The sequence below is a fragment of the Bos mutus genome, chromosome 15 (genome assembly GCF_027580195.1).
Source record: "Bos mutus isolate GX-2022 chromosome 15, NWIPB_WYAK_1.1, whole genome shotgun sequence".
Taxonomy (NCBI): Eukaryota; Metazoa; Chordata; class Mammalia; order Artiodactyla; family Bovidae; genus Bos; species Bos mutus.
The window spans coordinates 44,606,031-44,678,119 of NC_091631.1; the positions used below are offsets into that span (position 1 = coordinate 44,606,031).

Here is a 72,089-nt window from a genome sequence, read left to right on the forward strand (position 1 = left end):
TCCCCATAGACCCCACTACCCCATCTCCCTGACTCCCCCTGCCCACTTCTCTCCCCTTCTCCCCACATAGTCACGTACCCAACACATGTTTCCCCTGAGAGAGGTGGCAGGATCAGAGGGCCCCACCCAAGTCCATGTGCCATTTTCTTTTTTTTTTTTTCAATTTCCAATTTTTAAAAATTTTATTTAATTGGAGGCTAAGTACTTGACAATATTGTAGTGGTTTTTGCCATACATTGACATAAATTAGCCATGGGTGTACATGTGTTCCCCATCCTGAACCCCCCTCCCACTTTCCTCTGCATTCCATCCCTCTGGGTCATTCCATTGCACCAATCCTGAGCACCCTTTCTCATACATCGAACCTGGACTGGTGATCTGTTTCACATATAATATACATGTATCAATGCTATTTTCTCAAATCATCCCACCCTTGCCTTCTCCAAGAGTCCAAAAGACTGTTCTATACATCTGTGTCTCTTTTGCTGTCTTGCATATAGGGTTATCGTTACCATCTTTCTATATTCCTTATATATGAGTTATTATACTGTATTGATGTTTTTCTTTCTGACTTACTTCACTCTGTATAATAGGCTCCAGTTTCATCCCCCTCATTAGAACTGATTCAAATGTATTCTTTTTAATGGCTGAGTAATATTCCACAGCTTTCTTATCCATTCGTCTGCTGATGGACATCTAGGTTGCTTCCATGTCCTGGCTATTATAAACGGTGCTGTGATGAATATTGGGGTACATGTGTCTCTTTCAGTTCTAGTTTCCTAGGTGTGTATATCCAGCAGTGGGATTGCTGGGTCATATGGCAGTTCTATTTCCAGTTTTTTAAGGAATCTCCACACTGTTCTCTTTAGTGGCTCTACAAGTTTGCATTGCCACCAACAGTGTAAGAAGGTTCCCTTTTCTCCACACCCTCTCCAGCATTTATTGTTTGTAGATTTTTGGATAGCAGCCATTCTCACTGGCATGAGATGGTACCTCATTGTGGTTTTGATTTGCATTTCTCTGATAATTGATGTTGAACATCTTTCATGTGTTTGTTAGCCATCTGTATGTCTTCTTGGGAGAAATGTCTGTTTAGTTCTTTGGCTCATTTTTGATTGGGTCGCTTATTTTTCTAGAACTGAGCTGCAGGAGTTGCTTGTATATTTTTGAGATTAATTCTTGGTCAGTTGCTTCATTTGCTATTCTGAAGCCCATTCTGAAGGCTGCCTTTTCACCTTGCTTATAGTTTCATTCATTGTGCAAAAGCTTTTAATTTTAATTAGATCCCATTTGTTTATTTTTGTTTTTATTTCCATTACTCTGGGAGGTGGGTCATAGAGGATCCTGCTATGATTTAAGCCAGAGAGTGTTTTGCCTATGTTTTCCTCTGGGAGTTTTATAGTTTCTGGTCTTACATTTAGATCTTTAATCCATTTTGGGTTTATTTTTGTGTATGGTGTTAGAAAGTGTTTCATTCTTTTACAAGTGGTTCTAGTTTCATTCTTTTACAAGTGGTTGACCAGTTTTCCCAGCACCACTTTTTAAGAGATTGTCTTTTCTCCAGTGTATATTCTTGCCTCCTTTGTCAAAGATAAAGTGACCATAGGTGTATGGATTTATCTCTGGGCTTTCTATTTTGTTCCACTGATCTATATTCCTGTCTTTGTGCCAGTACCATACTGTCTTGATGACAGTTGCTTTGTAGTAGAGCCTGAAGTCAGACAGGTTGATTCCTCCAGTTCCATTCTTCTTTCTCAAGATTGCCATGGCTATTTGAGTTTTTTTGTATTTCCATACAAATTGTGAAATTATTTGTTCTAGTTCTGTGAAAAATACCATTGGTACCTTGATAGGGATTGCATTGAATCTATAGATTGCTTTGGGTAGTATACTCATTTTCACGATATTGATTCTTCCGATTCATGAACACAGTATATTTCTCCATCTATTGTGTCCTGTTTGACTTATTTCATCAGTGTTTTATAGTGTTCTATATATGTCTTTTGTTTCGTTAGGTAGATTTATTCCTAAGTATTTTATTCTTTTCACTGCAGTGGTGAATGGAATTTTCCCCTTAATTTCTCTTTCTGTTTTCTCATTGTTGGTGTATAGGTGTGTTTCATTGTTAATTTTCTGTTTAGTTGATCTATCCAAAGGTGTGAGTAGGGTATTAAGTCTCCCACTATTATTGTGTTATTGTTAATTTCCCCTTTCATACTTGTTCAGTTCAGTTCAGTTTAGCCGCTCAGTCGTGTCTGACTCTTTGCGACCCCATGAATTAAAGCACACCAGGCCTCCCTGTCCATCACCAACTCCAGGAGTTCACTCAGACTCATGTCCATAGAGTTGGTGATGCCATCCAGCCATCTCATCCTCTGTCATCCCCTTCTTCTCCTGTCCCCAATCCCTTCCAGCACCAGAGTCTTCTCCAATGAGTCAACTCTTCACATGAGGTGGCCAAAGTACTGGAGTTTCAGCTTTAACATCAGTCTTCCAATGAACACCCAGGACTGATCTTCTTTAGAATGGACTGGTTGGATCTTCTTGCAGTCCAGGGAACTCTCAAGAGTCTTCTCCAGCACCACAGTTCAAAAGCATCAATTCTTCAGCGCTCAGCTTTCTTCACAGTCCAACTCTCATATCCATACATGACTACTGGAAAAACCATAGCCTTGACTAGACGGACCTTTGTTGACAAAGTAATGTCTCTGCTTTTCAATATGCTATCTAGGTTGGTCATAACTTCCCTTCCAAGGAGTAAGCGTCCTTTAATTTCATGGCTGCAATCACCATCTGCTGTGACTTTGGAGCCCCCAAAAATAAAGTCTGACACTGTTTCCACTGTTTCCCCATCTATTTGCCATGAAGTGATGGGACCAGATGCCATGATCTTCATTTTCTCTTTTTTTTTTTTTTTTTTTTTTTTTTTTTCCGCCCTCCCCCCTCCCCATACCATCCCCCTGGGCCTTCCCAGCACACCAGCCCCAAGCATCCAGCATTGTGCACTGAACCTGGACTGGCATCTCGTTTCATACATGACATTTCACATGTTTCAATGCCATTCTCCCAAATCTTCCCACCCTCTCCCACAGAGTCCATAAGACTGTTCTATACATCAGTGTCTCTTTTGCTGTCTCGTATACAGGGTTATTGTTACCATCTTTCTAAATTCCATATATATGCGTTAGTATACTGTATTTATGTTTTTCCTTCTGGCTTACTTCACTCTGTATAATAGGCTCCAGTTTCATCCACCTCATTAGAACTGATTCAAATGTATTCTTTTTAATGGCTGAGTAATACTCCATTGTGTATATGTACCACAGCTTTCTCATCCATTCATCTGCTGATGGACATCTAGGTTGCTTCCATGTCCTGGCTATTATAAACAGTGCTGCGATGAACATTGGGGTACACGTGTCTCTTTCCCTTCTGGTTTCCTCAGTGTGTATGCCCAGCAGTGGGATTGCTGGATCATAAGGCAGTTCTATTTCCAGTTTTTTAAGGAATCTCCACACTGTTCTCCATAGTGGCTGTACTAGTTTGCATTCCCACCAACAGTGTAAGAGGGTTCCCTTTTCTCCACACCCTCTCCAGCATTTATTATTTGTAGACTTTTGGATCGCAGCCATTCTGACTGGTGTGAAATGGTACCTCATAGTGGTTTTGATTTGCATTTCTCTGATAAACAGTGATGTTGAGCATCTTTTCAAGTGTTTGTTAGCCATCTGTATGTCTTCTTTGGAGAAATGTCTATTTAGATCTTTGGCCCATTTTTTGATTGGGTCGTTTATTTTTCTGGAGTTGAGCTGTAGGAGTTGCTTATATATTTTTGAGATTAGTTGTTTGTCGGTTGCTTCATTTGCTATTATTTTCTCCCATTCTGAAGGCTGTCTTTTCACCTTGCTAATAGTTTCCTTTGATGTGCAGAAGCTTTTAAGTTTAATTAGGTCCCATTTGTTTATTTTTGCTTTTATTTCCAATATTCTGGGAGGTGGGTCATAGAGGATCCTGCTGTGATGTATGTCGGAGAGTGTTTTGCCTATGTTCTCCTCTAGGAGTTTTATAGTTTCTGGTCTTATGTTGAGATCTTTAATCCATTTTGAGTTTATTTTTGTATATGGTGTTAGAAAGTGTTCTAGTTTCATTCTTTTACAAGTGGTTGACCAGATTTCCCAGCACCACTTGTTAAAGAGATTGTCTTTAATCCACTGTATATTCTGATCTTCATTTTCTGAATGTTGAGCCTTAAGCCAACTTTTTCACTCTCCTCTTTCACTTTCATCAAGAGGCATTTGTGTTCCTCTTCACTTTCTGCCATAAGGGTGGTGTCAGCTGCATACTTGTTAGCATTTGCCTTACATATTGTGGTGTTCCTTTGTTGAGTGCATATATATTTATAAATTGTTATATCTTTTTCTTGGATAGATCCTTTGATCATTATGTAGTGTCCTTCTTTGTCCCTTTTCACAGCCTTTATTTTAAAGTATATTTTATCTGATATGAGTATTGCTACTCCTCCTTTCTTTTGGTCTTCATTTGTGTGGAATATCTTTTTCCAGCCCTTCAATTTCAGTCTGAATGTGTCCCTTGTTTTGAGGTGGGTCTCTTGTATACAACATATATAGGGGTCTTGTTTTTGTATCCATTCAGCCAGTCTTTGTCTTTTGGTTGGGGCATTCAACCCATTTACATTTAAGGTAATTATTGATAAGTATGATCCTGTTGCCATTTACTTCGTTGTTTTGGGTTCAAGTTTATAAACCTTTTCTGTGTTTCCTGTCTAGAGAAGATCCTTTAGCATTTGTTGAAGAGCTGGTTTGGTGGTGCTAAATTCTCTGAACTTTTGCTTGTCTGTAAAGCTTTTGATTTCTCCTTCATATTTGAATGAGATCCTTGCTGGGTACAGTAATCTGGGTTGTAGGTTTTTCTCTTTCATCACTTTAAGTATGTCCTGCCATTCCCTTCTGGCCTGAACAGTTTCTATTGAAAGATCAGCTGTTATCCTTATGGAAATTCACTTGTGTGTTATTTGTTGTTTTTCTCTTGCTGCTTTTAATATTTGTTCTTTGTGTTTGATCTTTGTTAATTTGATTAATATGTGTCTTGTGGTGTTTCACCTTGGCTTTATCCTGTTTGGGACTCTCTGGATTTCTTGGACTTGGGTGGCTATTTCCTTCCCCATTTTAGGGAAGTTTTCAACTATTATCTCCTCAAGTATTTTCTCATGGCCTTTCTTTTTGTCTTCTTCTGAGACTCCTATGATTTGAATGTTGGGGCATTTAACATTGTCCCAGAGGTCTCTCAGGTTGTCCTCATTTCTTTTAATTCTTTATTCTTTTTTCCTCTCTGCTTCATTTATTTCTACCATTCTATCTTCTACCTCACTTATCCTATCTTCTGCCTCAGTTATTCTACTGTTGGTTCCCTCCAGAGTGATTTTGATCTCATTTATTGCATTATTCATTATTGATTGACTCTTTTCTATTTCTTCTAGGTCCTTGTTAAACATTTATTGCATCTTCTTAATCCTTGTCTCCAGGCTATTTATCCATAACTCCATTTTGTTTTCAATTTTTGGGATCATTTTTACTATCATTATTCTAAATTCTTTTCAGGTAGACTCCTCGTTTGCTTGGTTTGGTGGGCATTTATGATGTTTCTTTACCTGCTGAGTATTTCTCTGCCTTTTCATCTTGTTTAGATTGCTGTGTTTGGGGTGGCCTTTCTGTACTCTGGCAGTTTGTGATTCCTCTTTATTGTGGAGATTCCTCACTGTGGGTGGGGTTGGATGAGTGGCTCGTCAAGGTTTCCTGGTTAGGGAAGCTTGTGTCAGTGTTCTGGTGGGTGGAGTTGGATCTCTTCTTTCTGGAGTGCAATGACATGTCCAGTAGTGAGTTTTGAGGTGTCTATGGGTTTGGTGTGAGTTTGGGCAGCCTGTATATTGAAGCTCAGGGTATGTTTCTGCATTGCTGGAGAATTTGCATGGTATGTCTTGCTCCGGAACTTGTTGGCCCTTGGGTGGTGCTTGGTTTCAGTGTGGTTATGGAGGCTTTTGGATGAGCTCTTATTGATTAATGTTCCCTGGGGTCAGGAGTTCTTTGGTGTTCTCAGGTTTTGGACTTAAGCCTCCTGCCTCTGTTTTTCAGTCTTATTCTTACAGTAGCCTCAAGACTTCTCCACCCATACGGCACCAATGATAAAACATCTAGGTTAATGATGAAAAGATTCTCCACAGTTAGGGAACCCAGAAAGGTTTACAGAGTTACATGGAGAAGAGAAGAGGGAGGAGGGAGATAGAGGTGACCAGGAGGAGAAAAGGAGGAATCAAAAGGAGAGAGACAGATCTAGCCAGTAAGCAGTTCCCTAAGTGTTCTCCACAGCCTGGAACACACAAAGAAATTTATAGAGTTGGGTAGAGAAGAAAAGGGGGAGGGAGCATAGAGGTGACTTAGGGGAGAAAAAGGAGAATGAAAAGGGAAGAGAGCAATCAAGTTAGTAATCACACCTCTTAGTAAAAACAGGTACTAAAGATTAGATTCTTAAAGGTACAAAATTGATAACAAATACCAAAAAGCAAAAATTAAAAATCTAGAGTAGAGGTTAGACTCTCGAAAATACAATCTTAAAAAAACCAAACAAAGTTACAAAAATTATAAAATAGATATATGAAGTTTGCTTTTAAAATAGGGTCTTTTTTTTTTTTTTTGCAAGGTAATAATAGGTTATGAAAATGAAAATTAAAGGAGTAATAGAGAACTTAAAAATAAAAAAACTAAAAAAAAATTTTTTTAAATGATAATAGTAAAAATATATCTAGGAATTTCTCTGGAGCTGTTGTGGGCAGTGTGGTCAGTTCAGTTTCAGATAGTTCCTTGATCTGTCTTATACTTCTCAAGATCTATAGGCCCCTTCCAATGTAGTCGGTGCTAACTTCAGGGTTTTAACCTGTTGCACCTGTCACTTCCAAAGTGGTTCTCTCTGTTTATTTTAGCTTCCTCTGTTTGCCAGTCTCTTCAGTGTCTAATTTCTGCCCTGACACAAGGCGGCAAAGGTGGTCACTTATTTAGGCTCACTTGTTCAGTCGTGCTGTGGGGAGGGAGGAATACTGCAAACAAATATCACTGGCATGTGTGGGGAGTGCTTGCAGTGTCTCGGCCTCACTGGGCTTGCACCCCAGTCTACACTTCTCAGGCTCTAGGTTGCTCTGCCGGAGAACTGTCTGAGGCGGGCCCTGGCTTGCGTGCACTTCCCAGGTCTAAGCCGCTTAGGTTCAGGTTCTTGGGTACTCCACAAAGGCACACACTCGTGTGCCCTTCCCAGGTTCGAGCAGCTCAGGCGACCAGGTGCTTGCCAAGCGCACTCTCCCCAGGTGCAGTGCGTCTTATCACCTCCCTGGTCCCAGCCGCTTCATCTCCTGGGTGGCAGCGGGCGTGCTGTGTGTCTCCTCTGGAGAGCTGATCTCTGGCTGTGACCCTCCTGGTGGGTGTCAACCGTCCAGAACCCCAAGAAGTCTTGGTTAACAACTGGGAGCCTACTTTCAGTTTGGTAGAGGATGCCTTCCCTGGGGCCGAGATTGCCCCTTTCTGGCTCTGGCTGCACACCCCCGGCCCCCTGCCTCCCTGCCTCCGGCTGGGGATGGGCTGATCCGCCGGGGATGGGCTGATCCGCAGCGACTAGCTCTCCTCTGGTATTTGCTCAGTCCTTTGTTCTGTGAATTCTGTGAACCCGGCAGTGACTTAGGTTAGGGCTTTTTGCGGGATAGTTCTCTCTCTCTTTTTTCTCTCTCTCTGGCTATCCCACAGTTTGGGTTGTTATCTCCAGTTAGTTCCCGTAGATTGCCCTCAGGGCATTCAGGCCCGGTTACCCTAAGCAGTGCAGCTCGCACCTCCCTGTTCAGCCTCTGCTTGCTGGTGGCGGATGCCAGAGTCGGGGCTACTTCTCTGCTGGGAGTTGCCATTAGGCACGTATTCTGTGGGTTTTATTTATTTATTTATTTCTCCTCCTGGTTATGTTGCCCTCTGGGATTCCAAAACTCCCCACAGACCCGCCAATGAGAGGGTCTCCTGGTGTTTGGAAACTTCTCTTTTAGGACTCCCTTTCCAGGACTGTTCTCCATCCCTAACTCTTTTGTCTCTGTTTTTATCTTTTAAAATATAAAAGACAAAATATATACTACCTCCTTTCAAAGACAATGGGCTGCCTTTCTGGGTGCCTGATGTCCGCTGCCAGCATTCAGAAGTTGTTTTGTGGAATTTGCTCAGCGTTCAAATGTTCTTTCAATGAATTTGTGGGGGGAAAAGTGGTCTCCCCGTCCTATTCCTCCGCCATCTTAGGACCCCCCACTCCCAACCATGTGCCATTTTTCATTGTTAGACATGAGTCAGACAGAAGAAAAGTTAGGATCATTTTCCAAAAATCCTACCAGATATAGAAAAAAATTCTTGAGACTCTCCCAGGCCTATAACCTCACATGGAGTGATGTATATTATATTCTAAATGCCACTCTCACCCCAGATGAGAAAGACCGTATCTGGCAAGCAGCGAAAGCCCATGCTGATCACTTACATAACTAAGACCAGGATAGCCCAGTTGCTGATGAGGCGGTGCCTCAGTTAGATCCCCATTGGACCTACCAGCCCGGTGACCCAGGTTTCAGGAGACTCAATCATATGATTACCTGCTTTCTAAAAGGAATGCAGAAAAATACTCATATCCATGTCAATTATGATAAAGTCAGGGAAATCACCCAAGGGGCAGATGAAAATCCAGCTTTATTCTTGGCATGCCTCACAGAGGCAGTCCAGAAGTATACCAACCTAGATATTACCACCCCTGCTGGGTTCCTCTACCTTCGTGTTCAATTCATCAGTCAGTTAGCCCCTGACATTAGACGCAAGCTTCAACAACTAGAGAAGGGCCCTGAGACCCCCCAAAGAGGCCTTCTAGAAGTAGCCTTCAAGGTGTTCAATAATAGAGAGGAGGAGGCTAAGAGAGAAAAGGACCGTGAGAGAAAAGCTAAATATGCCTTTTTGGCGGCAGCAATTAAGGGAAGAGATCAGCCTGGCCCAAGTCTCCCAGAATGGGGGTTAAGACGCCTCCCGGGACCCTGCTTTTGATGCAACCAGTTGGGACACTGGTCGAAGGCATGCCCAAACCCACGGCCCCCCAACAAAAGCATGCCCAACCTGTAGTCAGTTGGGGACACTGGAACATGGACTGTCCCCAGGAACGCCTTGACACTGGTGGGGAGGTCCCCACCTCCCAGATCTGGAGAGTGGAATGTCCACAGGGTCACCCTGGCACTCCTGGGGATATCCCCACTTCTCCCTAAAACCCTAGCCCAGCCCTATGAGAGTTGTTCCAATGACAGGGTCTGGGTTCCAGTCCCCCAGCCTGTGTCCCAGACACGAGCTCGGGACTTAGGGTAGACAGGGTAGTGGCGGGAAAAAAGACCTTGTTTATACTAGACACTGGAGCTGCTTTCTCTCTCTTAACTTCCTATTCTGGCCCAACTCAAGGCTCAGAACTCACAATCAAGAGGGTCTCTGGAGTTCCCTTAAGGCCAAAAATCAGCCCTCCATTACTCTGTCAATTTGGAAAATCGACCCTCATACACTCATTCCTCATAATGCCTCAGTGCCTGATGGCACTCCTAGGGAGAGATTTGTTATCCACAATGGCGGTCTTTATTACCATACCCCACTTTGATACAGGCTCTATATTCTGCATGCAGATGGCACCTGGACCATCCCTATCCCTCATCCCTGACCTTCCCTTGGATCTACCCGCCTTAGACCTCCAAATCTGGGACACTGATCACCAATCTATAGCCAAACATCATCCCCCAGTCCACATTACCCTAAAGGACACCTTGACTATAATCACCCAACAATAGTACTCTCTAAACCTGGAGGTCCACAAGGGACTTAAGCCTATCATAGACTGTCCTCTTCAAGCCTGTACCTTAACTCCTACCCATTCACCACACAACACCCTTATTTTGGGAGTAAGGAAGGGACCAAACTCTTGGAGTCTGGTCCAGGATCTGTGAAAAATCAATGAGGCCATCACACGAACATTCCCAGTAGTCCCTAACCCTTACACCCTTCTGTCTGCCATACCTCTGACTGCAACCCACTTCACAGTATTAGATCTCAAAGACACCTTTTTCACCATCTCCCTCCATGCCCTCTCCCAACCCCTTTTCACCTTCACCTGGCAAGACCCCGAGACTCATGTTTCCCAACAACTAACATGGACAGTTCTCTCCGAGAGGTTCAGAGACAGCCCCCACTTTTTTGGACAGGCTTTACAAAAGGACCTACAGACACTCGACCCAGCCCCAAGTCATCTCCTCCAATACGTAGATGACCTCCTCCTTTAGAGCCCAACCCGAAAACTCTGCCTCCAACATACTGCCAAATTCCTCGGGGCCCTGGGATCCTGGGGTTATCGGGTGTCCCGATCCAGGGCCCAAATAACCCAGACAGAAGTCACCTACCTGGGGCTCTCCATATCCCACCTACAAAGAACTATTCACCCATATAGAATCCAGGCCTTAATTAACTGTCCACTTCCAAAAACAAAAAGGGAACTCCTGTCTATCCTTGGCCTCCTAAACTTTTTCCGTATCTGGATCCCTAACTTCTCCCTCATTACAAAGCCACTTTGTGAAGCAACTAAAGGATATCTGGATAAGCCCCTCTTTAAGCCCTCCTTGCTGGCCAATCCTATTCACCAGCTCACCTAGAGCCTCCTCCGAGTACCAACTCTCTACCTGCAGGATCACACCAGACCATTCTTTCTCTTTGCCCATTCCAACCAAGAACAGGCCCTGGGACTTCTATGTCAGCAGGCTGGAGACACCTCGGCTCCCATAGCCTATCTATCAAAACAGCTGGACATTGTGACCAAGGGGTGGCCTCCCTGTATACAGGCCATGGCTGCTATCGCAGCCCTTATACCAGCAGCAAATAAACTCTCTAGGCATGCCCCTTTAACAGTTTGTTCTCCACACACCTTCCGAGACTTACTATCACATCCGTCTTTCCTCTCCCTTCCCCCTTCCAGGGTACAGGTCCTACATGCCTTTTCTCCTTGACCCTCAGCTCTCATTCTCCCCGTGCTTTCCCGTTAACCCCGCCAGCTTGTTACCCACATCTTCTACAACAGACCTCCTTCTACATAGCTGCAGCCTAACAGTAGATCTTACCCAAAATCCCTTCCAACAATTTAACAGATCAGCCCATCCTAGACCCAGACACCTCACACTGGTTCGTTGATGGCAGCTCTCAAAAATCCCCACCCTTCGTGGCACTATATGCCATCATCTGGGAGACCTTTGTCATAATCATGGGACCCAGACAATTGAAGCTTCACCTCTGCCACCTCACACCACCTCCCAACAGGCAGAACCGATAGCTCTCACCAGAGCTTTGACTCTGGCTAAAAATCGAAGGGTTAACATCCACACAGACTCCAAATATGCCTATAACATACTTCACTCAAACATCCTAATATGGAAAGAGGTTTCCTAACCCCAAAGGGATCCCCCATTATTAATTCAGACCTGATCCACAAACTTCCAGAGGCAGCACTCTTACCAAACAAAGCCACCATCCTCCACTGTAGGGGATATCAAAAAGGAAGTCTCATATCAGCCTACAATAATGCTGCAGACCAGAAGGCAAAGGAGATAGCCCTGTCCCATCCTTCCCTCCAGTCCCCTGTATTCTTAGCCCTGACTCCATCCGACCCTCCCACCACCAGAGAAATCCTCTCTTATCTATACTCACTCTTTCATTCCTCATCCAAGACACTCCAACAGTTCCTCCATAACCACTTCCCCATATCCACTGCTGACCAACAATATTTAGATAACCTTACCCGCTCCTGTCAAACATGTCAACGTACTAATCCCAATTCCAACCTTAAATCAACATCCTTTCCAACCCATCAAATGCGAGGCAGCCTCCCAGCATAGGAATGGCAGATAGACTTTACTCATATGCCCCCGGTTTGGAGAGTCAGATACCTCCTGGTCCTTGTGGACACCTTTTCAGGATGGGTAGAAGCATTTCCCACTACACACAAAAGAGCCCACAACGTGGCCCAAATCCTCCTCACAGAAATTATCCCCAGGTTTGGCCTGCCTTCATCCCTACAGTCTGATAATGGCCCGGAATTTACGTCCAAGGTCACCCAACAACTTGTCCAATTCTTACAGATACCCTGGAAATTTCACATTCCATATCATCCCCAGTCCTTAGGAAAGGTAGAAAGGATGAATAGAATAATCAAAGAAACTCTTACCAAACTAACCCTCGAGGTACATCTGGATTGGACTAAACTTTTGCCGATTGTTCTCAGAGTACGGGCTTTGCCCAGAAAGCCCCTAGGGCTGAGCCCCTTTGCGGTAATGTTTGGAAGGCCCATACTCCCTCCTGGACTACCCCCTGAACCTCCTCCCATACCAAGCTGCCTACATTCCCCTCTGCTGGCAGAACTCCGCAATGCCCTCTGGAAATACATCAACCACAACTTCCCTGCCCCTGACCCCAAGCCTCCCTGCCCCCTTTACAAACTGGGGACATGGTCTATCTGTGTAATAATCCCCAGGGCGACCTAACCCCAAAGTGGCAGGGACCATTCAAAATCATCCTCCTTACCCCAACTGCAGCTAAACTCGAAAAGATCACCTCCTGGGTACACCTCTCTCAACTAAAATGGGTCACCCCCAATCCTGCGCTGCCCTCCTTAACTGACCCCTATCAGGTCTCCCTCACAGGACCCACCTCCTTAAAATTCACCCGGCAACAACACCTGTCAACCATCCAAGAAGACACTGCATGACCTGGACTCTCTTCAACCTACAACTGTTTCTGACCCAACTACTACAAGACCTCTGGACCAGCGCCCCAACAGGAACCTCCTTCAAAGACCTGACCAAACTGATGTCTCAACTGGTGTCTCAAGGCTTCAGGGAACCTTCTATGACCTGACTCCAGACGAAATTGATTTCTTTACTCTCATTCTCTACATCATTCTACATCCTAATGAACACTGTTCCTCCTCAGATTCAAGCAACCTCCAACTTGGGGCCTTCTGCCCCTCACCCTGACTGGCCTCTCCCCATCTCTCTAACTATAACTGCCCTCTTAATTTTAGTCCTTGCTATATGCCTAGTAACTGTCTCCCCTCAGGACTGGTCACCTATCCTTCGTCTTTCCATAGGTATCGCCTACGTTGTTAGCTGTGTTCTACTCCTAGGGTGCTACTTCCTCCGCACTGCCTAACTAACAGCCCCATGACTCCCTCGTTCCTTATCCTTCTGCACTCCCCAGCCTTCTGGCTACTCCCTGCCGCTGCTCAGACATTTATTCTTACATTCATTCCTCATGTTATAATACGGCTCCAAGACCATGCACCATGAACCTAGGTGGGGGGGAATCCAAATCCCTACTCATTGTTAAAGTACAAAAGAGGAGTTTCATGAGCACCTGCTGTAAGCCAAATGAAAGAAACATGCTTCTATTCCATTACCCACTGGGGGTACTCAGATGCGGGGGGTACTAGATCAAAATCGGGAAAAAAAAACCAAGAACAAGTCATAAAGAACATAATTTCCTGGTTACAGGCGACTCCTGAACCTTATAAATGCCTAGACCTCCTTTCCCAATTATGGCCTCTCCTAAAACCTCCCTCTGGCAACCAACACCTTACCCACCTTCTCAACTCTTCTTTTTACACACAACACACATCCCAGTGGTGGATATGCATGTCACTGTCTCCCTCACCACACACAGCAATTCCCTTACCCTCAACCTGGCTGTCACAGGGCAACTATACCTCCCCTTCCCAACAAAAAACTACACAACTCATTGGACCAGTCTCTGACAATGTCCTACTCTCAGCCTCTTGAAACCTAACCTGTATCAACTACTCTAGTCCCAACTACACTGGTCTTACAAACTCTGCTCCCTCCTTCTATTCCACTTGGGTTCTCTGGAACAGCACAAATAATTGCACCAATCCGAGACTCTTCATTCTCTGCAGGACCTATGCATATTCATGTCTCCCCCGGACCCCCTTGGACCTTGCATCTTGGTCTTCCTGACCCCAGGTCTAACATTCCTCAAAGAAGAGGTAGGACAAATAGTCTACCCACAAGGGGAAATTTCCAACAGGAAAAGATGAGCTGTCATAGCCCCCCCTCCTGATTGGTACCGGCATAGCAGCAGCCCTAGGCACTGGGATTGGGGGCATCTCGACCTCGCCCATTGGCACCCCATTCCAGTACTCTTGCCTGGAAAATCCCATGGACAGAGGAGCCTGGAAGGCTGAAGTCCATGGGGTCGCTGAGGGTCGGACACGACTGAGTGACTTCACTTTCACTTTTCACTTTCATGCATTGGAGGAGGAAATGGCAACCCACTCCAGTGTTCTTGCCTGGAGAATCCCAGGGACTGGGGAGCCTGGTGGGCTGCCGTCTATGGGGTCGCACAGAGTTGGACACGACTGAAGTGACTTTGCATATCCCAAGAACTTAATGAAGACATGGAGCAGGTAGTGGAGTCCTTCGTTTCAATTCAAAGACAAATTAACTCATTAGCTTCTGTGGCCCTACAAAATAGGCGAGTCCTGGACCTTTTCACCGTGAAAAAGGGAGGGACCTGCCTTTTCCTAGGAGAGGACTGCTGCTATTTTGTTAATGAAAAGGGCATAGTCCAGGGCAGAGTCAAAGAACTTAGAATTGAACGCTACAGAAAAAAGTTACAAAACCTTTACAATCCCCAAAACCTGTTCCAACAGGCCCTCCCTTGGTTGCTCCCTTTCCTGGGACCATTGGTACTTATTTTATTCCTCTTATTTGGACCCTGTCTCTTCAATCTGTTTCAAAGATTTCTCCAAGAACTGACTCGGGCCATCTCTTGAGACCAGGTCAAGACCATTCTTCTTCTCAAGAGCCTCATCCCAAGCTCTGGGCCCTAGGACAATCCTCTGTTCCAGACACAAAATCGTCACCCCTATTGAGCAGGTAGTAGCCAGAGAGATACAGTGCCCTTTCCCCCATTTTTTATGATTTCAGGGTCTGGAATGAAGGAGTCTTTGGGCCTAGAAAAGAAAACAACAGTGTCAAAGGCCCTCGCTGAATCATCTAACTTCAGAGAAAACAAAACCGAACTTTAGGTCTCACCCTGATGCTCCAGGCCGGTTGTATCTAACTGAGACTTAACACCCCCTGCCCAGGGGACTTATCACCCCCTGCCCAACTACAAATGCCATCTCAACTAAAGAATACCCAAAACATCCCACCTGACTAATGTTTCCTTTATCGCTTCCACAAACCTCCCTTTAAATATGAAGCCTCCCTGATCCCTCTTGCACTCAGCCTGGTCGTTAGGCTGACTGTCACTCCTCCTTGCCTGAATAAAGGTAACCTACTTCCGTTGAGGTCGTCTCTCCTTCTTTTCTGCCTCGGCCCGAACTATACCTTACAGGCAGTTGGGTAATTTGGCCCAAGGGCCATAGTTTGCTGACCACTGACCTAGACCGTATAAAACTACTAAGTCTTGGTGGCCATGTAGAGTGTACTGTTGTTTTCTTCCTTCAGATTACTTACTGTTTCTTTTAAGTATTACTGCCTCCCTCTCTTCCATTCTAAATGCAATGAGGAACTTGGCCAGGTTATATCCTGTGGGACCCTAGAAACAGTGAGAAGGGGAAAGTAGAAGTATTGAAAAGCCAGAATCTCCCTGACACCTTTTTGTTTTTGTTTTTTCCTGGAGGACCCAAAGTATGGGGGTAGGCTTCACATCAGCTGGTTCTCTGGAATTGTTTCCCTTTCATTTTCTCCTGGCCTCCAGTAAACTCATTTTGAGCTTTTCACCTGAGTCAAGAAAAATCATGCAATGATATTTTATCCTTGCTTAGACCAGGTTGAGCAATAGCCCCTTGATGGCAGTGGCAGTGTGAATCAGAAAGGAGTTCAGAGGTAACAGGTTGGAGGCTTGTAGGGATGGAGGGGCAGAGAAATAATGTCTATGAGCATCTCTTCTCTAACAGTTTACACACATCATTTGAACCTTATAGTAAGTTCACTATTATGATCCCAGGTTGCAGATAGAGAAACTGATATCAGTATTTTATCCAACATTAATATATGGACTATGGGCTTACTATGTGCCAAGAACCTCTTTGCTTTACAAATATGAACTCATTTAATCCTCACATGTTTATGAAGTGGGAACTATTATTGCCTCCATGTTATAAATAAGGAAGCTATGCTATGGACAAAGGTTAAGTTACTTGGCAGAGGACACTCAACTAATAAAGATAGAACCGGGTTTTTAATTTAGGCAGGGTTGGGACCTAGTTTTGACTCCAAAGCCTTGTTTTCTTCCTTGAACAGTGCAGTAGTGTGTTCTTCGTCCTTCTCCCCATCAGGAGATTTTCCATTAGTGCCAAAGCCCCAAGTTTGGAGTTTTACCTATTAAATAAAGTAACATTTCCTTATAAGTCCCTCAGCCCATAGTTCCAGGGTTCAGGATTAATGTTCTTATTTTTCTCCATCACAAAAGCATCTTTACTAGTATAGATGCTGTTGCCTGCTTTACAGGCACATGACATACTGAAATATCTTCCTTAGTGATCTTTCCTAATCCTGAATCTTGCTGTTTCATCTGTTTGCCCTGTCTTCCTGTTTTATTCTTCCTTCACCCCAGAATATTGCTGAGAATATTGCTGACATCTCAGTCACCCAGCTATGGTTCTTTCTCTTTCCATTGTGTTGTTGGACTAATCCAATTTCTTATTTTCCATTGGGTTACTAGATAATAATAATAAATAATATTTATCTTGATAATAGTGTAGAAAATTACCAGATCTTTCAGGGCTTCCCCTTAAAGGGTTTATCTCAAATGTCAGGGCTTAGATCAAGCACAGTGTGTTTGGCCCTGTGGTAGATAATGGGTAATAAAAATGTGGAAGATACTTCCTGCTTTTGATGTATTTACAATTTAGTATTTTCCACAGAGACGGGATGTGGCTTGTCTCCTAATCTAACACTAACATTGGTTACTAATGACATATTAATATTACCAATACCTTCACATTAGTATTTATATTTTTCAGATAGAGATTTAGTATTCCTACACCGTAACTTTTTGAACATCCTTTCTTATTCTAGTGGTTTCATTCTTCAATATCTCCATCAGAACTATGATTATTTTCCTTGCATTTGCCTCTGCTATTAAACCTTCAGTGGAGGCAGTCACAACATACTAGGACTTTCATGACAGTAAGGGAGATAGTTTGAGATTTGAAGAAAAGGGACAAGCACTTCCTCCTGAACCTTAAAAAAAGCTGAATTTCTAGGCACTGTTCTTCATGTACAGATGAGAGTTGTGTAAGAGTAGAGATCGCCGGTCTTGGAATCTAGAGAGCTGAATTGCAGCCCTGGCTCAGCCACTAACATGAGAAGTACTAACATTTATAGAACACTTACTATGTGCCTGTCACTCTTCTATTTACTTATGCTGTAAAGAGGAGGATACTATTATTATTCTCATTTTACAGACAAGGAAAGTGAGGCACACAGCGCTTAAGCGAGTCAAGGAATTGGTTTCACGTGGGCAGTTGGGCTCCAAATAGGTGATTTAGCTACTATCCTGTATTATTTCCTGATAAAAAGCAGCTAACATTACTAACATATGCAGCAGGTTCTATACTGGTTTTCTGGAATCTTATCTAAGCGTCACTAACAACTCTGAGATAAACACCATTTTTACAAGCAAGAAAACAGCTTCAGAGAAAGATGCCATTACTTAGCAGACTCAATCGAAAACAGCCTTGAGGCTCCAAAAGTTTCTCTAATCCTCGAGCCACGAGTACCTTTGAGGATCAGTTCCCCCATCTTTAAAATGATGGGTGTGGAGCAGATGTCTTAGTTCTATAAGAAGGAGGGTGCGGAGAAAAGAAAGATACCGCAGACGGGTGTGAGAGAAGGTGAAACAAAAAGCAATCAAGCCACAGTGGCCCACGGCATAACAAAACCGGGGTAGGTGAGCTTACAAATACAGGTAATATTCCCGCCAAGGAGGAGGCCCGGGGTATTAGACCCAAAGGAGGCCTGCGGGCGAAAATCGCCTGACCGCCTGACCAGTATGGGCGCTGCCAGCGCGCACCGGCGGCCGAGGGCGAGGAGACACCTGTTTTTTTGTCCCGGTCGCGGGTAAGCACCTCACCCACCCAAATCCTGCTCCACAGGATTCTCCATGAAAGCCCGAGAAGGAAGGGGCGCGGCTTCCTAGTCCGCGCCGCAGAGCGCCACGTCCCTCTTGGCTCACCCTCCCCGAGGCTCCTACGCCTAAGAGCTCCACACCGCCCGCCTCCTAGCCCTCCGGCGCGGCCTGGTCTCCGCCCTAGCCAATCGGCGCCTTACACTCTCCCGGTGGGACCAATCAGCGGCTGCCGGGGACCCGGGCTGTCGCCATGGCAGCAAGGAGGCGGGAGCGCGCCGTGGGTAGAAGTACAGTGCAGAGCCGGCGGCTGGGGGCTTTAGAGGCCAGCCTGTTCCCTGCAAGCATTCAGCAGGCGGAGCCTCGCGCTTGGAGACCCGGCTTCGTAAAGCTGGCGGCCTCAAGGTGGGTGAGGATCGGGAGGCTGGGGCAGGTCCTGAGATAAAGCTCAGTTCGCCTGCCCTGCCCCAGCAGTGAGGATGGTGGGAGCTCCACTATGGACGGGCACAGTGGGGAGCAGGTTCCAGCTCTAGCTGGAGGCGCGGGGTCCCTTTCTCCGTTCCACCCGCTGCAGGGCACCGGTGCTTTCTTTGGGGTCTATCAAGGGGCAGGCTCTTGGAGAAGAGCAGGCGAGGGTCGGTAAGTGCAGGACCGAGTCCCAGGGTGGGCTCCAGCCTGGCCTTGGCAGGGCGATGGGCGAGGGAGGTGCTCACTGGTGAACAGGGTACACCTACCACTTCCAGGCTGATGCTCACCGCATCCCGCGACGCCGAGCTAAGCTAGGCCGGTGAATCCTGCTCTTCTGCCGGTTCTGTTAAGCCGGCAGCCGCTGACACCAGGAGAGGAGAAAGTTGGTGCCAGTTGTGGTATTGTTTTCCCTAAGTGACAAATCTTTAGATGTAAGATGGTGGTATGGAGTTTGAGAAAGACGGTACTTTCTTGTTGCACCTGCTAAATGGTAACTGAGTGACTAAATGTGGTTATTGTTGTGGATGGTTCCGGGCAGTGGTTTTGGATGACAATTATTTTTATAAAGTTAAGTAAGAGAGGAAATATGAACTTGAACCATTGAACCATTCTCGTTTCTTGGAGACAGAAACCTCTTGAAAGTCTCAAAGTGTCTACCAAACTCCTAAACTGGATAGTGTCCATTTACACAATTGAATAAGAATGCTGCCACCTAAGCCTTTTATTATAGCTATTAAATCCATGGGTGAATATGGACACCAAACTATGTATTACTTTCGTTAGAAAAGGGAGGAGGAGGGAGAAGAGAGGTTAAATGCAATTATATCTGATTGTCAATTTTGTTTGAAGGAAATTGTGGACTTTCCTTATAAGAACTGAATTGATGAGATGGTTGCTTTCAGGAATGCATGAAAAGTAATATGATTAGTGGTATAATAGATTTGGATCGGGTAGCTTATAGTATTTTTTTTTTTTTTAACAGCCTACTTAAATCACTTGTTTCTTACGATCCTTCCTCATAAATTTGGTGGAATAGTGTGAGGCAGTCTCCAGATTCTTGCATCTTGTCCCTCATAGATAGTGCCTTGGATTAGTTCAGATTTAAGCCAAGTTGTATTTCTTGTTTTATAAAATTTGAAAACTAAGTTCAACAAATGTTGAACAAACAGATATTTCAACAATTCTTCCTCAGTTAGTAGAGTCCAAAGTTTAAGAAAAAACATGGAAATTTAGAATTAGAAATGAAATATCAAATAATATCCCTCTTGTTGTTAGGGTGAACATAGGAACTTCTGTTTCTCATCTTGGTCTTGAAACGCCCCATGACCTGCTCCAGCTTTCCAAGATGAGTGAAAAATTCATTTGTCTCCTTGTAGTTATCCATGTTGTTCTCCATCTATTCTAATTTTATCTGTTTTGCAAGGGTGGAGTCCATGTTGTATTTACATATCTCTGATTTCCCGAGGTATTTATTGTTTATACCACACATTTTGTATATACCCTTTCAGTATGCTTTTTGCCAAGTTGGTTTGTGTTCTGTAAATACCAGTTAAAATGACTTGCACAATTAAGGCAATAAAGGTATGCTTCAAAACAGCGATAATTGATTATGGGCACTAATATAGAGTATCAGTAGCATGCTCAATACCAGTGTCTTTTTATTTGGGGGCATATTATATACCTCCTAGACATACCAAACTAATTTTTGTGTTATTTAGAATATGCACTTTCTAAGTGTTTTCCACTTTCTAAGGACCGCTTGGGTGACTGAAGTGTGCAAAATACCCTTTTAAGTATTGGGTAGCTGGAGGAATCAAGTGTAAGATTTAAAAATGTATCAAAAATAATTCTTAAAGTAAATAATCCTCTAAGTATTGTGAGTAATTGAGTTGACTATATTTGACATGATAGATGATTAACTTTTTAAAAATAATTGAAGGTCTAAAATGGGGAAACTTATGCTTAATACATGCAGTTAGTTTATAGACTTTAAAAAACAGGCTTCTAACAATTTAAAATAATTTATTCAAGGAAAAACCTTGATAACTTTAATGATTAATCTAAATTTTCTAAAACCACCACAATCTGGTAAAACGTGTATTTCATTAGAATTAATTCTAAAGGCCAGATTCCAATCCTGGCTCTGCCAGGTGATCTTGGCTAAGTCAGTTAACTTCCTTGTGCCTTAAACCTTTTATAAAAGTAAGATCTGAACCGAACCACTTCTAAGATCATTTCTGGTTCCAGCATGCTCTGATTTTAAAAATCTAAAGCAACCTAATGAAAAATTAAATGGCAGCTGCATTTCTTTTATTTTGTGGCAGAATTTTTTAACATACTGTATTTTAGTTATCTGAAGTACAGTTCAGTTCAGTTCAGTCCCTCAGTCGTGTCTGACTCTGCCACCCCGTGGACTGCAGCACGCCAGGCCTCCCTGTCCATCACCAACTCCCAGAGCTTGCCCAAACTCATGTCCATAGAGTCGGTGATGCCATCCAACCATCTCATCCTCTGTCGTCCCCTTCTCCTCCTGCTTCAGTCTTTCCCACCATCAGGGTCTTATCAAATGAGTCAGCTCTTTGCATCAGGTGGCCAAAGTATTGGAGTTTCAGCTTCAGCATCAGTCCTTCCAATGAACACTCAGGACTGATCTCCTTTAGGATGGACTGGTTGGATCTCCTTGCAGTCCAAGGGACTTTCAAGAGTCCTCCAACACCACAGTTCAAAAGCATCAGTTCTTCTGCGCTCAGCTTTCTTCACAGTCCAACTCTCACATCCATACATGACTACTGGAAAAACCATAGCCTTGACAAGATGGACCTTTGTTGGCAAAGTAATGTCTCTGCTTTTTAATATGCTGTCTAGGTTGGTCATAACTTTTCTTCCAAGGAGTAAGCGTCTTAATTTCATGGCTGTAGTCACCATCTGCAGTGATTTTGGAGCCCCCAAAAATAAAGTCAGCCACTGTTTCCACTGTTTCTCCATCTATTTGCCATGAAGTGATGGGCCTGGATGCCATGATCTTTGTTTTCTGAATGTTGAACTTTAAGCCAGCTTTTTCATTCTCCTCTTTCACTTTCAAGAGGCTCTGAAGTATAGTATGTATAAATGATGAAGACATTATAATTTTAATAAATTTAAAAATTTTGCTGTTGCTTTTATGTTTATTGAATATACACATGAGCAATGGTATTTGTTTTTCAGAAACTCATTATCAAGCATGCTGTACGGGCTGGGGAGAGATAAATTAGGAGTTTGAGATTAATACACACATTATTAATTATAAAACAGATAAGCAGCCAGGACCTGCTGTATATCATAGGGAACTATATTCAATATCTTAATAACCTATAATATAAAATAACCTGAAAAGAATATACATATATATATACCTGAATCACTTTGTTGTATACCTGAAAGGAACACAACATTGTAAATTAGTTAGTTATACTTCAGTTTTTAAAAAGAGTTGATTTAAAAAAAATTAACACTATAGCCATCTGTTAAGATTGAGAAAAAAGGCAAAATCCTGGTTTTCTTGATTGGTGTGCTTTTCTACAGATACGAGCATCAAAGACACTAAGATCTATACTGATATCTTGATACAGGGAAGGGTTAGAATACAGCTCAGCTGGTCATACATCTGATGTTTTATTGTGAATCTCACTTTCCTATTGACTGTCACTTTCAAATGGAAAAATGGAGTTGAGCCGTAGGTTGGCTTTTGCCCTTTTCGCTGCTGCCATGGAGAAATTTAGAAGCCATCTGTTTTTCTCCACCCCACCCCTTTTCTCTGTCGGAATTCTGACACTGACAGTAAGTAGGTTGAAGCAACCCAAGTTTCCTGACTTGAAGGAAGAAACCTGGGTCTCTTTCAGAAGCTTTATTTTAATGTCAGGGAGGAAGAGATTGTATTCTTCTTTTGTGGGTTGTATTTTTTTCATTGACCTGCATCAAGACTTTGGCTGTGGCATGCTCTAGGGAGAGCTCTAACATGGCCTTTCCAAAAAAAAATGACATTTTAAGGTTGTATGTCAAACTGGCTTATTGCTGTTTAAGTTCGATGACTTTGGGTGTTTACAACACAGATTTTTATTATTTAAATATATAGATATTAAATTTTCAAGACCGGAAGGGCATTACTGTTTCTGAAGCATTTACTGTTGCCATGTACTGTGCTAATTCCATTGTATTCATTCTTATTTTCATCCAGTCAAAAACTTATGAAGAAGTATTAGTTTGATTTATGGATAGGAAAATTGAGACTCAGAGAGTCAAGTAGCTTGGCAGTAAATGGGAGTGGTTAGGATTCAATCTGCAGTTTATTTTTGACCATGCTAATAAAAGTCATGTGCCTTTCCAACATAAGTTGCATATGATCACTCTCCTGCTTAGATAATTTTATGTTAACTATAGTACCATGAAAAGAAATAAATATGTGTTCTTAAAATTTGAAGATATTTTATTTCCTTATTTTCTTTATATACTGCTTAGAAATAATTGATTATATTCACTGGTGAGTTTGCAATATAACTGCCTTATATTTTACAGTTGGGTGGTGGGTTTCAAAAAAGAATTTGAGATGTTGTGCTTTATTTATGTGATCTCTGTGTTTAAGGCATGGGCCAAGCTTAATTTTTAAAAGTGGCAATAAGAGTAAAAAAGGATTCTAGATAAAGATTTTAAGAAAAAATTCAGTTAAGGATTGAATGGGGAAACTTAGAATGTACAATGAAGTCTCATTGAAGAGGAAAAAATAAGCTTTTAGTTTGAACTTTTCTTAACTATTTAAAAGAAGAGCAATATGGTAAAACCTTGGCATATAAATAAATATCTTTGCTTATTTTGGTCTTTGATTCTATTTGGATAATATATTTCTTTTCCTTCCCCACTGGGATATGATATAGACTCCTTCCACAGTATAGAAATGTTGGCACCTTTTATTTTCACAGAATTTGACACATATATACACTATAATGTGCTACTACCACTGTAATAAGCCTAAATTTATGTTTATGTTTATTTTTATTTATTTTTTATATTTAGAACCTGTGAAGAGTCAGTTCTTAGTGAAAAAGCATTGAGACAGGAGCCAGACCCACCTCTTCACCAATTTGATATTGTGCAAGTCATCTTACCTCTCTGGATCTCAGTTGCCTCATCTGTAAAAAGGAGATAGAAATTCTTTACCTGTTTGAAGGTAAGTGATCAGTTAAGAGGGCTTCCCAGGTGGCTCAGTGGTGAAGAACCCTCTTGCCAGTGCAGGAGATGTAAGAGACATGGGTTTGATCTCTGGGTCGGAAAGATCCCCTGGAGGAGGGCATGGCAACCCACTCCAGTATTCTTGCCTGGAAAATCCCATGGACAGAGGAGCCTGGCAGGCTACAGTCCATAGGGTTGCAAAGAGTCAGACAGGACTGAAGCAACTTAGCACACTTGCACTATCATTTAAGAAAGCAAAAATGAAAACAGACTTAGTGGTGGCTTAAACATAAAAAATTTATTTCCTCATGTAAAATAATTCTTAAAGGAGGCAATCTAGGATAGTAGCTTCATAAAGTTTCCAGGGACCTAAACTTTTTCCACTTCTTTGATCTGTTATCCCTAAAACGTGGCCCTGGTCCTCAGAGTCCAAAATAGCTGCCAGAGCTGTATCCACCAAAACAAAGTCCCAGGTAGCAAGGCAAAGACAAAGTGAGATGCAACCTCTCCCTTTAAGGAGATTATTCTGAACCAAAGGAATTATCCTTTGGTTATAATAATAACCAAAAGATTATCCTGTACCAGGGAAGCAGAGAAATGTAGCTGAATGCATGGTTGCCTTGAATAAAATTGGGCTTTTGTTATTGCAGAGGAAGGGAAGATTTGGATATTGACTGGCAAATAGAAGTGTTTGCACAATATGAATCTTTTTCTCTTTCATCCCTGAGATCTGTGTGCTGTGATAAGCATTCAAAGAAGCTTCAGTAATTTGTCATGTGAGAGTTTTAAGTTTGGCCATTATCTCCAGAAGGAAATAACTTTCATCTAACAAACTGTTTTTCTTTTTTTATGTTTATCCCAGGATTCACTGTAGAAGGCTTTCTGTCTTAATTGGGTATTTGTTCTGGTTATTTTAAAAAAATTACCCATAAATATTCAATAGTAGATGTTTGTTGTATAGCTAACATTTATTGAGCCACTTTCTTTATGCAAAGTACTAAAAAGACAGATAAGTTATCCAAAGAGTATCACATAATAAATCATCAGTAAGTAAATTTATGTTGAAAATTGTTATCCACCTTAAGATACTTTTAAGTTCAATGTTGTCATGCAAGGAACATTGTTGCCTTTGTTGGTTAAAAGATGTTGTGGTTTTGTGTGTGTGTTTTTTTAACCACTCAACTGTTAACTGTCTTGAAATTTCCTTTTACTTAACTACTGTCCCTTGCCTAACTTATTTAGGTATACCAATATTTTATTTCCTTCTAGAAGTTTTTGGATAGAAGTGAAGTGAAGTGAAGTTGCTCAGTTGTGTCTGACTCTGTGACCCCATGGATTGTAGCCCACCAGGCTCCTCTGTCCATAGAATTCTCAAGGCAAGAGTACTGGAGTGGGTTGCCATTACTTCCTCCAGGGGATATTCCCGACCCAGGTATTGAACCCGGGTTTCCCTTATTGCAGTCAGACACTTTACAGTCTGAGCCACCAGGGAAGCCCAAATATATCCTATACTTGCCACATGAAATGCTTCAATTGCCGTTTTATCTGTAAAGAAAGTGAATTGAAATAAAATTTTGAGAAAAGGAAACTGAAATTTAGGGAATGGAAATTGGTGAGGGAAGAACTTAAAGATTCCATCATTTAGGGATATTAGAAAGACTGTAAGGAGCATTTAGCATTGTAAGTCATCTGACCGAAAATATCTTAGTTGCTGAATACAATCTTAATGCCTTAAATTTTTTTCAATTAATAGAAAGAATAATGCTATATGTTGTTTTGTAAGCAGCTTTTTTCAAATTGCAGTTGTTTACTTAATAGGCTGCCTTCCACATTGGATTGAAAACCCGACGAGGGTAGAGACCATGTCTATCTCACTTACCTTTGTATCCAGCATAATGTCTGGAATATAGTAGGTACTTAGTTAAGTGTTTGTTAAATTAATAAATAACAGATAACAGAGTAAAGAAACCATACTTCAGTTCAGTCTTAAATTTAAGAGCAATAGGAGTAAAAGAAGAAGGTTGGAGGGAGAAACCGATAAATGAAGAAGGAAGAGAGACTGTTGAAAGCAAAGCGAGACAAACCAGTTTCAGTTTTCTGTATTCTTCACCCTTCTTACCCACGACCATTCTTGTTAACCACTCAGGATATTTGTCCCTATAAGCAAAACAGGAAACACACACACACACACAGACACACACACACAGACACCCCTACCCACTCACACCCACACCCACCCATCCACACCCACCCCAGGTAGACTTAATCCAGATAATTACTGGTAAGAATCAGTAGTTGAGAAATGTGCCTCTGTGTATGAATGGGAATTTTGTTTTGGTGGAGACAGGGAAGAATAGAGAAGCTTATTTTTAGGACTTGGAAATTGAGGGAAATTATTTTGTATCTACTGAATGTTCGGAGAGGCTTAAGAACTCTGTTTATTTTGTGCTTTTGCTTAAGGCTCTAATGCCTTTGGGATCAGTGCTTTCCATGCTGTCTTGAGATCACTGCCTGATTTAGAATTTTACATTATCCTACTTTTATTTTTTTCTTCTTTTTTTTCCCTTTTTTAAAAATTTTATTTTATTTAACTTTACAATATTGTATTGGTTTTGCCATATATCAGAATGAATCTGCCACAGGTATACATGTGTTCCCCATCCTGAACCCTCCTCCCTCCTCCCTCCATTATCCTACTTTAGAGTGTTAATTTCAGCCTATCCTGGTTTGGATCAGTCTACTGTGTCAACCTCATTTAGCCCAGTATTTTCTCTTTAGGTCTCTGTTCTTATGGACAAAGAGGTTGATAAAAGAAAGGAGAAGGCCATTCTTACTGATCTGATAGTGGAAGAAAAGTATCAATAAATTCGTTTCCTTTTTCCCCCATTGCTTGTCTTTGTCACTCATCTCTGCTTCTTTTGTATGGACATTTGTATATTACTGGATTCACGAAAATCTGGAAACTTGTCTCTGACACAAATTTGACATTATCTTGGCATTTAAAGAGATTTTTATAACATTACTTTTATACCTAATGAGCTAGAAAAATGTTCATTTCTTTTGTTATGATAACAGTTAACTTTTATTGAGGCCTTATTAAGAAGTAAATGTTTTAATTAGCTTTAGGCTCCAGTAAGTTAATTGTCCTAATTATTTATAAAATAAACACTAAAAGATTCAAAATTAATAGAAGGGAAAAGTATATTTAAAAAATTCTTCATCAATCAAAAACAAAATTTAAATACAGGCAAGAAAGGAAAGGAAATAAATAGTAAAGAGGCAGGATACATAGAACGCCCCCAAAAAGGTGGTGTTTCATTGACTCTAAGACTCCATTTGTTGCAGGAAGGAGAACCTCTTCCAGGGCCCAAAAGTGGGCTGTTATCTAGCACTCGGAAATGAATTGCCTGAGGAGACGCATAAGCTGACAAAGCAAGAGATTTTTTTGGAAAGGGAGCCCAAGGGGAGAGCAGTAGGGTAAAGGAACCCAGGAGAACTGCTCTGCCACGTGGTTCTGAGTCTTGGGTTTTATGGTCATGGGGTTAGTTTCCGGGTTGTCTTTGGCCAGTCATTCTGACTCAGGGTCCTTGGTGACATGCGCATTGCTTAGCCAAGATGGATGCCAGCAAGGATTCTGGGAGGCGGTCGGACATGTGGTATCTCGTTTTTATCTTTCCTGAACTCTTCTGATTGGTGGTAGCTTATTAGCTCTGTGTTTGTTACTAGGACCTCCTATCCTAAAACAGCTCATGCAAATGGTTACTATGGTGCCTGGCTAGGGTGCAAGGTTTCAGTCAGTGTGCTTCCCCTAACACACTGATATTAAGACACACCATTTTATACCATATAGAATACATATTGCCCATAAAACTGAGTTCTTTATCGCTTAGAATTTCATTCTGTGCTTTTAAGATACATTTAAACATACAGATTTTTCTTACATTGCATTTGCAGATACATTAAGAAATTTAAAGAAGCTAAATAAATCAGTTAAGGTATTTCTAAGACTCTTTCACCTTCATAACCTAAGTCTTCTGAAATGCTTCCTTGATTCAGAATTGTGACTGTTTGTGTTTTCCCACCGGAGAAGGCAATGGCACCCCACTCCAGTACTCTTGCCTGGACAATCCCATGGGCAGAGGAGCTGGTGGGCTGCAGTCCATGGGGTCGCTGAGGGTCGGACACGACTGAGCGACTTCACCTTCACTTTTCACTTTCATGCATTGGAGAAGGAAATGGCAACCCACTCCAGTGTTCTTGCCTGGAGAATCCCAGGGACGGGGGAGCCTGGTGGGCTGACATCTATGGGGTCGCACAGATTCGGACATGACTGAAGCGACTTAGCAGCAGCAGCAGTGTTTTCCACATGACATTTTCCTCTCTACTGTGGAGAGTAATGGTGATTTAATTCTAGGAGTTTCTTTAAAACCATTTGCCTGGAATTTTCTTCTAAGCTTCTGACCTTCATTTTGCAAGCTTTGATGCCAGTGCATTCCTGAAGATGATCATCATCTTACAAGCTTTGATGCTGGTGCTTTTCAAAAGATGATGATGGAAAGTTGTCAGATTCATCTTCTTTCCCCAGTCCCTCCATCAGTGGTTTATTTACCACTGAGGGGTTACAGTTTGTCTAGACATGCATCAGAAATAACATCCAGTTGGGATACCTTTCAGGCAACCTATTCTTCAAATATTCAGGTATGCAGCCTCAGAATGCATCCAGAACTAAACTCACACACTTGAAAGGCTACTAAAGGCTCTTGGACATTCAAGCCAGCTTTAGTTAACTTTCCTTTCTTAGCCATAATCCCTCTTTTACATGTATAGTAACATTTTTGAGAAATTCTTTTGTAGTTTAAATTTTAATATGGCAAGAACTTTTGGCCATAGATGCCTATGCCAGTGTTACTGCTGCTGCTGCTGCTTAGTCGCTTCAGTCATGTCCGACTCTGTGCGACCCCATAGACAGCAGCCCACCAGGCTCCCCCATCCCTGGGATTCTCCAGGCAAGAACAGTGTGCTATTTCTTGTGTAACTCATTCTTGGAGTATCAGTTTCTTTAGCACCTTTAGCATTACTGTATCATTTGGAGACCTGTAAAAGGGCATCAGGATTTTTTCAGCATTTCCTATGGACTAAATTCATCTTTGTTTTTTCCTCAAAATTACTTGGAAGTTATGTGGCTTCTGTTCAGTGTTGGTTGGAAGTCTCTGACAAGTTGACTTTGTTCATGAATCCATGAAATCAGTCTTATATTCTATATAATTTTTTTTATTGGAGACATAGTTTCTGCTGCCTTCATTTGCATTGTTTGGCTGCTTATAAATAATCTTGTTCTATCTCAAAATGTAAGGTAGTTTTGTCTATTTGTGGGTATCTTCCTGTCTGTAGTCAGGTGAAACACTTAGATGTTCCTTTACAAGAAAGTGTAAAGTTGCAATTATTCCTTTAACATCAAATATTTGCTTTATTAGTATCAGCTACTTCATTTCTATGTTTACAAAATAGCTTTTTCTTTCTTTCTTTCTTTCTTTTTTTTTTTTTTGGCCAGAAGGCTTGTGGCATCTTGTTTCCTGAACAGGGATTGACCGTGGGCAGTGAAAGCCCCAAATCCTAACCACTAGGCCACCGGTTGTCGTTGTTGTTGTTCAGTTTGCTTCGTCGTGTCCTCTTGGTGAAGGCATGGTCTGCAGCACGCCAGGCTTCCTGTCCTTCACTATCCCCCAGATTTTGCTCAAACTCATGTCCATTGAATTGGTGATGCCAATCCAACCATCTCATCCTCTGTCGTCCCCTTCTTCTTCTGCCTTCAGTCTTTCACAATGCCAGGGTCTTTTCCCATGAATTGACTCTGCATCAAGTGACCAAAGAATTGGAGCTTCAGCTTTAGCATCAGTCCTTCCAAAGAATATTCAGGATTGATTTCTTTTAGGATTGACTGGTCAAACCAGGCCACTAGGGAACTCCCCCAAATAGCCTTTCATTTTAATGCCAAATCATAATTTAATCCTTTTGAAGATGTATTAAATGGCAATTAAATTCAATTTGTGAGAGACCAAAAAATGCAAAAACTCAGTCTAAAGTAATGGCAGTAGAAATAGCTATAATAAAGTTCATGTATGTGCTGGCAGTAAAGATTATGTTGCTACTGCCACTTAGTCAACCACTTTTTAATGTTCTGTTAATTGAAAACCACTCTGCTTTCTGAGATGTTAAACTGAGGAATTAAGTTCATTGTCAGTAATTTGATAATATAAACAGAGAAAATATTCTAGTTGGAAAGATTTTTATGCTGAATTTTAAGAAAGCGTGTGAGAATGTGTGTGTGGGTGTGTATGTGTATCTACACACTAATCAAAAGAAAATTGGTTTAAAAATTATCAAAAGAGACCTTAAGGCAAATTAGGATATAAAGGTCACTCAAATGTGAAAAAGATTAAATCTACCAGAAACCTAGAAAATCTTGTTTGTGTACATTTAAAAACACAGCCTCAAAATATTTAAAGGAAAATGGACAGAATTATAAGGAAAAACAGATAAATCCAAAATTAAAGTGCAAGATTTTCACTTTTCTAGTATGATAATAGTCATTTTATCTAGACAAAAATGATTAAGAATGTAAAAACTGGATAATTATGAAAAGTTATAGAGCTTAGATAATTTTAAAACTTACATACTTTTAGAGTAAATTATGCTTGAAATTGTAATTGTTCCTTTTTTAATGCTCACACTTCTTTTACAAGCTCAGGTTTTTTGCTCTATTTTTCATTACTTTAAAAAAAAGTTGAAGTATGATTCACATATCTTAAAATTCACTCTTTAAAAAGTGTACAGTGTCTCACACTCTGTCCAAAGTGTGAGACGTTCCTGGCTTTACTTCATTTTTACTATATCTAGACAGGAAATTTTATTGGTAGTTGATTTTTGTGTTCTTTGTATCCCACCACCTAAATCTTCTATTTGATCTACCAAGGTAGTTTTCAGCTGGCTGAATAAGCAGTGTTTGGTTTAAAAGGCATTTATAAATCATATAGCTTAATCATTTCTTACAATTGGTGTGAATACAAACAATTTTATTAGTATTTCTGATAATGTAGCAGAAAAGATCTACACTTTATTCAATGGAATTAACTAATAATAGAATCTAAGAGTGTAAATAATACTGAGGTCTAATTGAATTCTCTTTTAAAAAATTCATTATTTTAAAAAATGAGGAAACAAGCAGGGAAAGTTAATTGACTGACCTATGATTACATAGCAAGTGGATAGTGTATACACCTAAATTTAATTTGCCTTACTCTTCTTAGGTATAACACCTTTTACAAAAATTTATATATAATTGCTTTACAATATTGTGTTAGTTTCTGCTGTACTACAAAGTGGATCAGTTATATGTATACATATATCCCCTCCCTTTTGAGCCTTCTACTTCCTGCTAGTGGTAAAGAGCCTGCCTGCCAATGCAGGACTTAAGAGATGTGGGGTTTGATCCCTGGGTCATGAAGATCCCCTGGAGAAGGAAATGGCAACCCACTCCAGTATTCTTGCCTGGAAAATTCCATAGACAGAGGAGCCTGGCGGGCTACAGTCAATGGGGTTGCAAAGACACACGACTGAAGTGACTGAGCATGCACACATTCCCTTCCCCTTGAGCCTCCCACCTCCCCTGTCTCATCCCTCTAGATCATCACAGAGCACCAAGCTGAGCTCCCTGTATTAGAGAGCATCTTCCCACTAGCTGTCTATTTTACACGTGGTAGTATCATCCATTTTTCTTTTCCTTGAGGATCCAAATTTACTTTTCAGATAAGCATTCTCTTTGTCTCTCATTGCAGAGGAGGTTTGTGAATAACAGAGCTAAGGGAAGCAGTATGTTTTCAAATGTTAGCTGCTTCAGAACCACCTGTAGAGCTTGTTAAAATAGAGTTTGCACCCCTCACCCCCCCACCTCCCTCAAAGATTCTTTGATTTAGATGATCTGGAGTAAACCCTAATAATTTGCATTTCTAACAAATTCCCAAGTGGTGCTGGTGCTGCTGGCTCAGGGACCACCACGCTTTGAGAATCACTGTGTAAAAGCAGACATAGGCTTCGGAGTCAGTCACTCCCAGGTCCAAACTCTGGATCTACCACTTACTGCCATGTGACCCAGTTCAAATTTTTTAACTGATATGTTTCAGATTCCTGTACTTTAAAATGGGAATGATAGTATTTATTTCACAGGGCCATTGTAAGAATTAAATTAATGTAATAAAAAAATTTAGCATGATTAGTATGTGTGTGTGTGTGTGTGTGTGAAAGTTGCTCAGTCGCGTCCGACTCTGCGACCCCATGGACTATACAGTCCATGGAATTCTTCAGGCCAGAATACTTGAGTGGGTAGCTGTTCCTTTCTCCAGGGGAGCTTCCCAACCCAGGGATCAAACCCAGGTCTCCCACTTTGCAGGAGGACTCTTTACCAGCTGAGTCACCAGGGAAGTACTTAGTAGACACTCAATAATGGTTTCTGTTGTTATTTATAATAAGCCTAGGACTCAGTTTGGAGAAGGCAGTGGCAAGCCACGCCAGTACTCTTGCCTAGAAAATCCCATGGATGGAGGAGCCTGGTAGGCTGCAGTCCATGGGGTCGATACGAGTCGGAGGCGACTGAGCAACTTCACTTTCACTTTTCACTTTCATGCATTGGAGAAGGAAATGGCAACCCACTCCAGTTTTCTTGCCTGGAGAATCCCAGGGACGGGGGAGCATTGTGGGCTGCTGTCTATGGGGTCGCACAGAGTCGGACATTACTGAAGCGACTTAGCAGCAGCAGCAGCAGGACTCAGTTATATGTTTATGCACCATAAACTCATCCACTGTTTTAGAGCAGATGCTCAGAGACTTTTTGTCACTTGGAGATTCTATCAGGACACATGCACACAGACATTTTCATATACACACATTCCTCCATGACTCTCTTCATTTTATGATAGACTTGAAAAAAGAATGAGAGAGTAGAAATGACAAATTGGTGAAGCGATTCCACTTCCAAGACTGTATTTAACTAAGGTTTATTTTCATTACTCTCAGGCTTCTATTGTGTATTGAAGTAAAGGTGGACACTATAAAAAAGGGCATATTTAACACCATGCAACTTAGCTTCCAATTGCTAAGCAGAACTGTTTATTAATGTATGTGCTATATGGTGGGAAAAGGAGAGCCTGAGTAACGTGGGAGATGAACCCAGGGTGGAGGAAGGAGTCTGTGTGAAAGGGTCTTTTAAACTCTGGATTTACTGTATCAAGTGATAGCAGTCACAGCTCCTGGTAGGGTTTGCAAAGTGAAGTTATGGAGGTGTATCACTGAGCTGACTTTCCACATGCACATTGTAGAGACTATTCAAGTCATTTTGAGCTTCCCTGATGGCTTAGCAGTAAAGGATCTGGCTGCAGTGCAGGAGTTGCAGGAGATGCAGGTTCAATCCCTGGGTTGGGAAGAGTCCCTGGAGGAGGACATTGCGACCTACTCCAGTATTCTTACCTGGAGAATCCCATAGAGAGAGGAGCCTAGTGGGCTACAATCCATAGGGTCACAAAGAGTCGGACATGACTGAAGCAACTTAGCATGCATGCCCAAATCACTGTAGCAATTATTCATTTTCTAACTATATGTGTACCATGTTAGGGGGCCATTGAGACTCAATTAAGCCCCAGAAGTATATGTAGAAAACATCAAAATTGACTTGAGCAGTTAAGTCATAACTTGGGCTTTTCAGTCATGATTACACTTAAAACTCTAGTGTTGTCTAATAGTCATTAGATTGGTCAGCCTGTTTACAGTGGCATAGGGGACTTGCAAAGGTAAACAAAAATTTCAATTCAGAATTAAAAAAAAAACTAACTCACACTTTTTAAATTAGTTTTTTAAAAGGTAAAAGGTATAGCTAATAAACACTTGAAAAGATGGTCAACATCAGTAGCCAATAAAACAAACTCACAATAAGATACTGCTTCACACCCAGTAGGTTGGCTATAATAAAAGATAGACAATAAATAGCGTGTGTTAGTAAGGATGTAGAAATTGGAGCCCTTATGTAGTGCTGGTGGTAGTGGGAAAAGATATAGCTGCCATGGAAAACAGTTTGGCAGTTCCTCAAGAAATTATAAATGGAGTTACAGAATTGATCTAGCAATTCTACTCCTAGATATACAACAAAAAGAATTCAAGTTGCTGCATCAAACACAGTAACTGGAACATAAATATTCATAGTAGTATTATTCATACTAGCCAAAAAAAGTACAAGTAGGACTTCCCTGGTGGTGCAGTAGCTAAGAATCTGCCTGCCAGTACAGGAGACACAAGCTCAGTTCCTGGTCTGGGAAGATTCCACATGCTATGGAACAACTAAACCTGCGTGCCACAACTACTAAGCCCATGCTCTAGGGCCTGAGAGCTGCAACTTCTGAGCCCTGGAGCCTAGAACCTGTGCCCCGCAGCAGGGGAAGCCACCACAATGAGAAGCCCGTGCACGGCAATGAAGAGTAGCCCCCACTCCCTGCAACTAGAGAAAGCCCACTCATAGCAGCAAAGACTGAATGTGACCAAAAAATAAATAAAATTTTAAAGCAAAAACAAAAAAGGAGACCGTTTATTGTAATCTTTAATAAAAAAAAGAAAGCAGAAATAACCCAAATTTTCATCAACTGATGAACTGATAAAATGTAGAATATCCATACAGTAGAATATCTATTCAGCTGTAAAAAAAAAAAAAAATGAAGTGCTGATTCATGTTACAACATGTTACAACATTTAGCATAATGCTAAATGAAAAAAGCCAGATACAGAAAAGGCCATATGTTATATGATTCCATTTATATAAAATGTCCAAAGTAGGCAAATCTATATAGACTGAAAGTAGATTTGTGGTTGCCACAGACTGAGAGAATAGAGGGAATGGGGAATGACTGCTAATAGGTATGTGGTTTCTTTTTGGTATGATGAAAATGTTCTAAAATTGGATTATGTTGATAATTGCACAGCCTTTGGAATATACTAAAAACCACTGAATTGTGTGTTTGGAAAGGATAAGTTTTATAGCATGTAAATTATATCTCAAAAGAACAAAGGCAAAACATATACCTATAGTGGGCATGAAGCATGAATGAGAAATAAACCTTTGTTATCATAAAAAATCGTTGTGAGAAGAGGAGGTGATTCATGGCCAGGAAAAGATTCTGTGGAAAAACAAATCATCCTTCTGTTAGAGATTCCTAACACTGAGTAGCCCGTCACAAGTCCTCAAAGTCTTACGAAGATGGGAACATATTTAACTACATTGAGCCAGTATCTCTCAAACATTTCATTATAAGTAACATTTACTCACAACAGTCGTGTTGAAGGACTAGTATCCTAGAGAAGAGTGAGTCTTGGACTTGAGTATACATATGTAAGGATCACTTGGAATGTTTGTTAAAGCAGATTCCAGGGTCCCACCCCAGAGATTCTGACTCTAGAAGTGTTGGATGCAACCTGAGAATTTGCATTTCCAACAAGCTCCCAGATAATTTTATCCTTTAAGTTTGAGAACTAAACTTTGAGTAGCGTCTTTATAGAATAGACAAATCCTGTACCTTAAATGGGAGAATTTTCTGGCAAGTGAATTGTATCTCAATAATGATGCTAAAAATTTTGATATACTAGAAATAGCACTAAAATGTGAATTCTAGTGATTTTGTTAATTCAAGACAATGCTGTGTGGGTGAATTATTTCCATTAAAAATTTCTTCATCTGTAAAATGAGTCACTGCTATATCCTACCTAGGGTTGTGGTGAAAATGAGGCAGTGTATTCTCCCAAACTGTGTTCTGTGGATAAAGACATGTTACTTAAAAAATTAAGTCCGTGGTCAGCTAAGTTTGGAAGTCTCTGAATTAAATAATGCATATTCCAGATTGACGGTCAGACCATTATTTTTTACTTAGATCCTGTTATCAGTCTATGTGTATCAAATAAATTAAGTATGAGCTTTTCATTCATTCTAATTCTTGTAGTAGAATTAGAGCTACAGATATCCTTATGAAGTAGAAAATTAATAAGCAAGATTTGAACAATATATTTCTTTTAAAGATTTACTTATTTATTTTTGGCTGCACTGGCTCTTGGTTGCTATGTGCAGGCTTTCTCTAGCTGTGGAAAGCGGGGGTTATCTCCAGTTGTGGCGCTTGGACTTCTCATTGTTGTGGCTGTCTTGTTGCGGGCACGGGCTCTAGGCATACAGGCTTCAGTAGCTGCAGCACATGGGCTCAGGAGTTGTGGCACATAGGCTTAGTTGCCCAGTGGCATGTCGGATCTTCCTGGACCAGGGATTGAACTGATGTCCCCTGCCTTGCAAGGTGGATTCTTAACTACTGGAACACCAGGGATCCCCAAGATTTGAATAATATTGTGGGACCAGCACTAGTTGTTACTCTTTTGCTTCAACCCTGTTACATCCTGCTTGATATTTTATTGACCTATTTATTTGAAAAATTAATGACCAAAAAGAACTTTGTCATATGTGAGAGGAGAAGAGGGCAGCAGAGGATGAGATGGTTGGATGGCATCACCAACTTAATGGCCATGAGTTTGATCAAACTCCGGGAGATAGTGAAGGATGAGGAAACCTGGCATGCTGCAGTCCATGGGGTCACAAAGAGTCGGACATGGTTTAACGACTGAACAACATTGGCTATGATAAAATAATGTCTGGTAAGGTTAAGAGAATATTTGTAGTCAGTTATTTGTCTTTTTAAATCAATTTATGTTCATAGAGCAAATTACTTTCAAAATTAGATAAAAGCTAATTTAAATATCATATCCAGAAGTAATTTTGGCTCTTTAGTATTTTAATTGAGAAAAAATATATAGTTTTCCCTTCTCCCTTTCTTAAACTTGGGCTGTTTATTTTTTTAAAAATTGAGTTCCTCATTACCATCTTTATTTGAAGCTTTTTAAATTAACCAAATGTTTTCTTATATAAGCAGTTTAAACTTTAAAATTTTGTTTACTTGTCTTTTTAATCTTAGCTGAAAAGCATTTCTTTCCTGATTTTCTTTAGTGATCTATTTTAAGCATTATTTTTGATGTTATAATGTATTCTTAACCCTTTTCTTAGAATTCTAAAATTCCTAGAATGAAGCTCCCTAAAATTGAGTATATTATATTATTAATGGTGGTATTATTAATGTGGTATTAATGTGATAATGTGGTATATATATATAGTTTGAAAATGTTTTTTCAGAACCTTAATATAATTGTACCTTTCTTTCAGATGAAGTGGAGGACCATCCTTCCACAGTGCTGTTTGCTCCTGGTTACGTGTGCACTTCCTGCTCTTGAAGCTGTGCCTATAGACATAGACAAGACAAAAGTGAAAACTACTCAGCCTGTGGACAGTGCGAAGATAGAACCACCAGTAAGTGCAATGACAAAGATAACCTTGTGGGAAGAACTTTAACTAAATTTATTACTTATAAAATTGGAAATTCAGGAACTATTTTTCAAAAAGTAGTAAAAAGTATAATGAATATGTTGTTGTTTAATATGAGAAAAAATTTATTTAATGTAGTTATATTAGATACATATATCTAATTAGTATATTAGATAGTATATAAGAGAATTAACCATAATACATTTCCAAGATGGAGATAACCAGCCAAGAAAACATTATGTTCAGAGAAGAGACAGATAACAATGAACGAGACAGGTAACAATGGGGTAAACTCAATAATTTTAATATTATTGGTTAAGTCTACATTGTCTAAGTGGTATAGAAAATTGGCTTTTACATAGGAGTAAAACATGACATTGGTTCTGATATAACATTCTTCATTTGAGAAATAGTTTTTTAACTTTGACTGCCCAAACTGTCAAAGTAGGTTTGTCTCAATACCATATTTCTAGACATTTTTTTGTTTGTTTTGTTTTTTAGGATTGAGATCTTTAGATACAGGGAAGGAAAAACTTTCAGAAGAGTTATTGTTTGTTTCTTAATTTGAAGGATACTGGACTTTATTATGATGAATACCTCAAGCAAGTGATTGATGTGCTGGAAACAGATAGTCATTTCAGAGAAAAGCTCCAGAAAGCAGACATAGAGGAAATAAAGGTAAATGTAATTAAATAATTGTTTGACAAATATTTAAGCATGCCAGACACTGAGCTAAGTATTGGGATTACAAAGATGAGTCTCATTTGCAGCCCTTAACTCAAGGGAGACTAATACCAAGAAAAAGATTACTACAATGAATATATGATAAGTCTATAATGTATTTTGGAGATATAAGATTGGACACCTAATTCAGTATAAAGCAGTGGGGGAAGGTGGGTCATCTTTCTTCCTAGAGATTATGTCTATTGCTTGAAGATGTGGCTGAGAAAAGGAGAAAGACTGGGAGGCATCCCAGGCCAAGGTGCAGGAGACATATAGAAACCTGGGAGTAGGAAATGTTTCTGGAAGCTAGCCTGGGAAGTGGAGGCCATGATTGGCCTAAAGATGAGCTTGGAAGGCATCATGGGCTAGATGACAGAGGGTCTTGTACATCATGGTAAGAGACTCAAAACATGATGGGAGGCCAGCAGGAAGCTATTCAAAGGTTTAGAATAAGTTCAGTTCTGGTGTTTAATCAGATCCAGATTAATAGAAGATGTAATGGCCCACATCTTATCTCAATAGGGGAGGTTTAATTTGCCTCTGTCCTAAGAAGCATTTATTGGACATTATCTTAGTCCATTTATTAGACATTATCTTAGTCCTAGACTTCTCCTTAGTACTCATAATAAAGAAAAGAGATTGTAAAAAACAAGATCTGACATGAGAGATTCTTTAAAAGCCCATCCTTGAAGGGTGAAAGTGAAAGTGTAGTCTCTCAGTTGTGTCCAACTCTTTGTGACCCCATGGACAGTAGCCCACCAGACTCCTCTGTCCAAGGGATTCTCCAGGCAAGAATACTGGAGTGGGTTGCCATTCCTTCTCCAGAGGATCTTCCTGACCCAGGTATTGAACCTGGGTCTCTTGCCTTGCAGGGAGATTCTTTACCATCTGAGCCACTAGGGAAGCCCATCCTTGAAGGGTAATGAATCCATTTAATTTGGTTTATCTTAAAGTCAGAAGTAAAAAAAAAAAAAATCCAATGATTTAATTTTAAACTTTTAGTTATATCTCTCAAGATAGTTTTATTGGTTTGCTTATGTTATTTTTATCTGTTTTTAACTTTCCTAAAAAATTGTCTCAGCTGTTTCTAGAATCAGAATTAGTGAACTTTGTTTGAAGGAAACATTCTGGATCAAGCATCCTTCTTATTTTAGTTTCTGTCCCTGCTCTGGGCCCCTTTTGAAAGTCTGACGTGCATAAGGTTGTGGCTACTATCAGAGCCTGTGTGTGGCTTTTAGTTCACAGCTTTCCTCTTGGAAGCTGTGAACATTTCTGGGAGAATGGTAACAGCCTTATGCCAATAATTCCCTTGAATTATCTCTATTTTATTTTAGAATAACCTTTTTTTTTTTAATTGACATATTTGACATACGGTATTATATTAGTTTAATGTTTAGGACATAGTGATTTGACATTTGTATACTTTGGGAAATAGTTACCACAATAGGTCTAGTAACCATCTGTCACCACACAAAATTAATACAATATTATTGACTGCACACCCCATGTAGTATGTTATATCCCCATGGCTTATTTATTTTACATCTGGGAGTTTGTACCTCTTGACCCCCCTTCACCCATTTCATTTCTTCCCCAGCCTCCCTCCACTCTGGCAACCACCAATTTATTCTCTGTATGTGTCTGTTTTTTGTTTGGTTTAGTTGGTTTGTTCTGTTTTTTTAGATTCCACATACGTCAGGCAGCATTTTTTCTTTCTCTGCCTGACTTATTTCACTTAGATAATACCCACAATCTCCTGAATAATCTTGTGTTTCCTTGAAAAATTTATTTGAGCTATGGAACTAATTTCCTGGGATGAATGATATCTAATATAGAGCTTTCAGTGTCTCTTATCTACAATACTTCAGTTAGGACTAAGAGCATTATTTGAGGGCTAACAAAAATGTGGATAATGGGAGTTGCTATATAGAGATAACCAGGGAAGGGAAGGCAACTAGCTTGTCTTATTTGGTATGGGAATACTTTTATAACTGTCTCCCTTTCACAGTCAGGTCCTTTTCTTTATGGGGTTGTATCGGGTAAGGGGGGGAGACAAAATGGGGTGAGTTAAACAGTTATTTAATGAAAAAGAAATGAGTAAAACTAGACAACAAAACCCAACCCAAGAGAATCATTACAAACAGCTAGGCAATTCCTCTTTTCTCAGGAAAAACTGGGAAAAAAGTTAGAAGTTGTCCTTTCCTTTTCAGCTAAGCATTTTGAAAGGAGACTCATACTGCATTTCTTCCCTTACCAAACATTGCTAACTGGGAGGATCATGGCAGTGCCTGTGCCGCTTCCCTGAGTGTGCTTTTGTGAAGGATGTCATGACTTCTTCATTGCCAGATCTAATGCACACATTCTATTCCTCTTCTTACTAGACTCCTTTATTTTATCTCAGTGGTTCTCAAAATTTTAAATTGTTAAAACGGATTTCTGGGCCCCACCTCCGGACTTTATGATTCAGTAGTCTAGGGCCTGCGGATCTGAGGTTCCCAAGTGATGTTGGTGCTTCTGCTTGAGAACTGTTGTTTTATCAATAATAGTGACCATCTCTCCTTGAAATATACTACTCTTTTTCTTCTGTAGCAGACTATTCTCTTGGTCCCCTTTCCCCACTCTGAACATTCTTTCTTGGTCTCCCTTGTGGAGTTTCTTTACCTTCCCTTCCTCAGCAGGCCCCCTTGACTCAATCCTGAAGGGTTTGTGTGCCCGATTGCTAGTTAGACTTGCAGTTTATGATTGCAAATGCATTTATAACAAGAGAAAGTAAACCACTAACTATTTTGTTTCTTAAATTTTGAAGCATGTATATATTCATCTATGAAAAAAGTAATCAAAGGAGACAACCTAAAAAAGATGAATTTTGATAAGTTTTTAATATATGGAATGACTAAAGCTTAAGGAAGCTATGTTACTTTAAAAAGCTTTATCAAAATATAATTAATATACCATAAAATTTGCCCCTTTAAAGTGTACAATGCAGTGGTTTTGATACATGTACAGAGTTATATAACTATCACCACTATCTAATTTTAGAACATTTTTGTTTCCTCTAAAATGAAACCCTGTATCCATTAAGCAATCTCTCCCCCTTTCCTCTCCTCAGCCCCTGGCCAACATTAATCTAATTTGTATCTCTGTGGTTTTGCCTGTTCTGGACATTTCATATGAGTGGAATTATACAAAATTTGGCCTTTTGTGCCTGGCTTCTTTGACTTAGCATAGTGGTTTCAATGTTCAGCATATTGTAGCATGTATTGATATATTCCATTATATGGCTATTCCATATTTTATCAATTTATCAGTTGACGGACTGATAAATTGGGTTATTTCTACTTTTTTTGGTGTGAAAATTGCTGCTGTGAACATTCATATTTAAGACTTTATGTGAACATATGTTTCTACTGTTTAGGTATATATCAAGAATGTATTTGCAGGATCATATGGTAACTCAGTGTTTAACTTTTTGAGGAACTGTCAAATTGTTTTCCAAAGTGGCTGTACCATTTTATAATTTAAGTTACTTTTTGAGTTTCTTGTTTTTGCTTTAATTATGGCTTTTAGATGCCTTAATTTAGAGTTACAAACTGAATTTCTTCTGAAAGAAATGTTGTTTGTAATATCAAATTTATCTCAATGAGTCAAAGCATTTATCACTATTTTATCATAACCCTATTTTAGATATATTGTATCTTATCTAAAAATCCAATGGAATAGATAACATTAATTTATCATTTTTGTTAACAGAGTGGGAGGCTAAGCAAAGAACTGGATTTAGTAAGTCATCATGTGAGGACAAAACTTGATGAACTGAAAAGGCAAGAAGTGGCAAGGTTAAGAATGCTGATTAAAGCTAAATTAGATTCTTTTCAAGGTAAGTACTAAAGAAAAGGTCAGAAAATTCCAATATTTGGTTTTGAGGTCAGTTTACAGACCATGTTCCTTTAGTCAAAATTTAATGTTAGAATTGATTTGGCTTCTCTTAATTTTTAAAATGTCATTCAAAAATCAAAATGATTGCCCTTAAATAATTATATCAAAAAAGGAAGAATGAAAAATAATGAATTAAGCCATTGCTTTAAAGAGGAAAAATAACATCAAGGGAGACCAAAAGAAAGTAGGGGAGAGAAACTAATTAGAATAATTTCCATAGATGAAATAGAAAAATTGTCAGAGTTAGCTCCACAAAAACACCAGGTTCAGACGATACCAAAGGCAATTCCACTAAACCATTAGGGGGCAGATTGTCAGTGCTATTTAAAGTATTCCAGAGCACAGATGAAGAAGGAAACTTCCACACTCTTATCATGTATTGATGCCAAAACCAAAATTATTGGATATTAAAAGAATACTCTGTCATAGCAAGTGGATTTATTTTAGGAATGCAAGATTAACTTTTTAGGAAATCTAGTATTATAAATTATTATATGTGTAGATACAGGAAGAAAAATTTTTTTGATGACAAAAGAACTTGCAAAGTCAAAGGACAAATAATTAATTGGAATAAACCTTTCAAGTTTGTATTTAAAAAAAATTATATTTATCTATTTATGCATTTCTTTGGCTGTGCCTGGTCTCAGTTGTGGCATGGGGTATCTCTGAACTTCACTGTGGCACGTGGGATCTAGTTCCCTGACCAAGGATCGAACTTGGGTTCCCTGCATTGAAAGTGTGGACTCTAAAACACTGGACCACTAGGGAATTCTCCTCAATTTTTAAAAAAAAATTAAGATAATTATTTTTGGTACAATAGAAGGTTCGTAGCAAGATTGAGGGGAAGGTATGGATATTTCCCGTATACCCCCTGTCCCCCAGCGTTCACAGCCTACCCCAATACCAACATCTCCCAACAACTGATGAACCTACACTGACACATCATGGTACCCCCAAATCCATAGTTTATATTTCACTCTTGGGGTTGTACAGTTTATGGGTCCAGGTAAATTTATGATGACATGTATCTACCATTATAGTACCATACAGAATAGTTTCACTGCCCTAAAACTCCTCTGGCTCTGCCTATTTATCTTCCCATATTCTAATTTAGACTATGAGGAGATTACACAGCTAAGAAGCAGAGTTTTTGAAATGTGACGCTATCTCAAAGAAAGTTCATACGATCACCTCCATATATTCAGAAAAGGCATTTGACAAGAATTAACACATCTAATTAATTTTTTTTAAGTCATAAAGTAGTAATCAATAGATACTTCTGTAACACGATCACGTATGTCCAGCTCAGCTACACATACTTATTGGAGAAACACAAATATGTATTTTAACTAAAATCAGAAACAAAACAATGCTCATTGTGTCACCACTACTAATTAATATTGTATTGGAGGGTACTAATCAATTATACAAATGAAAAAATTGGAGGTGAAGTAAATGGAAAGTAGGCAATAAAATCATCTCTATTTGCAGATAATAGACACTTGGAAAACTCAATGTAATTGTCTGAAGAACTTAGTATATACAACAGGAAAATTCAGCAAGTTAAACAATATGCAGAGGGCTTCCCAGGTGGTGCTAGTGGTAAAGAACCCTCCTGCCAGTGCAGGAGATGTAAGAGACATGAATTTAATCCCTGTGTAGGGAAGATCCCCTGGAGGAGGGAATGGCAACCCACTCCAATATTCTTGCCTGGAGAATCCCATGAACAGAGAAGCCTGGTGGTCTATGGTCCATAGGGTCTCAAAGAGTTGGATCCGACTGAAACAACTTAGCATGCACACAAGCAATATATAGAAATCAGTGTTTTTTCATATGTGCAAACAACAGCCAGTTAGCAGATGTAATGGAAGAGAAGACTATTGTACAATACCAACAAAAATAAAATACCCAAAATAAACCTATTAAGAGATATGAAAGACTTACAGATAAAAACTTGAAAATGCTCCTGAAAGACGCAAAAGTAGACTTGAAAAAACAAGAAAGACATAGCATTTTTCTGATACAAAACTCAGTATTATAAACATGTCAATTCTTCCTAGGTTAATTTATAAATTTAACATGATCCAAATAAAAAAGATGTACATTTTCCCCCTGGTACTGGCCAAATTAATTTTAAAATTCATATGAAAAGGAAAACAAACAAGAAAAGCAATATGCCTCTTAAGAAGAACAAAGAAGAAGGACTTGTTATATTAGATATCAAAACATATCACTGAGCATCAGACATTAGAATTCTATGATTTTGTCATGTAAGTAGAAGGACCAGTGAAACAAAATAAAAATTCCAGAAATAAAATTAAATACATATGGAATTTCATGTGCATTAAAGGTGGTATCTCATTAGTGAGATAAGTGGTCTTAATAGAGTTGGATAGCCATTTGGAAAAAGGTATAGTTAGATTTATATCTCATATATATCAGGATAAGTGCTTATGTAAATCAAAGATTTAAGTGTAGAAAATAAAACCATAAAAGCAAAGTTGACAACATAAATGAATTCCCTTATTGTCTTGGAACGGCCTTTCTAATTATGAATCAAAACCCAGGGGCCAGATTTGGCAAGTGAGATACCCTACAAGCTGCCTCCTGTATCCTTGTAATATGCCTGTATAGGTTGGTTATCTGGGTGGTTCATTGTCATCAATAAATATCTGAATATTTACTAAGGGCACAGTATCAGTTTTTAAACTCCAGTTGCATAAAAATCACCTGGGAAGCTAGTTTAAAAACACAAATTACTGAATCTCACCTCTATATATGCTTATTCTGGGGATAAGTAATATGCATTTTAAACATGTACCTCTGGTCAGTGGGTCATATTGGAGAAATTGTGTGGAGCTGCTGCTGCTGAGTCACTACAGTCGTGTCCGACTCTGTGCGACCCCATAGACGGAAGCCCACCAGGCTCCTCTGTCCTGGGATTCTCCAGGCAAGAACACTGGAGTGGGTTGCCATTTCCTTCTCCAATGTGTGAAAGTGAAAAGTGAAAAGTGAAAGTGAAGTTGCTCAGTCATGTCCGACTCTTAGCGACCCCATGGACTGCAGCCTACCAGGCTCCTCTGTCCATGGGATTTTCCGGGCAAGAGTATTGGAGTGGGGTACCATTGCCTTCTCCGATTGTGTAGAGCAGTGGTTCCCAAACTTTTTGGTACCAAGGACCAGTTTCGTGGAAGACAGTTTTTCCATAGACTGGAGGTGGTGGGGATGGTTTCAGGATGATTCAAGTGCATTACATTTACTGTATACTATATTTCTATTATTATTACATTGCCTCCACCTCAGATCCCTGGAGAAGGGAAAGGCTACCCACTCCAGTATTCTGGCCTGAAGAATTCCATGGGCTGTATAGTCCATGGGGTTGTAAAGAGTTGGACAGACTGAGCGATTTTCATTCATTCATTCATCCCACCTCAGATCATCAGGCATTAGGTCCTGGAGGTTGGCGACCCCTTGTGGCTCAGACGGTAAAGCATCTTCCTACAATGTGGGAGACCAGGGTTCGACGTCTGGGTCGGGAAGATCCTCTAGGGAACGAAATGGCAACCCACTCCAATACTCTTGCCTGGAAAATCCTGTGGATGGAGGAGCCTGGTAGGCTACAGTCCATGGGGTTGCAAAGAGTCAGACATGACTAAGCAACTTCACTTCACTTCTTCACTTCACTTCAGTGTAGAGGGTAAACTCTCTGCTGGTGAATAGACTTAGAAAACAAGTACCAAATACTCATTATCCTGAAACTAAGGACATCAGTGAGAGGTAAATTAACTCATACCATCCTACTTCCTGTAGTCAGACACACAAGGCAATTCTGTCCTTGAAGCCAGGCTTAAGGTGGTTTGAGATTTCTTTGCATTTAGACAACTTCCATCTCCTTAATCTTGGCAATGTTTTCTTTATTCCAAAACAGGGGCTAGATTTCATTATCTAAAGTAAACTGACTTACATCCTTAGAAAGGTTATAAATATTTTCTCCTTGATTCACAATTTATGAGTTAAAATTTCTGATAATTTGAAGAAGGGCTTAATTTGAAAGTGAACGTCGCTCAGTCATTTCTGATTCTTTGCGACCCCATGGACTATACAGGCCATGGAGTTCTCCAGGCCAGGATACTTGAGTGGGTAGCCTTTCCCTTCTCCAGGGGATCTTCCCAACCCAGGGATCGAACCCAGGTCTCCTGCATTGCGGGTGGATTCTTTACCAGCTGAGCCACAGGGATTGGGGGGGTGTAATTTTTAAGGTAGGCAATAGATTCATATGGCCTAAAACAAGAGAGTATAAGAAAGTTCCTGGATAGTTTTGTACATTATTAGTTTCCACTGCCCCCTAATACCATCCTTCCTGAGTTTCTTTACTCATACATAATCAAATACAAATAAAAGTTCTCATTTTTCCTCTCTTTTTATGCAAACGATATATACAATATACATTTTCTGCCATGTATTTTTCCTTTAATAATATATTTTGGAGATCTTTCTGTATTAATATGCAGAGACCATCTTTTTTTTTTTTTTAGCAGCTGCATATATTTCCATTATATAGATATATCATAATTTATTTACCAGAACCCTGTTGATGGATATTTGGGACATGGGGAAAGGGGAGGAGAGGGTGAGATGTATGGAAAGAGTAACATGGAAACTTACATTACCATAAGTAAAATAGATAGCCAATGGGAATTTGCTGTGTGGCTCAGGAAAGTCAAACAGGGGCTCTGTATCAACCTAGAGAGGTGGGATGGGGAGGGAGACAGGAGGGAGGTTCAAAAGGGAGGGAATATATATATATACCTATGGCTGATTCATGAAGAAGGAAATGGCAACCCACTCCAGTGTTCTTGCCTGGAGAATCCCAGGGACGGTGGAGCCTGGTGGGCTGCCATCTATGGGGTCGCACAGAGTTGGACACCACTGAAGCGACTTAGCAGCAGCAGCAGCAGCATGGCTGATTCATGTTGAGGTTTGACAGAAAACAACAAAATTCTATAAAGCAATTATCCTTCAATAAAAAATAAATTAAAAAGAAGAAAAAAGATTTTACTGGAAGTTACACTGATAGTCAACTAGTCTTTCTTGAAATAACATTAAAATGCACACATTAAATTGTATTCCATTCCAGATTCAGGGGTATTATCTTTGCCTAGAATAACAATGTATGCAATATTCTTAAAAAAATAATTAGGTACTGGCACAAAGACAGAAATATAGATCAATGGAACAAAATAGAAAGCCCAGAGATAAATCCACGCACATATGGACACCTTATCTTTGACAAAGGAGGCAAGAATATACAGTGGATTAAAGACAATCTCTTTAACAAGTGGTGCTGGGAAATCTGGTCAACCACTTGTAAAAGAATGAAACTAGAACACTTTCTAACACCATATACAAAAATAAACTCAAAATGGATTAAAGATCTCAACATAAGACCAGAAACTATAAAACTCCTAGAGGAGAACATAGGCAAAACACTCTCTGACATACATCACAGCAGGATCCTCTATGACCCACCTCCCAGAATATTGGAAATAAAAGCAAAAAATAAACAAATGGGACCTAATTAAACTTAAAAAGCTTCTGCACATCAAAGGAAACTATTAGCAAGGTGAAAAGACAGCCTTCAGAATGGGAGAAAATAATAGCAAATGAAGCAACCGACAAACAACTAATCTCAAAAATATACAAGCAACTCCTACAGCTCAACTCCAGAAAAATAAATGACCCAATCAAAAAATGGGCCAAAGATCTAAATAGACATTTCTCCAAAGAAGACATGCAGATGGCTGACAAACACTTGAAAAGATGTTCAACATCACTCTTTATCAGAGAAATGCAAATCAAAACCACTATGAGGTACCATTTCACGCCGGTCAGAATGGCTGCGATCCAAAAGTCTACAAATAATAAATGCTGGAGAGGGTGTGGAGAAAAGGGAACCCTCTTACACTGTTGGTGGGAATGCAAATTAGTACAGTCACTATGGAGAACAGTGTGGAGATTCCTTAAAAAACTGGAAATAGAACTGCCTTATGATCCAGCAATCCCACTGCTGGGCATACACACTGAGGAAACCAGAAGGGAAAGAGACACGTGTACCCCAATGTTCATCGCAGCACTGTTTATAATAGCCAGGACATGGAAGCAACCTAGATGTCCATCAGCAGATGAATGGATGAGGAAGCTGTGGTACATATACACAATGGAGTATTACTCAGCCATTAAAAAGAATACATTTGAATCAGTTCTAATGAGGTGGATGAAACTGGAGACTATTATACAGAGTGAAGTAAGCCAGAAGGAAAAACATAAATACAGTATACTAACGCATGTATATGGAATTTAGAAAGATGGTAACGATAACCCTGTGTACGAGACAGCAAAAGAGACACTGATGTATAGAACAGTCTTATGGACTCTGTGGGAGAGGGTGGGAAGATTTGGGAGAATGTCATTGAAACATGTGAAATGTCATGTATGAAACGAGATGCCAGTCCAGGTTCAGTGCATGATGCTGGATGCTTGGGGCTGGTGCGCTGGGAAGGCCCAGGGGGATGGTATGGGGAGGTTGGGAGGGAGGAGGGTTCAGGATGGGGAGCATGTGATTTTTTTTTTAAATATTTAATAAACAAACAAAAAAAAAATAATTAACCTTTAATCTAAAATGTCAAATTTTCTTATAAAATATGAATTTTTATTCTTATGTATCATTTATATTAATGATTCTAGCTTCTAGTAGCTTATTGTTTACAGTTTTCGCATTTTCTTTCAGATACAGGTATGGACCACCATGCTCTTCTAAAACAATTTGATCATCTAAACCACCTGAATCCTGACAAGTTTGAATCTACAGATTTAGATATGCTAATCAAAGCGGTGAGAATAATTGTCAAAATGTATTGTTTTTATTGTACCTTTGAGATTTTGTAATTTGACAAATTCCGTGAAATGGTAGTATAACTTTTGTACACTGTCTAGAATATCTTTAAAGGGAGATAGTATAACCCTTATTAGTACAGATAATAATGTGGACATACAGATCTGTAATCCCTTGCCAACAATTCCAAAATCCAAAATACGATAAAAATGGACACCTGGCTTAAATTCTAATAAGGCTGTTTATAGTTTTTTTCCTAGCTTACTTAATATGAGTACTCATAGATTTTGATAAGGAAGTACTAATCTATTTATACTCTTCATTAGTGTTACATAATATTGCATATATGCCATATCTTTTCTAAAATCTTGAAGATATTGAAACATATCTGGCCTCAGGAATTTTAGATAGCAGTTCGTAGACCTCCTGTGTTATACTGTATGGAGTTAGCAGACTAGATGTTCTAGTCTGGGTATTCTTACATTTAGTTAAGTTGTTAGAAACCATTCTAGTTCTCTATATGATACCGATTTGATACAGTCTCTTCTTTCTTCTTTTTAAAGTAAATTTATATATTACTTGCTTATGTGGAACTTTCTAAGGTTGAAACTAGCTTTGAACTTTTAGCTTCTTTGAATGCCTACACCTCTGATAGTGTTGATTGGTTTAGTTGCTGAGTCATGTCCAACTCCTTTTTGAGCCCATGGACTGTAGCCCTCCAGGCTCCTCTGTCCGTGGGATTTCCCAGGCAAGAATACTGGAGTGGGTTGATGTTTTCTTCTCTAGGGGATCTTCCCGACCCAGAGCATGAACCTGCGTCTCCTATACTGGCAGATGGATTCTTTATCACTGAGCCTCCTGGGAAGCCCATCTCTAACAATAATAATGACTGAATTAGAAGGGTAGAATTTAAAACAAAAGTTGAGTATGTAGACTCTGATGCTGGGAGGAATAGGGGGCAGGAGGAGAAGGGGACGACAGAGGATGAGATGGCTGGATGGCATCACTGACTCAATGGACGTGAGTCTGGGTGAACTCCGGGAGTTGGTGATGGACAGGGAGGCCTGGCGTGCTGCAATTCATGGGGTCGCAAAGAGTCAGACACGACTGAGCGACTGAACTGAACTGAATACTACCTTCTGTTAGAGAGTATGCTATATGGAAGAAGCTTTTATTCATATTTGTAAGCACATCTTTTTATTTAATTTAAATATTGCTTTAAAGGCTACAAGTGATCTGGAACACTATGATAAAGCTCGGCATGAAGAATTTAAAAAATATGAAATGATGAAGGAACATGAAAGGAGAGAATATTTAAAAACACTGAGTGAAGAAAAGAGAAAAGAAGAAGAATCTAAATTTGCAGAAATGAAGAAAAAACATGAAAATCATCCTAAAGTTAATCATCCAGTAAGGACTGTGACTTTACCTATGGCTGATTCATGTTGATGTATGGCAGAAATCAACACAATATTGTAAAGCAATTATCCTTCAATTAAAAATAAATGAATTAATTAAAACAAAACAAAATATATATAAAATCATAATTAAATGAAGATACTTCTTTGTGCCAGATAGTAGAATTTTATCATGTTATTAGTTCTTAAAATCTTGAGTTAATTTTTTATAGTTTTTCAGTTTTGCGTTTGAGTCTCTATATATGGATTACAGTTTGTCTTATGTGTTTTTTTAAAAATTGATTCACAGGGAAGCAAAGATCAACTTAAAGAAGTGTGGGAAGAGGCTGATGGATTGGATCCTAATGACTTCGACCCCAAGACATTTTTCAAATTACATGGTAACAGAGTTGATACAAATATTAATATTTATATCTTCTGTTTGAAAAATAATAGATGCTTTAGTCTTAATTGATTTCTGCTAAACTTTTCTAATTGAGTCCTATTGGTAGTAAATCTTTAGAGTTTTTCTCAAGGGTAGTATAATAGTCTTTATTACTGGTCTGTAGTATAAAATATTTTAGTTCAGTAGCTGTCTTTATACTTGCTTTTATTTTTAATCATTATATGACTTCCTGCAAGTTTCTCTGTAAAGTGAAGGTATTTCTGTGACTAGCTAGGTTGCATCTCACAGACATTAGGCTGTAATACTAAAATATAGTCTTAAAGCACATTGCTTTATATTTTGGGAAAAATTGGTTAACATGTATTTTTCTCAATGACTATGGTGAATTATGAGTAAGTAGTGAATTGTTATCAGTTGGACTGATTGGAGGCTTCATAAAAAGAAAGAAACCTTTTTCTGTAGCATGTTGTTGCTTTATGTAAGTAATATTTTTGCAAACCAGTTGTAATTAGTTGTACTTTAATTATCTATTTTCTAAGGCATTAAAACCAGTTTTTGCATTTGTAACTTTTAAACTTTAGATGTCAATAGTGATGGCTTCCTAGATGAACAAGAATTAGAAGCCCTATTTACTAAAGAGGTAAATGAGTTCATTAAGTATTCAGTGGCTTTGCTCTCTCTTTTTTCCTTTTATTATCTTCCTTTCTTTTATGTTGGTTTTAAAATTTTCTTTTTAGTTGGAGAAAGTATATGACCCCAAAAATGAAGAGGATGATATGGTAGAAATGGAGGAAGAAAGGCTTAGAATGAGGGAACATGTAATGAATGAGGTATGTTTGAAATGTTTACCTGTTACTTCTGTGGATGATTCAAGTTCTTGCAATAAATCTTATTGTTAAATGGAAAACAAATATACAGAATAGATATATAATTGTATTTTGCATTTTTGATTTATAAGTCAGTATATTCCCTTAGTGTAAATAAAATTATTTTGTAACTACTTTAAAGTGTTTTAAAAGATTAAGATGCTCTGCATATAAAAGAATGCTATAAAACATTCTTTAGAAGTAAAAAATTAATTTTTGCTAAGAAATTAAAAACTCAATGCCTTAATGGTTTATAACAATAAATATTTATTTCTTGTTCATGTTATTAAGCTAAAAACTCTGAAAGAGCTATCATAGACAGGATAACTTAAGCCCATGGTTTTTGTTTTTGTCTGTACTGCACAGCTTATGTGATTAGCTTGTGGGATCTTAGTTCCCTGACCATGGCTTGAACCCAGACCCTTGGCAGTGAAAGTGTGGAGTCCTAACTGCTAGACCACCAGGGAATTCCCCAAGCCCACTGCTTTGCTTCAGTGCTTTTCACCTGATATTTGAGCTATTCATGGTAAACTGGGATTTCTGTTTTGTGCTGGCATCTTACATAACGAATGAATTTCTTTGGCCATCATAGAGTTCAATTTTGTAACTGAATTTGCCATAGTTTATAAGAGGCACTGAAAAGGATTTGGAAAGGTTGTCAACTTCATCTTTGATTTAGTTAGTTGTTTGTTTTTAGGAAAAAAATGCTGTGAGCATTTAACTTAAACTCCTTTATTCTTGCCTAAAAAAGTCCTCTTTCTGGAAAGAGGACTAAGTGCCCAAGCACTTAGCTTCAAAAGGAATTATAAATGGTGTAGGGAGGAAGGAAAATAATATTAGTCTAACCAGCCATATCAGCAGACTCAAACTTGGTGATCTTTGGGGATTTCAGGTATTTTCAAATTTGAATTATATAGAAGAGAAAGTTATCTATTTTCTGATTCAAGTATGATATTGAGTGTTCTGTTTTTTTTTTCCTCAGTTTCTATGGATGTTAGGCTAATGCTAATTGCTGTATGTTTATGTAGCAGCATCTATTAGAAGAATTTCTAGTGTCTAAATAATGAGAAAGAGTTATTTTATTTTCCATATACATTTTCCTTTAATCAGGTTGATACTAACAAAGACCGACTGGTGACGCTAGATGAATTTTTAAAGGCTACAGAAAAAAAGGAATTTTTAGAGCCGGATAGCTGGGAGGTAAGAGAACCTACTTGAAATGGGATGTATGGTTCAAGAAATTTATTTCAGTTTATTCCCTTTTAACTTTTATTTGCCATTATGTTTGCGTGGATAGTTATACCATCTTGGCTTTTCACATAAAATGTCACTATAAAATAATGAACTCGATTTCTTGAAAAGCTGTGGCAGCTGATCTCTACTAATAATCACATTGCATGTAATTAGAAGTCTTTTTAAAATTGTACTTACGTGTAAAATAATGTTCATTCTTGAAAATTAAAAATATGGATACATTCAAAGAGTGAATTGGAAGTTACATGTAATTGTACCATCCAGAAGTAGACACAAATTATGCATTGTGTTATGCAAGTTTGGAAATCCTTTGTGTATTTAATATTATGCATATATATAGCATACAGTGTATAAATAGTGTCTGTCCCATTTTTCGTTTACATATATGTATAAATTCATATCTATATATGTTTTAAATGGCTTTATACTATATAAATGACTTTGTGAAATTCTGTTTTGTAAAATTTAGTGATATTTCATGAAAAATTTCCAAAGCCATGTCTCAAAATCATGATTTAAAAAATGACCACTTAGTATGCAGTTGTGTGATAGCATAATTTTTATAGCCATTCTTCCAGGTTTTAGACTTTTTTTTTTTTGCTGTGATAAATAACATTGTGATAACTATCCATTTGTTCATGTATTTGGGGGCATCTGTGATGATTTCCCTAAGATTAATTCCTAGGAATAGAACTTTTCTCAAGTTTTATGAGCAGGTTTTAGTTTCTAAACATAGCTGCCAAATTGCTCCCCACCAAAGGTATTTGAATTTATATTACAGTTTACTGTGTATGAGTGCAGACACGTCTTGAAAAGAATGGTCGAGAGATACCAACCAAAGTAGACTGAAAGGAGAACATTGTCTTTTCCTATATAAAATACAATTACCTTTTTAGTTAGTTTGAAATAAGGTGACAACTGTCCTGGTTTACCTTGGATTGAGGAGTTTCCCAGGATGTGTAACTTTTCAGCGTTTTAACCTGGATGGTCTTGGACAAATTGGGACAGTTGGCCATCTTAGTTTGAAACTAAAAAAATCAGCTTCTTTTTTGGTTTTAAGTTTTTGTCTAACATTTGAACTATTTCTGGACATGGGTGAAGAAGAAGAATGTTCAGATTATTTGAACATGAATTCCCTTGAACTGGATCAATAGATAATTACATACCTTTTTCACGTTGACTTAATTTCAGATTTACAAAAAAAGCTGCAAGAATAAACAAGGAATTCCTGAACACCTTTTTGTTTTGAGAGTTCCGCATGATGCTGCTTTAACCTTAAATACTTGAGGGTGTTTTTTCTGCAAAGAAATATCTTATATAATCACAGTAAGATTATCAATGCTACACACAATACTATTCTCTCATCTCTAGATTTTGTCGAGATATTTGTCAATTTTCCCTGTATTGTCCTTCACAAAGGAAAATCCAGGATCATGCATTGGATTTAGTTGCACTGTCTTTCTAGTGAATCTGAAAGTTTCTGAGTCTTTGTATCTCATAGCATTGATATTTATAAAAAGTTGTTCAGTCACCCAGTTGGGTCCGACTTTGTGACCCCATGGGCTGCAGCACGCCAGGCCTCTGTGTCCCTCACCATCTCCCGAAGTTTGCCCAAGTTCATGTCCATTGCATTGGTGATGCCATCCAGCCATCTCATCCTCCAATACCCTCTTCTCCTTCTGCCCTCAATCTTTCCAAGCATCAAGGACTTTCCCAATGAATCAGTTGTTCCCACCAGATGACCAAAATACTGGAGTTTCAGCTTCAGCATCAGTCCTGCCAACGAGTATTCAGGGTTGATTTCTCTTAAGATTGACTAGTTTGATCTCCTTGCTGTCCAAGGGATTCTCAGGAGTCTCCTCCAGCACCACAGTTCAGAGGTACCAATTCTTTGGCGCTCTGCCTTTTTTACAGTCCAGCTGTCACAGCCGTATGTGACCACTGGGAAGACCATAGCCTTACTATACAGACCTTTGTTGGAGGAGTAATGTCTCTCCTTTTCAACACACTATCTAGGTTTGTTATAACTTTCCTGCCAAGAAGCAAATGTCTTCGATTTCATGGTTGCATTCACTATCCGCAGTGATTTTAGAGCCCAAGAAGAGGAAATCTGTCACTACCTCCCTCTTTTTCTCCCTCTATTTGCATGAAGTGAAGTGAAGTGAAGTTGCTCAGTCGTGTCCGACTCTTTGCGACCCATGGACACCAGGCTCCTCTGTCCATGGGATTTGCTAGACAAGAGTACTGGAGTGGGTTGCCTTTTCCTTCTCCAGGGAACTTCCCGACCCAGGGATCGAATCCAGGTCTCCTGCATTGTAGACAGATGCTTTACCTTCTGAGCCATCAGCGAAGTCATGAAGTAACTGATATTTCTAAAAAGTACAGACCAGTTATTATGTGGAATGACCCTCAGTTTGAATTTGTCTGCTGTTTTCTTTATGATTCCTACTTTTGGTAGGAATATCACTGATGTTAAATGCATCATGTCAAGAAGCATATGCTGCTGATTATTTCCATAACTGGCTAGGTTAACTTTGATTATTTGGTTAAGGTGGTGTCATCCAGGTTTTCTGAATGTAAAATTACTATTTTACCTTTGGTAATATGAAAAGTAACTTGTCTAATCCAGTGCCAGAATCCTTAAAAAAGAATCATTCAACATCATATCAAAAGTATTGGTGAGCATTGTTTTAATAACTTTGGAGGTACTTAACTGTTTTCTGAGTGTTAGACATTTAGGTTATTTCCAGTCTTTTATTGTTACTTAAAAAGACAGTGCTGCTATTAACACATTTTTATATAAAGTTTTTTGTGTTCAGGATTATTTTATAAAATTGATTCTCAATGTAGTATTACCAGGACCAAGGGAATATTTGTAAGGTTTTTGATGGGAATAATATTTACTTATTTCTTCAATCATAGGATTTACAAAGAGTTTCAGACTTGCTAATCAATATCTCTGAAAAACCAGACTTTAATATTTGTTTACATTTTTTGTCATTGTTTTAGCCTAAGTGCATATAGTCTAAATACTGTGATCACAAGTTTCTTGGATTAGTTGTTTTTTTCCCCTCCCCCTTCTGTGAAATATTTTGTTCACTTAAAAATATTATTTATTTGTTTCTATTTGTATTCAATATGGAAAAGTTTTCTGTCTTTATGAATTTTATTTATTTATTGAGCATGTGAAACACTGACATATTACCAGCAATCACATCTGTGCAAAAAAGATTTATTCAAAGAAGTATGATTTTCTTTCTCACATTTTCTTTGTCCTTACCACCCAGTTCTCTATTTATTCTGTAGGTAACCAATCTCATTCAGTTCAGTTCAGTTGTTCATCCTGTCTAATTCTTTGCAACCCCATGGACTGTAGCATGCCAGGCTTCCCTGTTCATCACCAACCCCTGGAGCTTGCTCAAACTCATGTCCATCGAGTTGGTAATGCCATCCAATGATCTCATCCCCTGTGGTCCCCTTCTCCTCCTGCCTTCAGTCTTTCCCAGCATCAAGGTCTTTTCCAATGAGTCAGTTCTTCACATCAGGTGACCAAAGTATTGGAGTTTCAACTTCAGCATCAGTCCTTCCAATGAATGTTCAGGACTAATTTCCTTTAGGATTGACTGGTTTGGTGTCATTGCAGTCCAAGGGACTCTCAGGAGTCTTCTCCAACATCACAGTTCAAAAGCATCAGTTCTTCAGCTCTCAGCTTTCTTTATAGTCCAACTCCATACACAACTACTAGAAAAACCATAGCCTTGACGAGACGGACCTTTGTTGGCAAAGTAATATCTCTGCTTTTGAATATGCTGTCTAGGTTGGTCATAACTTTGCTCCCAAGGAGTAAGTGTCCTTTAATTTCATGGCTGCAGTCACCATCTGTAGTGATTTTGGAGCCCCCCCAAAAATAAAGTTAGCCACTGTTTCCACTGTTTCCCCATCTATTTGTCATGAAGTGATGGGACCGGATGCCATGATCTTAGTTTTCTGAATGTTGAGCTTTAAGCCAACTTTTTCACTCTCCTCTTTCACTTTCATCAAGAGGTTCTTTAGTTCTTCACTTTCTGCCCCAAGGCTGGTATCATCTGCGAATCTGAGGTTACTGATATTTCTCCTGGCAATCTTGATTCCAGCTTGTGCTTCATTCAGCCTGGCATTTCGCATAATGTACTCTGCATATAAGTTAAATAAGCAGGGTGACAATATACAGCCTTGACGTAATCCTTTTCCAATTTGAAACCCTGTTGGAATCTGTTGTTCCATGTCCCAGTTCTAACTGTTGCTTCTTGACCTGCATACAGATTTCTCAGGAGGCAGGTAATGGTCTGGTATTCCCATCTCTTTCAGAATTTTCCACAGTTTATTGTGATCCACACAGTCAAAGGCTTTAGCATGATCAGTAAAGCAGAAATAGATGTTTTTCTGGAACTCTTGCTTTTTTGATAATCCAACTGATGTGGGCAATTTGATCTCTGGTTCCTTTGCCTTTTCTAAATACAGCCTGAACATCTTTAAGTTCATAGTTCACATACTGTTGAAGCCTCACTTGGAGAATTTTGAGCATTACTTTGCTAGCCTGTGAGATGAGTGCAATTGTGTGATAATTTGAACATTCTTTGGCATTGCTATTGGAATGAAAACTGACCTTTTCCAGTCCTGTGGCTACTACTGAGTTTTCCAAATTTGCTGACATATTGAGTGTGGTTCTTTAACAGCATCCTCTTTTAGGATTTAAAATAGCTCAATAGGAATTCCATCACCTCCACTAGCTTTGTTTGTAGTGATGCTTCTTAAGGCCCACTTGACTTCGCATTTCAGGATGCCTGGCTCTAGGTGTGATCACACCATTGTGTTTATCTGGGTTATGAAGATCTTTTTTGTATAGTTTTTTGTGTATTGTTGCCACCTAGTCTTAATATCTTCTGCTTCTGTTAGGTCCATACCATTTCTGTCCTTTATTGTGCCCATCTTTGCATGACGTGTTCCCTTGGTATTTCTAATTTTCTTGAAGAGATCTCTAGTCTTTCCCATTCTATTGTTTTCATCTATTTCTTACCTCTCCTTGCTATTCTTTGGAACTCTGCATTCAAATGGGTATATCTTTCCTTTTCTCCTTTGCCTTTAAGTTCTCTTCTTTTCTCAGCTATTTGTAAGGCCTCCTCAGACAACCATTTTGCCTTTTTACATTTCTTTTTTTGGAGATGGTCATGATCCCTGTCTCCTGTACAGTGTCACAAACCTCTGTCCATAGTTTTTCAGGCAATCTAATCCCTTGAATCTATTTATCACTTCCACTGTATAATCGTAAGGGATTTGATTTAGGTCATACCTGAATGGTCTAGTGGTTTCCCCTACTTTCTTCAATTTAAGTCTGAATTTTGCAATAAGGAATCATGGTCTGAGCCACAGTCAGATCCTGGTCTTGTTTTTACTGACTGTACAGAGCTTCTCCATCTTTGGCTTTGAGGAATATAATCAATCTGATTTTGGTATTGATCATCTGGTAATGTCCATGTGTAGAGTCTTCTCTTGTGTTGTTGGAAGAGGGTGTTTGCTTTGACCAGTGCGTTCTCTTGGCAAAACTCTGTTAGCCTTTGCCCTGCTTCATTTTGTACTCCAAGGCTAAATATTCCTATTACTCCAGGTATCTCTTGACTTCCTACTTTTGCATTCCAGTCTCCTGTGATGAGAAGGACATCTTTTCTAGGTGTTAGTTGTAGAAGGTCTTGTAGGTCTTCATAGAACCGTTCAACTTCAGCTTCTTCAGCATTACTGGTTGGGGCATAGACTTGGATTACTGTGATATTGAATGTTTTGCCTTGGAAATGAACAGAGATCATTCTGTTGTTTTTGAGATTGCACCCAAGTACTGCATTTCAAACTCTTTTGTTGACTATGAGGGTATTCCATTTCTTCTAAGGGATTCTTGCCCACAGTAGTAGATATAATGGTCATCTGAATTAAATTTGTCCATTCCAGTCCATTTAGGTTCACTGATTCCTAAAATGTCGATGTTTTCTTTTGCCATGTCCTGTTTGACCACTTCCAATTTACCTTGATTCATGGACCAATAACCAGTCTCAGTAGTTTCTGGATTTTTCCTTCCTGTCATACTTTTTGCCCGGATAAATATAAGTATGTATTTTCTTTTTCCCCTTCTTTCTTACCCCAAAGATATAATACTATAGATATTCTTTTGTACTTTGTTAATCACAGAATTTGAAAGCTGAATCAGAGCTTTTTGTTTTATTTCTAAGGTTATTCTTTTCTCATTTTTTTTGTCTTTTAGACATTGGACCATCAACAGTTCTTCACAGAGGAAGAACTGAAGGAATATGAAAATCTTATCTCTGTACAAGAAAGTAAACTTAAGAAAAAGGCAGATGAACTTCAGAAACAAAAAGAAGACCTACAACGTCAGCATGACCAACTTGAGGCTCAGAAGCTGGAATACCATCAGGTGGTATTCTGTAAAATGCTTGTGGCATTGAAAAGGATTCTAGGGTCTTTGCTACATGCCTCTGTTTTGGTACTATAATATTTCAATTAGATGTTATATTTAAATTTTAGTATTTTTTAAATGGCATTGTTGACTGCCCTAAATTTTAGAATATGAATATCTCATTTTGGAAAACAATTTTTAATTAGTTTGTTGTGCTTTGGCAAAGGTCATCCATAGCAGAGAAAATCAAATAATACTTACTTTTAAGACATTCTTTTTTCATTCACTAGGTTGTACAGCAGATGGAACAAAAAAAATTACAACAGATTTCCCCATCAGCACCTGGTGGAGAATCAAAGATCTAGCCACGTAGGTAATTTTGTTTGTTTGAGAAAATTTTTTAAAATGGAATAAATAGAAATTTACTTTTGTTACAAATACAATTTCAAATCATTAATATCTGTGCTACTTTCTCTTTATGTGTAGAAATAGAGCAATTTGTATTATAGAAAAATGAAAAGGCCTCTAAAATCTTTATATATTAGTACATTTCAAAAGCTATGTAATTTGATAGCCATATACATGGTGAAATGATGGTTTCCAATATTACTCATAATTCTTCCTAATCAATTACTGATATTATCAGAGAACATGTTTTTAAATTGTGATCTGTGGTTAAGCATAGTTAAGAAACAAATACTCAATATGTCTATGTGTAAAAGAATATTCAGAGTAAAGGAAGATACCTTTAAAATGAGGGCATTTATTTTTCTTTTGTACAGACATTTAAAGTTTGAAGTCCACCAGAACTTGGAAGAAAATTGTTGAATCATCATCTGTGTCATCTTTTTACCTCCCTTCCTTCTCCTCTGCTCAATAAATATTTTAAAGCATATGTGGAATAAAGGAAGATACTTTTTAAATGGGAACATATTTCTTTTAACACAGATATTTAAGGATTGAAGCCTATCAGAACCAGGAAGGAAACAAACTCAATACCTGCTGTCATTTTCATACCTCCCTTCCTTTCCCCTTGTTCTCCTTTAGTTATTTAAGCAGCCTGTGCCATAATTTAATGAAATTATTAGTAACTATTTAAGTGAGAAAGCTCCATCCATTGCTTTTAAAATAAATTGCTCTCACTTATTCATAAATATAGATACTCTTATGGGTGCTTATCATCCCTTCTCTCAATAAAAGTCTCTTTGATATTAATGATTCTTCTCCTGAGAATACCATAGTATTCCCCAGTGTTTGCTGGTAACTTTTCCCTGAAACTTTTAACTTTCAGCAATATTAACTGCTAGAAATTCTTCTACCAAACAGCCTCTCCTACCCCTTAAGGTCATTTTTCATTTACAGTATTTTTGCCTTATGCTCTATCATTCAAGATCAGGTTTTGCTACATGTAACAGAAAATCCAAAGAGAATGCTGGTTTAACTAAAGAAGAGTTTTTGCCTTTTACATAAAAGAAATCTGTAAGTAGGTAGTGTCCAGGTTCCCATCTTTCTACTCTGCTCTCCTCGTTGCATGGTTTTTATTCTCAAGTTATTTCATTTTCATTGTCCAAAGTGGCTTTTGGAAGCAGTGGGCGAAGGGCAACCAAAGGAAATTTCCCCAGCTGAGTCAGTGTCCTGGATTCGGTTTTCTCAGAGAACCACACAGCGTTTGAATATACATCTCATTGGCCAGAGCTGTGTCACATTGCCATCTAGCTGCTAGGGAAGCTGAGAAGTCCAGTGTAAGTGAGACTAGCTAAAAATCAGGATTTTTTAACTAGGGAAAAATTCCATTTCAGAAGGGAAAGGGGAATGTTTGATGGGCAACTACAGCTCTGAACACTTAATCAGCCTTTTGGTGACCTAAATATCTGTGTGCATTCTTCTGAAACAGAGAACTGTCACATCCCCCACCACAAAAGGAAGCCACCAAAATCGAATCCATTAATAACTGTAACACAAGCCTATGATATCTGAGTATAGTCCCCTTCATGAGGATAGAATGTGGTTTCTTACATTCCCACCACATGCAAAGTAAAAAGCAGCGTGTCTGCCCCCTGAGCACCATATGCATAATAAAATAGGTACAGGGTAACTGCAGTAAAATCAACCTTTTAGAAAAGAGGAAAACAGGAAACATAGCAGTCATATATCCATGGAAATTAAAAAAAAATACTCTGTGGCAAAAATAGCAAGGTGCTAATAGCTCTCTGCTCTATCCATAAATACATTCTTTGGTTTTTCTATCAGGCAACCCCTGCTTCACCTTTCTGGGAGGAACTCCCTCGTCTTATGTCCTCAGGGGCCCTTGGCATTGCCCTCTGGGATGTTTTTATTGCCCACTAACCTTCAAGGACACAAGTGGCCTTTGAAAAGTGTCCCTTTCCTGAAGAGTGGACAGCTTTCACACTTTTTTTCTATTATTATGGGTTTAGGGCCTTGGGAATTGTTTTAGAAAGTTACAAGCTATTTCAGCTTGGGCTTAGGGTTTTTATTTGTTTTTTGTTTTCTTCTGCTTTTTGGAAAAACAGTTCCCTAAAAACTTAGTAGGTCTCTGGTCTGTTTTCTTCAATTATTACCATGAGAAAGCACAAAGATCTTATGAAGATTGCTTTTAGCAAAGAACCTCATCTTTTACTTGCTGGCCTCTGTGTTCTTGCTCTCCCTTTGGGTCTTAAATGAGTGGGACCTACTTAGTATTGTTTTGAACTGTAGGCTGGGATGGGATAACAACAGTCTTACTCTGATCTTTTTCTTTAGGATGGTTCCCATTACTTGGCAGAAAATTCTTAAGGGAAGGTTCTTGGAAAGGTTGTGAAAGCTTTAGCAGTTTCCTCAGAACCTTTATTTATAATTGTTTCAGTCTGGAGTACGGTAGTACAGTAGTTGCCTTTTTTAGTTCTTCAGGGCTCCAGATTTGGGACTTTATCAATTTATTTGGTAGATAGAGAGCAGTTCTCTCAGCAAAGCTACATTCCCTTCCATCTCTCTAGACCTGACCATCCTTAGCCTAAGTCACATCTGTCTTGTTGGACTTTGCTGAAAGAGAGAAGGCAGAGCCTACACGTGCTAGCATTCTGAAATTCTATTACCATTTTCTCTGATACCTTATCCTGAGTTTGCATGAGATATCACTGCCCCAAACCTGACCTCCTCAACTAAGCAAGTTCCATTCTTATTATCTCTTTACTTGCTATACCTTACTTCTAGTTACCAAATTCTGTATAGGTTAAGATTCTTCGTTGCAGCTCATTGAATCCTCTTCAGCTGTCAAACAGAATGGAATTAATGTGGGAGGGGTGTATAGATAGCTCACAGCATCTTTGGGAGGGCTGAAAGAATGGAACTTAGGCTGAGTTTCTAGGAACTGCATCACAAGACTAGGCTGCCGAAGAAGCTGCTGCTTTGGGAATAATTGAGAAGCTGTCTGCTAAATCAGGAAGCCACCCACTGGATTAGTAAGCCATGAAGTTGCCAGCTCCAGAACACCACCATTGACACACTTTAGATCAGCACAAGTGGATACTTCATGTCGTGCTTCTCTCCCCATGGAACTCGGCTCTGAGTAAAAGTTTCAAGTGAGTGCAACCAATTGTTTGAACCAATCATATATGGGATCCTAGCTGCAAGGGAGGTTGGGAAATAATATTTAATTTCCTACCCCTATTGTAGCATGCTTACAGCTGCTAAGTGAACAAATCTGCACTAATAATTCCAAATTTTAATTGCTTCTCTTAACATTAATAATTTTAGAAACAGTTCTCATTTTATAAACTTTAAAATAATCATTGTATACTCCTCCAAACACTTCAGATTTTTTCCCCTTAAATCATGGATCCTAGAATTGACTATAGCAATCTAGAAAAGTTCTACTTATATGTATCTTAAAAAAAAACCTACAAAAATCACTCAGCAGAGTAATGCTATTTTTCTAGAGATGGGGAAGAATTCCTAACTCTGTTGTTTAAATTATAGGAAATATTTTTAAATGGTCTGGGGTATACTTTTGTTGATGACTTTATTGTGATAAGACAGGGATTCACATATGATAAAACATTTTAGATGGTGGACTGGGGTCAAATCAGAAAGTAATGGAGGCAATGATATTGTACTTTTATGTGACAAATATCAATACAACAGCCATCGTATTGCATATGTGCTAAGTCGCTTCAGTCATGTCCAACTCTGTGCAGCCCTATGGACTGCAGCCTGCCAGGCTCCTCTGTCCATAGGATGCTCCAGGCAAGAATACTGGAGTGGGTTGCCATGCCTTTCTCCAGGCGATCTTCCTGAACCAGGGATGGAGACCGTGTCTGTTACGGTTGCATTGGCATGTAGGTTCTTTACCACTAGCACCACCTGGGAAACCTAGCAGTCGTATTCAGTTCAGTTCAGTTCAGTTCAGTCGCTCAGTCGTGTCCGACTCTTTGCGACCCCATGAATTGCAGCACACCAGGCCTCCCTGTCCATCACCAACTCCTGGAGTTCACTCAAACTCATGTCCATCGAGTCAGTGATGCCATCCCCAGCCATCTCATCCTCTGTCATCCCCTTCTCCTCCTACCCCCAATCCCTCCCAGCATCAGAGTCTTTTCCAATGAATCAACTCTTCGCATGAGGTGGCCAAAGTACTGGAGTTTCAGCTTTAGCATCACTCCTTCCAAAGAACACCCAGGACTGATCTTTGGAATGGATTGGTTGGATCTCCTTGCAGTCCAAGGGACTCTCAAGAGTCTTCTCCAACACCACAGTTCAAAAGCATCAATTCTTCAGCACTCAGCTTTCTTCACAGTCCAACTCTCACATCCATACATGACCACTGGAAAAACCATAGCCTTGACTAGATGGACCTTTGTTGGCAAAGTAATGTCTCTGCTTTTCAATATGCTATCTAGGTTGGTCATAACTTTCCTTCCAAGGAGTAAGTATCTTTTAATTTCATGGCTGCAATCACCATCTGCAGTGATTTTGGAACCCAGAAAAATAAAGTCTGATACTGTTTCCACTGTTGCCCCATCTATTTCCCATGAAGTGATGGGACCGGATGCCATGATCTTAGTTTTCTGAATGTTGAGCTTTAAGCCAACTTTTTCACTATCCTCTTTCACTTTCATCAAGAGGCTTTTGAGTTCCTCTTCACTTTCTGCCATAAGGGTGGTGTCATCTGCATATCTGAGGTTATTGATATTTCTCCCGGCAATCCTGGTTCCAGCTTGTGCTTCTTCCAGCCCAGCATTTCTCATGATGTACTCTGCATATAAGTTCAATAATCAGGGTGACAATATACAGCCTTGACGTACTCCTTTTCCTATTTGGAACCAGTTTGTTGTTTCATGTCCAGTTCTAACTGTTACTTCCTGACCTGCATATAGGTTTCTCAAGAGGCCAGTCAGGTGGTCTGGTATTCCCATTTCTTTCAGAATTTTCCACAGTTTATTGTGATCCACGCAGTTGTATTACAATACATTAAATATATCAAAGTAACACGTTTTACTGAAGAAGAAAAATGGCAACCCACTTTGGTGGAATCCCATGGACAGAGGAGTCTGATGGGCTACAGTCCATGAGGTTGCAAAGAATTAGACATGACTTAGCAACTAAACAATAACATGTTCTACATCTTAAATTTACACAGTATCATATATCAAATATATTTAAGTAAAAAAATTAATTGGAGGAGAGCATAGAGAAATTTTTAAAAATGCTTTTTTGGCATGAGTAGATAAGGGACCAGAGAAGGCAGTGGCACCCCACTCCAGTACTCTTGCCTGGAAAGTCCCATGGATGGAGGAGCCTGGTAGGCTGCAGTTCATGAGGTCGCTAGGAGTCAGACACGACTGAGCAACTTCACTTTCACTTTTCACTTTCATGCCTTGGAGAAGGAAATGGCAACCCACTCCAGTATTCTTGCCTGGAGAATCCCAGGGACAAAGGAGCCTAGTGGGCTGCCGTCCATGGGGTTGCACAGAATCAGACATGACTGAAGCGACTTAGCAGCAGCAGCAGATAAGGGACAGATGTTAATGTAGACATACCTCAGTCTCCAACAAATTATAATTTATTAAAAATAGAATTGTTAGCCTAAGATTATTTATGGACATAAGGAATTCCAGTTGATATGAGTGTTGGGCATTTATTACTGAGGGTTGTTTCTTAAAGAGTTGCTAATCGTATTCTTTCCAGCTCTCTTACAAAGTATTGATCCTCTGTTTGATTTACCCCATTCATTTTTATATTCTTTAGATATTAAAAAGTCTTTGGCTTAGTTGACTTAGTAGTATGTATAAGTAATTTGAAATTTTGTTTCACATATGAATTTCCATGAAGCATTTTATAGTATACTTGCTTTTATTTGTTAAGTCATGTCCAACTCTTTTGCGATCCCATGGAATGTAACTTACTATGCTCCTCTGTCTATGGAATTTCCCAGGCAAGAATACTGGAGTGGGTTGCCATTTCCTCCTCTAGGAGAATCTTTCTGATCCAGAGATCAAACCTGTGCCTCCTGCACTGGCAGATGGATTCTGTACCACTGAGCCACTGGGAAGCCCTATAGCATACTTAGTTATATATAATTAAAACTATATTTTCAAAGACAATAGTCCTCTATAATATTTGACTGTCACTGAAGGAAACTGAAATTTAGAAGTTTAAAAGTAGTGGTAAAAGATCCTTTTGAGAGATGGCTCTTTTTGTTTGTTTAACCAAGATTTGTTTACAACAGCATTTTTTCATGCTAATTGAACATATTTGTATTACCATAAATCTAAGAGCAGGTCTGTTTTTCATATGAGGAAAAATAAAAAGAAAAAATTTGTGCTAATGTGACTTTTTTTTAAGATAGTCAAGCTAATAAGAGAGGTGATGAGAAATGTGTGTGTGTTTAAATATTTATTTATTCTTTGGCCAGTTTGGGTCCTCATTGCTGTGCGTGGGTTTTCTCTAGTTGTTGCAAAGGAGGCTACTCTCTAGTTGCTGCACGTGGGCTTCTCACTGTGGTGGCTTCTCTTGTTGCTGAGCACTGGGCTCCAGGGTGCGCGGGCTTCACTGGTTGCAGCACATGGGCTCAGTGGTTGTGGTTTCTGGGCCCTGGAGCACAGGCGCAATAGTTGTGCTTGTGGGCTCAGTTGCTCCACAGCATGGGGGATCTTCCTGGGCAGGGTTAGAATCCATGTCTCCTGCATTGGCAGATGAATTCTTTACCACTGAGCCACCAGGGACAGCCAAAATGTTTTTTTTAGGGAGAAATATTGACAAGTCTGAGCTTTCCTGGTGGCTCAATGGTAAAGAAACTGCCTGCAACGCAGGACACCTGGGTTCAGTCTCTGGGTCGGGAAGATCCCCTGGAGAAGGCCATGGCCACCCACTCCTATATTCTTGCCTGGAGAATTCCATGAACAGAGGAGCCTGGTGGGCTATAGTCCATGGGGTTGTAAAGAGTCGGACACAACCGAGCGACTAAGCACATTGACAAGTCTAGTTCTGGTTAGTGCCTAAAGTTTAATTTCTCTTTTATAGCTGTAAAGTAAATAAAGAAGAAATTGAAAAAGAGGCAGTTAGATGATGACTTTTATAATTTTCATGCAAGATTTGTGTCTCCTGAAAAAGCTGCTAGAGAAGATCATCTTTACCCTTAACCAAGTACGTCAACTTGATACTTTAATGCATTTGTTTTGTTGGAATTGAGAGACTAAGGTGTATTCAGTAAAATGCAGAGTTCCTGTGGATGATAAAATGGAAGACTGTAATGACAGCTTGTTTTCAAGGTATGAGATTTGAAGGAAATCAGATCTTTTCTTTGCTTTTTTTTTTCTTTAACACAATGTCATTAGCAGGACTTCAGTCTTTCCATACTGTTTTAATTAATCAATTAGGTTAATGAAAATGCAACAACTTAGATCTAATAAATGGCAATTTTTTCCAGCTTTTAGTTTTTAAAATTTTATGTTGAACTATAGTTGATTTATAGTATTGTGTTAGTTTCAAGTATATAGCAAACTGATTTTTATATATATATACACATATGCTTTTTCCGATTCTTTTTCATTATAGGTTTTCACAAGATATTGAATGTAATTCCCTGTGGTATACAGTAAATCCTTGTTGTTTATCTGTTTTATATATAGTGTTATGTATCTGTTAATCCCATATTCCTGATTTATCCCTCCATTCCTCTATTCCCCTTTGATAACCATGTTTGTTTTCTATGTCTGTGAGTCTGTTTCTGTTTTGTGAATAAGTTTATTTGTATTCTTTTTTAGATTCCACGTATGAGTTATATATTTATCTTTCTCTGATTTATTTCACTTAGTATGATAACCTCTTGGTTCATCCATGTTGATGCCAATGGCAATATTTCATTCTTTTTTATGACTGAGTAATATTCCATTCCATTCCATATGCCACATCTTCGTTATCCATTCATTTGTTAATGGACACTTAGATTGCTTGGCCATTATAAATAGTGCTGCTATAATTTATTTGTTGTTTTCCATTAAAATTTTTTTATTGGAGTATAATTAATTTACAATATTGTGTTAATTTCAGGTGTACAGCAAAGTGACTCAGTTATACTTATATATATAGCCACTCTATTTTAGATTCTTTTCCCATATAGGCCATAACAGAGTGTTGAGTAGAGTTCCCTGCACGGTACAGTAAGTCCTTATTAGTTATCTATTTTATGTATAGCAGTGGGTATATGTCAATCTCAACCTCCCAACCTCTATGCACTCACCCCCTGGTAACCATAAGTTTGTTTTCTATGTCTGTTAGTCTGTTTCTGTTTTATAAATAAGTTTATTTGTATCATTTTTTTAGATTCCACATATAAGTGACATCATTTGTCTTTATCTGACTAACTTCACTCAGTATGACAATCTTCAGGTCCTTCCATGTTGCTACAAATGGCATTATTTCATTCTTTTTTATGATTGTATAGTTGTTATAAATTAGTAACCATGCTTAAAGAATTCAAGAATTGAGCCAGAACAAGCAGCAGCAGCAAGTGGTGAAGACATCAAATTGAAAAATTTGGACTTATGGTTACCAGCACTACCAACCTGTTTATTGAGACAAAAACAAAGCAAAACCAATAAAACCTTTTATTACATTTTAGAAATTTAGGATTTCCCTCCAAATATTTCCTATTAGAATTATGTAGAAAAAACTTACATTTCATGTTTCAGTTCAGTTCAGTTCCGTTGCTCAGTCGTGTCTGACTCTTTGCAACTCCATGGACTGCAGCATGCCAGGCTTTCCTGTTCATCACCAGCTCCCAGAGCTTGCTCAAACTCATGTCCATTGAGTCAGTGATACCATCCAACCATCTCATCCTCTGTCATTCCCTTCTCCTCCTGCCTTCAGTCTTTCCCAGCATCAGGGTCTTTTCCAATGAGTCAGTTCTTCACATCAGTTGGCCAAAGTATTGGTGCTTCAGCTTTAGCATCAGTCCTTCCAGTGAATATTCAGGACTGATTTCCTTTAGGATTGACTGGCTTGATGTCCTTGCAGTCCAAGGGACTCTCAAGAGTCTTCTCCAACACCACAGTTCAAAAGCATCAATTCTTCAGCGCTCAGCTTTCTTTATAGTCCAGCTCTCACATCCATACTTGACTACTGGAAAAACCATAGCTTTGACTAGATAGACCTTTGTTGTCAAAGTAAAAAGCAGAGGCCTTTTAATATGCTGTCTAGGTTGGTCATAACTTTTCTTCCAAGGAGCAAGTGTCTTTTAATTTCATGGCTTCAGTCACCATCTGCAGTGATTTTGGAGCCCCCCCCGCCACAAATAAAACATTTCATGCTTACAGATGTCTGTAATTTTCACAAATTTGTTTAGTCATAGTCTGGATGATGAATGCCATGTACCAGGTTGGTCAGCCAGCCCTCGACTGTGTATTTTTCTTACAGGCTCACTGTTCCAGTTGCCTTCCAAGCTCTGCCTGCCTTTAAACAAGGTTTTTTTAAAAATTAATTTTAAAAATAAGTTTTGTTTTGTTTATAATTTGTTTACAATCTACTATAAGCAATAGATACGACTTTAGCTGTGCAAATTTTCTTCCTTCCTGTTTTTTTTTTTTTGGCCATGTCACACAATTTGTGGCATATTAGTTCCCCAACCAGGATGAAACCCAGGTCTCAGCATGAAAGTGTCGAGTCCTAACCACTGGACCATCAGGGAATTCTTCCTCCTTTTGTTTTATCCTTAGTGATGAGTATGTTTCCTAAGACTGTCCAGGATTATGAAAATATATCTTGCAATTAAATTGTTAAAATATTTCATTTTAAGGGACTCTTTACCCCCCCTCAGTGTCTATGTTGAGAGCTTTGTACTTTCCTTCTTAATAAATCCTATTTGCTTGCAAAAAAAAAAATTTCATTTTACAATTCTTAAAATTTTGCTACTCTGAAATTTTTAAATGAATAATTTATTTTCCATGTGATTTTAAAGTTCTAATTTTAAAGTTTCCTTGTCTGTTTTAAAAAATAAGGGAGAAAAAAATAAAATTCCATCTATTAGTATTCTTTGCCACCTCCCGTGAATCATTGTATTAAAACGTTACTTTTAAATTGTAGTCCATTTAAAATGCTCTTTTTTAGTGGTGTGAGAACATGTGCGCTTTAATTGAATCCTTATCCTCACGTTAGATTCCCTGTGTATGGAGTAAGAAACATGTGTTCAGCCTATGCCATTCTGTATTTGTTTTGTTCCATATGACTTAACCATTGTGCTGTCCACTGTTATACTACATTTGTTACAGTGATTTAAGTTTGCTTTACTTTTGAACTTTATCCTTTCTTTTCTTGGTGTTGTTGCTTCATAAATATTTCCTTATTCGAATAGTGATCTTTTACAGATTATTTCCTTTTTGAGACATATTTGCCGTGTCCCTTGATGTTTTAAACATTTTTAATGGTAGTATTGAAGCATTTTTTTCCTTCTTGTTCTCGAGCATTGAGTAAGGTTATCTTAGAATTTGTATTTTTAACTTTTTCCCTGACTAACACTCAGTCCTAATCCTGCATTTATTTCTTGCTTCCTTTGATGTGTTTCATTCTCTGAAAACACATACACATCTCTGTTTCATTCAGAGTCAAGAATTGATCTTGGGGAAAAGAAAACCATGTTTGCATAAAAGTCAGGTTTTCTAGGGCTCGTTAGGCAACAAGGCAATCTTCCTAGAGTGGTTTCTGAGCACTGCAGAGAGTGCTTCTAACCCTGAAGAAAGTTTCTGACTCATGAGTAGAGATGTCCTGACTCCCTCCCTTTAACAGAGTGAAACAGGTTATGGAGCAAAAGCATCTGTTCAGACTACTATAAATGTCCCTTGTCCAATTCTTTAGCTTTTTGATACCCTCCTTAAATAATAGTAGTGTTTTTGAAAATACTTTGTGCATCCCAACAGACATTTTCCATCTTACATTTGTTAGTAAAGGAAAATAAGTATTTTGGGGAACAGGAAGACCAGGACATACATTTGACAATCTCTGATATGAAGAGAGCGGCTTCCCAGGTGGCGCTAGTGGTAAAGAGCCCATCTGCCTGTGCAGGAGACTTAAGAGATGTGGGTTTGATCCCTGGGTCAGGAAGATGCCCTAGAGGAGGGCACGGCAACCAGTATTCATGTCTGGAGAATCCCATGGACAGAGGAGTCTGGTGGGCTACAGTCCATAGGGTCACAAAGAGTTGGACACAATTGAAGTGATTTAGCACATGCACTCACTGATTAGATGAGAAGTAGCATAGTGTATTGTTTCATTATTACTTTTGCCTGGATGATCTGAGTTTTAATTAAGTTCTTTCCTCTCTAAGTACTCTACCATTTTTCTACTGTTGTATTGACTTTTCCAGGCTTCCCTTGTAGCTCAGTTGGTAAAGAATCTCCCTGCAGTGCAGGAGACCCGGGTTCAATCCCTGGGTTGGGAAGATCCCCTGGAGAAGGAAATGGCAAACCGGCTCCAGTATTCTTGCCTGGAAAATCTCATGGACAGAGGAGCCTGGTGGGCTGTAGTCCATGGGGTCGCAAAGAGTCAGGCACTACTGAGCGACTAACGCTAACGCTTATTGACTTTTCCACTACTGTATTTCCAATGCACCTCCTTAATCATTAGAGAAAGCTTAGAGGGATACAGACAGTTGTAGTACCATTGTTAGCCATCTTAAGGTTTCATGGCCACCATCTTCATGGCACTTACTATCCAATATTTCAAATAAATTCTCCTCTTCCCTCATAATTCCAAACTATTAATCTTTTCTCTAAGGGAGTCTGTTGTATTACTAATTAAAATTTGGAGGTGATTTTATTAAAACAGGATTAATTTTCAAAAAAATTATATTAAAGATAAAATAGAGGCTAAATCTTTTAAGGACAACAATTTGAAGGCAGTTAATGACCAGAGTGACCTTCATTCATTTGCGATGGCTTTGGTGACTTTGGCTTTGGTAGTTCAGTTTTCCCCTGTCAATCCAGTGTAAGGGCCTAAGAATGGATGGGCCCTGGAGGCTGAAGGAGCCAAGGGGGAGGAAGGAGCCCCCTTTCCACTGAAGGTATTTCTTTCTCTGAGGTGGTTAATCCAGGATCTATTAGCACATGAAAGTTCCAAGCCCTTGCAATTTTCAAAGTATCTGTATGTGTACTCATTTATATAGCCTCTAGCCGAAAGTTCATAGTTTTGGAAGGAATATGTGTTTATGTGTAAGCTTGTGCCTAAAACAGGTCTGGAGGGAAGGCCATTAGTTATCTTGTGTCTTTTGAAAAAAATTGTCTTCTGGAATTAAAACATAAAAAAACATTTTTTTCATTGTTGCCTT

General features: G+C 39.2%; 1 protein-coding gene across 2 annotated transcripts; it reads left to right on the top strand.

Annotated features, from left to right (window-relative positions):
* The first annotated feature begins 18,511 nt into the window (after positions 1–18,511).
* NUCB2 (nucleobindin 2) lies at positions 18,512–60,168 on the top strand. Of its 2 annotated transcripts, none has more exons than XM_005896776.3 (14): positions 18,512–18,647; positions 23,757–23,910; positions 37,201–37,344; positions 37,930–38,037; positions 41,833–41,959; positions 48,806–48,909; positions 50,135–50,320; positions 50,618–50,708; positions 51,295–51,353; positions 51,451–51,543; positions 52,690–52,779; positions 59,123–59,293; positions 59,566–59,648; positions 60,058–60,168. In XM_005896776.3, exons 3-13 carry the CDS (start codon positions 37,201–37,203, stop codon positions 59,638–59,640), a joined length of 1,248 nt encoding a protein of 415 aa, XP_005896838.1. In that variant the 5' UTR covers positions 18,512–18,647; positions 23,757–23,910; the 3' UTR covers positions 59,641–59,648; positions 60,058–60,168. The 2 variants fall into 2 exon arrangements, with proteins under 2 accessions (XP_005896838.1, XP_005896839.1); XM_005896777.3 differs by having other exon boundaries at positions 59,566–59,644.
* Positions 60,169–72,089: the final 11,921 nt, after the last annotated feature.

Bases quoted from the DNA above. Each gene is read 5' to 3' on its own strand.
- NUCB2 (XM_005896776.3), top strand. From the start codon at position 37,201: ATGAAGTGGAGGACCATCCTTCCACAGTGCTGTTTGCTCCTGGTTACG. The intron at 50,709-51,294 runs GTAACAGAGTTG...TTTAAACTTTAG, and splicing joins GACATTTTTCAAATTACATG to ATGTCAATAGTGATGGCTTC. The intron at 51,544-52,689 runs GTATGTTTGAAA...TCCTTTAATCAG, and splicing joins GGGAACATGTAATGAATGAG to GTTGATACTAACAAAGACCG.